This window comes from Nipponia nippon, unplaced genomic scaffold (genome assembly GCF_047370975.1).
Source record: "Nipponia nippon isolate SJK-2023a ecotype South Korea unplaced genomic scaffold, ASM4737097v1 scaffold_5, whole genome shotgun sequence".
NCBI classification, from domain to species: domain Eukaryota; kingdom Metazoa; phylum Chordata; class Aves; order Pelecaniformes; family Threskiornithidae; genus Nipponia; species Nipponia nippon.
In genome coordinates this window covers 51,801,352-51,872,238 of record NW_028262369.1, presented here as the reverse complement: position 1 = coordinate 51,872,238, position 70,887 = coordinate 51,801,352, and the positions used below count along the sequence as shown (strand labels likewise).

The following is a 70,887-nucleotide window of genomic DNA, read 5'->3' as shown; positions in this document are numbered from 1 at the left end:
TATTTCTGCTCTGATATACACGCAGCACATCACCTCTCAGCCTTGTTTTTGCAAAGCCAAACTCAAGTGTGATGGGATCTTCACGCCTCTGAATGTCTCTGTGGGCTCCTTTATACCTGCTCCCATTTGACTTCATTGGTCTTCAGAAAGAGTGGCCAGAGCATCCCCATTATTCCTGATGTGGTCTCACAAAACTAGCTGACAGCAGTGCTAACACTTCCCCCAGCCCACCAGGAACACCTCACTGGGGCTTCCTACAATCCCATTTACTCCAATCTTGGCTGCATCTCATTATCCTGGTGCCTCATACTCTTTAGGGAAAAGAAAGTTATGAAGGTCCTGGGATGGGCTCTCCTGGAAGGAAAACAAAAAAAATTTAAAAATCCTAGAGACTGGGACTGGAGTCCCAGCTCACCCTCACCACAGCTTTGAGACACAGGAGATTTACTCTGTTCTCCAGCTCCGTTGGCCAGGCAAAGAGAGGAAATGCATGCTGGAGAGCTGGGCAAGATAACCAAACCCCTCCCAGAGCAGGACCTTGGAGTGGCCCTGTGAAGAAACCAGACTAAACTTCCCATATCCCCCTGAAATGGATTATCCCTCCAGGGCAGTTCTCATTCCCTCAGCATGGCGACACTCAGGCGCCCTCATCTGTGTGCTGAGAAAGCCCCAGGCATCTGGGACATGAATTTCCCTCAGCTCTTCCCCAGCATGGGCAATACTAAGTTTGTTTAGACAGGGTTGCCTCACCCTAGCTTTACTCCTCTGCAGTCCCACCACAGACAAGCAGGGTGGAGAGCTGGAAAGGTCCTTAATTTCTTGGAAGGGCAGCTTTAGTCCCACCAGCTCAGCCCAGCGCCTGGGAGCTACCTTACATGCAAATAGAGCTGTCCCTTCATGAAAACAGCATCGCTGTGCCTACAGAAGGGATATGGCAACAACTTCTCCCTCCCAGGCAATTGCCCAGATGATCCACAGGCACAAAATACCTGGTGCATCCCAACCAGAGGCACCTCTATTAATCATAGCCCTCCGCAGTTAAAGTTATTTAATTCAGAGGTGAGAGAAGCTGCTCAGCTGTTTATGTCCAAGGGTTAAACTTGCCCCAGCCGCACACTAAACACATTTTTTACAATCTGGCAGTGATCCTTGCCTATTAAGCATCTCTGGCTTCAGAGAAGAGGTATTGATTTATTTCACTTTTATGGCTGGAGGTATTTATTCCTATTTGCTTTCTCACTTCTTCACCCCAGCTGGGGTGGTGGGGGTGAGGAGGATAAAAAAAATTACAATGCTGGTGGAGCCAAGAGGTGATGACTCATGGTTTTCTGATGGAGGACATGAAGGCTGGGACAAGGGAGGTGGGGACCAGCTCCCAGGCTACACCAAGCTTTGTCACAGCTTTTATTTTCATGATGAAAAGAGGCAAATATGTGGCTGGAAGAAAAGGAAATCACATCAAACTTCAGAGAGAAGGTTCCTATCGAAGTTGTGTCCCCATAGGGTGCTTTGTGAGTTAGAGCTTGATTGATTTGTACCAGCTAAGGACCTCAACAAATCTCTCCTGTGGGAAGAATGTCAACGCTTTCCCGTATCTTAAAGCCAATCTGGAAAGGAAGATAAAACCATACTGCCGCAAGAGACGAGCATGGACTAACATCCCTGATTTTAGCCCATTCCCCATACTGCTGCAGACACCCGTTTCCAGGCAAGACTTATGGACAGGGCCCCCACTCCAGCTTTTAACGCTGTATTTCAGTCTCCTCCTGCTATATCTGATTTTTGAAGGTGGCTGGATTTGTTCTGCAGTGCCAATACAGACACAGATTTGCTCTTGCACCCTTCCAGATGTTTCTTTGCACACAGGTGACGTGCCATGAGATGTCTGGGGATGTGATGAAAGCAATAGAAGGGCAATTCAGACCCCTCCAAGGCAGCAGATGCTCTGGCTCATCGCACGACCCCCATCTCATGTGCCCAGCTTGTTCTGCCTCCAAGTTGGGAGTTTGCTTCTCAGAAATGCCAAAAAGTCACTCACTATAAAAAAAACCCAAAGACATCCATTTTCAGCAGCATCTGATGTCAATGCATCAGCCTTAAGCTCTGCCACAGAAACTTCTTGCAACACAGGACCAGACATAAAGCGTCCTGCTCTCCTGTGACTGCCTGGCCTATTTTGGTAGCAGGCGAGTTTGGGGAGGGGATGCCTTCCACTTCCATGTGCATGCAATGCAGATACAGCACAGGCCTGTGGTCTGTAGGCACCATCTTAGGATTTCTGGAAACACAGTTTGTATCTCTGTTTCTGAAATCCCACAGCACAGGGTATGGTGACAAAGTGAGCAAGGGCTTGGTTGAAGTGTTCAATGTTGGGAGAAGAAAGGAAGGTAAGTGCCAGGGGCTGTGGGGAGAAGATCAGGGGTACCTGGGCAAGGAGAGATGGAGGTCTTGCTCCAGCAAAGGGAGTTGGAGGGGGTTGAGGGAGGTGGGAGGTGCATTTTGGGAGCTCTGGGGTGAGAAGAGCTGGGGGCTTGGGACCCTGTATGGAGCAGCAGCAGCCCTGCAGCACAAAGCACCCCAAATCAGGGCCTGTTGTCAGGGACTAGGAAAAAAAAAATCAGTAAGGATTTCTGGGCAAAGTTAGGAGACACTCAAAGACCCCTTCTTTGCACCCCACCTTCAGTGGGGCCACTGAACCTGCAAAACATAGGGTCTCCATTCAGCCCCAACGTCCCAAAGACTGTAAATCCCCCCCAGATGCCTTGTACATGCTCCAACATTTAGCCTAGCCCAGGGAAAGGAGAAATTGAGCTCCCACTCTATCTGCTTGTTTGCTATCCCTCCTGCTTCAAAGAGAAGCCCACATTTCCATTCGTCAAACACAACATGCAAATACAGAAAGAATGAAAGGAAGAAGCGGGCAGGCAGGCAGGCTGGTGGCAGATAGCACGGGAGCCGCCACTGAGCGCAGCCGGTTCACGCTTCATTAGCATCTTCTCTCACCAAGCTGCGAGCACAGCCTTTCAGTCTGGCTACACACAGACAGAGAGGGAGGGAAGGATGCACATTTTCGATTTGGAGCCCATCTCCCCCCCTTCCAAAACCCAGCTAACCCCCACTGAGGCGTCCTTGGCCTCAAAGGTGCACACTTCTGCTCCAGCATCTCCCGCACTAGTTAAATATACCTTCAGGCAAACGTCAAGAGTGAGCCCAGTTTGAAACTTATTGTGTTGTCAAGATGACAAGTGCTCTGCCAGGCTGTTAGTCTCTGCTGCCCTTCCTGTGTCTGTTCCCCCTCCCCTTCTGCTCATTAGAAACTCCCTTGATAAACCAAGGCTAGTTTTTTGGTTTTTTTTTTTCAATCATTTAAATGTTTTCTTAACTTCAAAACATCAACAGCTGCAGGACTGAAAGAAGAATGATGCTTTCCCTCTGATACAGATGGAGATTCGGCCCACTGCAACGCAGCGAGGTGGGTTGGTGGACAGAGCAGAGCCCCGGTGCGTTGTATTCAGATGGCAGTAAGCAGGAGCCCAACCTGCGGACTGGCTGCTGCTGCCTCACCCCAGCCTGGTGATCCTGCTGAGGGAGTCTGGGAGCCAGCCAGCACATCCTGCTGCAGCCTTACCTACCCCAACTTTCTCCATTCTCACCTCCAATATGATTTTCAAAGCCCCCCACTTCTGTCCTCCACATGATGGCCTTCACAGGCAACCCAAGCCCATGTTTACACAAGGCTAGAGCCACAGAGCCTGCTTCTTAGTCCCTGTGCCTCCGTAGCCTCAGATTTCTGCTCCTGGTTGCTGGGTCCTTTAAGCGTATCAGTTTCGGATGGAGTTAGCTGGTTTTGAGAAGCACAAACCAAACCCCCCTTGAAAACAAGCTGGTGCACTGAACCTTCCTCCAGGCCTTTTCTAGTGCATCCTCCTGCCTGGGTTCCTCACGGCAATAAAATAATAACTCTTTTGCCCCATTGGATGTGCTGGAAAGCATCTTGACTAGCAGCCCAAACTCCTGGAAGAGCTTGTTTTAAGTCTTAGCCAAGCCATTGAATGAAAACAGCTTGAGAGGGGAGATGAATTAAGCATTCTCCTCTTTGCCTGCAAACAAAGGCCTGGGGGTGAGGAACAGAGGCCATCTGAAACAGAAGGAACCCACAGGACTGTCAGATATGCCTCTTGCCACAATTTACCCTTCCCATCAAGCCGTACCCCAGAGTTAAAGCTTTCAGTTTTCACTTCTACCCTGGCTTCCTCAGGAAAAGACGTTTATGTAGCCGTGCAACGTGCCTGCCCACCTGTCTCCCCAACACATGCTCCCCAGCAATTCTGGAACCAGCTGATGAAGACAGAGGTATTGCAATGAGGAGGACGAGTGGTCAGAGGAGACATTCTGCTGCTGCTCAAAGTAATCTTTGCTGAGCAGCGTGGTAGAGAGAGATCTCCACTGGCTTCAATGACTGCCACGGTGCCTCCAAGCAGCAGCAAGTCCTGCAGCTGGGGCTGAATGGCCACAGGAGTCTGCCTACCTTGCCTGGGCTCTCCCTGCGTGGTCAATCCATTCTCCAGGGCTGGCTTCCGTTCCTTCCATAAGCGCACACAGCATCTGGCACAACAGGTCCCTAGCCTGAGCAGGGGCTTCTTGGTACCACTGACAAATAAATAATCATGATTAGCTCCTCTAAATGAGCATTCCCATCTTCTAATAAACATCATAAAAAAGGAGAAATGAGACTTAATTCACTTTTATTGTCACAACTGACATGCTGCAAAATCTTAATTGGACTGAAAAGAGTTTCCAGTAAGGAGATGCTGTTTAACTAACTCATTAGCAGCAGCCTGACAGAGACGGATGCTCCAGTTTTAGAAGGAGGTGAAAAGGAAAAACAGATCCCACCCCATCCCCACCTGCCCATGCCCCCAGACACAGCGTGTCCCCCGGATGGCCCCAGGAAGGCACTCAACATTGAAGAGTCTCCTCTTTAATCCAGGCACACAGCAACCAGCGTAGCACACACACATTCAAACATCTGCCCCGTGTTCCCTTCCACCAATCTGCATCAGTCAATAAGGACCCCAAAAAGGGAGCTGTGGGCAGCAAGGCTCAAATTGAAAATACCAAGTCCCTTGCAATTCCCGTTCCTATGTACTACCCACAGGATATTTAAAAGTCCCTGAGCAACAAGGGCTCTTTGCAGGTTGTGCTTCAACCTCTTCTCCAGCACTGTTTCCACACTGGCGTCCTCACAAGGTCTTGGGAAGGAAGGCAAGGAATGTAGCTCCTCACCTTTCTCTCAGAAAGCAGAGGGATGGCTTTGCCTCACGTATAAAAACATAAATCAACTCAGGGACTGAGTCAGATAAAACATTTCCCCCACAAGGCAAACTTTTCAGTAAATTCTGAAATCCAGGAGCTGGAATGGAAAACGCTGTGTAGTTGTCACTGCCACCCCAGCATCAGCAGCACCTGAGCATCTCAGATTCGGACAGACAGACAGCTCTGTGCCCGCTGTTCTACCCAGCAGATCTGGAGCAGCGCCTGGCTGGTTTACTCCAGCTCTCTCTGTCCCAATGCAGATAAATTTAGTTTTCTGCTCTCACTGCCTGGGGAAGAGTAGGGAGGGGGAGCTGACATCTTTCAAATGAGACCTTAAAAATAAGCTGTCTGCATGTCTGGACGTTAAAGAATCCCAGGCAGAGCTTTGTCTGGATAAAAGAGCTCACTCCAGCACCCTAACCAGGTTGTACTCTAACCAGACTGCTACCCACCCAGAAACAGCTGCACTTCAGTAGCATAACAATCCTTGTTTGTAGCACGATTGTCATGACTAGCATTTCTTGCTGTGCCAGGGATGCTCTGGGGGTGCCACCACGCTATGTGCTGCATACACATGCAGCAACAGTCCCTGCTCTTCATTTCTTAAGGTCTTCACAGAGATCTGGATGACAAGGGGCCAGAGCAGAGCCAGGAATAAGTCCAGATCGCCCATCTTCCATAACTGTGACCCGCTCCAGTCACTAGCCCAGCTTCCCTTCCAACAAGACGCTTGCTTTCCCTGGGGCTGAAAGCTGCTCTATAAAGGCAAGTAAGCATTTGATAAAGAAAATAACAGGATGAATAAAACCATGTGTTTGTACAAGAAAGCTTTTGCTCTGATCTTTAGTGCTGCAGTATGTTTTGACCTACTATTGCAAGATTCAGCTACATCTTCCCTCCCTCCAAATGTGACAGAAGGCAAAAAGGAAGCCGCGGCTGATGCCGCAGAGCCCTGTGCTGGGATTCCAGCTGACAAACAGCATCAGCAGAGCTGCCCACACACACACGGATTAAAACCCACACCCTCCACTCTTCTGTCATCTGCAGGAGGAAGTGCATGCATACATACATATATACATACATATGGGCCTGATTCTCCACTCAGACTCTTGATGAAATACCAGCAGCCTCCAACAGGTTCGTACGCGAGGAGAAACACACCCACGAAATATATTTCCTAGTGAGGCTGACATTTACCAGCTACCACAGATCCTACGTTACCAAGAATAAAACTTACAAGCAGAACCATCTCTGCTTGGACAGGGCTGTTTTCTGGCAGCGAGCCGGCAGGGTGGAGGTGGGTGCAGGCTCCAAACAGTCCCAGTAGCGATGGCGTGCAAAAAACGTAGGGACCGCACAGCCGCTCAACACGTATGAGGAGCTGAGGCTGGGTTTGCAAGTGGCATCTGCTCTTGTGTGGCATCCAAGGGGAGGATGAATGACTCTAAGTGACCTTCTTCGTACAGCCTCTCCAGGCTGTCTGGCTACTATACAGCCCTGTTGGCTTATCAGCTCTGTGTTGATACAGAGGGAAGAGGGCTACTTAGCACCACTATCAGAGGCTTGCAGAGCGATAAAGACCCCAAAAAGCCCTAACAAACTGCTGGGATCTCACCCAGGATGGGATTTCAAGTCAGAGGTTTGTTCCACAGAGCTTTAATGCCAGATCTTCTTCAGCATGGGCAAGCCCGGAACCACACACAAAATAAGTGCATTTTGCAATGGACTCCAAACCCTCGCTGGACATGCCTCATCTGATTTACTGTTGCTGCCAAGGAAGGTGGATTTATTCCCAAACTCAGCAGCTGCCAAATCATTGTGATAGTGTTCACATGGGGATTTGCCACAAGCTTTTGTTAAGCCAGGGCAGGACCTGCACACTGAACAGCCCTTCCCTCGAGAGACATCGAGCCCACAGCAAGCAGTGGCCTTGCTCCATCACACCATGGGTTGCTCATAAGGTATCCTACTCCTGCCTAAATCCAGTGGTGATCCTGTTTGGAGCTAGTCACTCACCTTTCACAGATGACACGGTGATAGAAGACAAGGAGCTGACAAGGAAAAGAGGTCAGTGCTCCAAATTGTTTTTAAACTTCAACCTCAGCCCGGCATGCAGGGTGGGTGGCACTGGGTTTATTTTTCAGCAAACAAGTTTCCTTTCTTCCAATCAACTCAGAGGCAATAAGAGGTGGGTTTCAACATGGCATAAATCTGCCAGCGGCATATCAAGGCTTCTGAATAGCAAGGGCACAGACAATTGTCCAGTGGAAAAGAAAAAAAGGTCAGAGCAGTAACTCTTGCAGTATTTGTTCCACAAACAGAGAAGGTTTACACAGCTTTTCTGGGCAATTATTGGGCAGGAAATAAATCTCAACAGAAGCTCATCTTCTTCTCCCGCTTTGCAGCTGAATCTCTTTGCCTCACGCCCCTAGCAATGTCCCCAAAATGCTTTGCAACAAGATGTCAGTTACACAACCCAAGGCTGTGCCCCAAGAGCCAGTGGAGAACTGTATTAAATTTAATAGCATGGCTCCAGGTAATCTACAACCGCTTATAATCAATTGTCCATGCCCGCTGCAGCATGACTATAGCTGTCTTCCCAGGGCTGCAGGTGCAGGACTGGCAGAGAAAGCGTCTGCGTAGGCTGGAGACGAGAGCGAGCTCTCACATGGCCTTGAGTGCATGGAGAGGCTGGGAGGCAGCCAGCTCACCCCTGCTGCCATGCTCCTGTTAAGCCAGGGTTCAAGGTCTCCTGGTGGACTGGAGAGCCCAGGCATGAGCATGCCAACTCCAAAGAGACTATTATCCACGCCATGGGGAAAAACACCAAGGAGGAGCCAGTCTCTCCCCTTTGGCATCAATTCAACGAGGCAAGAAAAGGATCACTGTCTCTGTTTTATGCAGAGGGAAACCATGCATAGGGAGACAGGAAGGATTTCTCCTCTGCTGTGGCAGAGCTGGGAATCAATTGGCATCTCCTGCAGCCCCTGACACCCTGTACCCACTCCACGCTCTGCGGCACCAGTGTCGCTCCACCGCCCGGGACTGGCTCCAGGCTCCTCCGCAGCACTAGCGAATTGGAGCACGAGCAGCCCCGGGTGAGGGGCCAGGGCTGGGAGAGCGAGGCCAGGCAGGCAGAGGAGAGAAGGAAGGGATGGAGAGCAAGAGGAGAGCTTCAGGAGCAGGGCTTGCTACTCCCACCCTCGCCATGGGGGTAAGAAACACTGTCGCATACACCTCAATGCTTCCCTCGGCAGAAGCAGCAGTAGTTAGCTCAAATCACCACCAAAAACTGAAGAGGTGGGGGCCCCGGATCCCAGGTCAGCTGTTATCACCACGCCAGACAAGTGCAAGCAAGATCTGGGTCCAGCCTCTATTTCTGCTCCACAAAACAGATTTAGTTCTCCCAAGATGAGGGTATAGTTGGATTCATAAAACTCCGAGGAGCCAAAACTGGTTGCCTGATCTCTTGCTCAGACCTTTGCTGAACATGGTGCTTGCTTTCCACCCTGCTCAGCTTTTCTGGGGACGTTGGCAAGGGGCTGTATTTTCTTGCCAGCTCCCACGAGAATAGTTAAGAGGGAGGAGTTACAGGACCCCAGTTTACATGTGCTGCATTTCACAGTGCCCAAAGGCAAAAGACATCCCCACCTCTCCAAGTCTTCCTCTCCTCCTCTTGACCGCAAGCGGGTTGAGCCCATGATAAAACATGGTCAGGAGAAACCAAGTGAGCTCGGTCCCCCTGGGAGCTGCAAGGACTTCAGGGAGAGGCCAAAGGCACATGGCAGCTGACTCCTCGGGCAGCCCATCACCCAGACTGCTTTTGGAGGGCCCTGTAGAGGGGTTTGTGGTATGAGCAAGAAAGATTTTGCTTGAACTGACACTGTCTGTGAAGGGACAGCAGCCTTCAGGTAGGCCTGCAAGCCTTCCTCCATCCTCTCTCCCTTGCCAGCGATGGACAAAGAAAGTACCTGTTGCACTGGCATCCAGGAGAGACGATAAACACAGGCACAGCCTCTGAGGTGTGGTCTCCATTCAGCATCATGGCAGAAGCCCTGGGAAAGGCAGAGGGTATTTAGTCCAGCATCCCCATCACTCAGGCACCGAGCAGAGCTAGGTACAGGGAGAAGGTAGCAAGTGACGGCTCTAAGCATGCAGGAGCAATTACAGTCCCCTCTCCAGCAACATTTTCCTTCCCTAACCTCCCAGCTCTTCTCCAGCCAAACAGCAAGGCCCTATTTCCCCACCTGTGCTCTCCACACACAATGACTGCATCAGAGGGAGCAGAGTCCTCTGTCTGCATCCTGAGGCACAAAGCACGCATGGGAAACGAGGTGAGCATCATTAACACCAAGCCCATCACCTGCAAAAACCCCGGTACCTCCCCGACCAATGGGCAGTTGTCTGAGCAATCAAGCCTGAGCCAATTTCATCACATGGAGGGAAGGACAGCCAGAAAACTACTACTGTCCAGCCTGCTAAAACTGCTGGTCCCCTGAGGTCACAAAATCCAAGCCACTTTCACTGAGGAAGCGATAAGAGGCAGCGGGGTGCTAAGCTGTCCACTTCAGCCCAGAGTAAATCTCAGAGCTCCCTCAAAGCTCGGCACGAAAGGGAACAGCACAGCTTGCCTGAAAAGCAGTTGCTGGCCTCCTGAACAGAAATATTGCCATCTAGAGGCCCCTTGCCTTGTTTGTGGACACACTTGGGAAAATGGGAGGAATTTCCACCCTCCCCAGGCACCTGTGCAGAAGAGAGCTGTTAGCAGGGATAGGGAACCTGAGGTTTAGGAGTACAGCATGGGCCAGACTCTAAGAGATTTCAGCAACGTTGGATAGGTAGTTTAGGGGGTGTTGTGACACTCAGGTCTTCCTTTTCTCCTTGGGAGAAGCTAGCCAGAGTGTAGGCAACTGTCTCTCCTGCTTCCGTGTGTTTGAAGACTTGCCTTGCCCTCAGCCACCCACTTGGAGAGATGTGAGCTGGGGAATCTTCCCTGTGCCCATGGGAAGGCCATCCTGACGTGATCAGGCTGTCCTGTGGGGAGACACCAGTGGAGCCTTACTGGGGAGTCTGTGAAATGGAGACAGGTGTGAAAGCACCCAGCTCAGCCGTAGATCTCAAGCCTTTTCTGCGCACAAGGAAGTGACAACCACCCAGCAAAGTCCTCTGTAAACGTGGGCTCAGATCCCAGCAGACCCCACTTTGGACCAGGCCCTTGCTCCACAGCAGAGACATTCTCCAGCACATCTGGAGTTTTTTTGGCCCACGCTGCTCTCCAATTTAACAGCCCCTCACACGATGCTTTGTCTCCATCACGCAAGACCAGAGGCACGTCAGGCCAAGCGGTGGCACATCAACCAGCACCTCCTGACCAGGAGAGAGAGGCAGGCTCTCCAGAGAGGAGTATGGTTCAGGCAGCAAACAAGTGTCCCCTGCAGGGTTGCCTGCAGTGCCCTGCACTGGCACGTTAAGTGCTGCAGAGATCACACCTACACCAAAGCCCCTGGGAAACCCAGCCCCAGGAAACCTGAGGGACAGCAGGGGAGGCTGGAAGGGGCTGAGCGAGGTCCACAGGTGCTCATGGAACCTGTGAGAGCAAAGACCATCCAAGTACAGAGAAAACACTCCCTCTTGAGACCTGAGGGGAGCCGAAACAAGCAGGAAGAAGAGGGAGAGCATGGCAGCCTCTCTCCTTTCCAATGACACATCAGCCAGCAGCCAACGCCCAGCGTTGCTCCTACGGCTGAGATGGTGGCCTTAACAGCAGGGGCAAGGTAGACATGAAGCTGCATGTCAGCAAGGCAAGGAAAGCAGGGGCCTGGGTAGACCACAGAGGAGAGGATACGCCAGGGAATTCAGCTGAGGTCCAAGGTAACATCCTCATTTCGGGTAAACTGAGGCTAGCCCATTGAAATCAGCAGTTGTAGACTAGCTTGCACCAGCAAAGGACAGGGGCTGGAGCATGTAGCCTCCAAGCTGAAGAAACCTCTCAGCCCTACAGAGCAGCCAGCAAGCAAGATGCAGATCTCTGCAGGCTGGCACTTTGGCTTCTGGTCTCACTCTCCAAAATACCTGGCAATAGCAAGGGCTGTGCCACAACACAGTCATTGTCGTGCCCTAGACACCCTTAACTCTGCTTCATGGTGAGTCCATACCCCACTGCGATCCACCACCACAGCGGTGGGACACATCCTGGTGCTACCTCCACCTTTTCAAGCTCACCTGGGAGTGCCCTTCTCACACCCCATCTGCAACTTCAAGCACGTCCTCAAATCCAGACCAGCGCTTAGTCGGGAAGCTTTTGTCAGCAAAGATTAATTTCTGCGGTTTGCAGCTTTCTACCTGAGCTACCTCAGAGCTTGAGCTGTCTGGGGAGGAAGAGAAAAGATAATAAAATCCCCTGAATGTGTTGATCAGAAAGAAAGTCTGGTTGGGTGTCCCACAGTCCTCTCACATTTTTGAACTGGTGAATCACTGGAACTACTAAAGAGTAGGGAAAAAAAAAATGCCTACCCTGAGCCCCAGAAATCTCATCTGGGAAGACGAGAGACTAGAAAAACACATTTGAACAGAGGGTTTGAAAAGAAACCACTCTTCGGTCTTAATTAGGGCTGGTCCAGGCCAGGCAGCCATTAAGGTGCTTGCACAGGGAGCCGCGGTTAGTACCCACTAATGGATGAGTAAGAAGACACCCCAGGATTAAAGCTACCGGCGCCTCTGAGGATCGACGGAGGGGAAGCTTCCTGGCAGCTTTTTCTTCGTCTCCTCCGTGGTCAGCAGGTTGATGATGGATGTCTGAGTCCCAACCCTCCTCTCCCGCAGCACATCATTTGATTTGCCACAGACATGGGGCTGGAGGTCCCCGGCAGCGCTCTGCGCACCAAGAGAGGTCACCGTCTCTTTGAATAACATCCTCTTGGAGTGCCAAGAAGTGACATCAAGCTTTGCCCCCTGCCACCCCCTTGGCATCACAAGGACGCTAGTCAGAGTAGGGGTTACAGGAGGCGCATTCCCTGCTGTCTCCGGCTGCCTATGCATGATTTATACCTGCTGCGTCAGACGGATATTTACATACGTTGGTGTGATCGCACATGCTGCCCCCCAGCAGTGGCGGCACAGCTTATGGAGCCAGGTGGGGAGACTGGTCTGCCCTGTGCCAGCCCAAGCCCTCCTCCATCCTGCCTCCACCACAGAGGAGAGCTAATCCCCCTGATCCTGCCAGTGACATTAGGCTTGCCCAGGGTAGATATTAACCATCTCCTGGAATGCTGTCCTGGGATGCTGCTCTGCAATGGACCATGTCAGGTGGCCCAAATTGTTCAAAAGATTCGCTGCTGAGATCCTGAGCCAACGTGGGAGCCAGCAACCCGCTGGCGCAAGAGGCACAGCTGGGATGCAGATCACATGGAAGGCACTTGCCTCCAGACATCCCTTCCCCAAACCTCCCTCCCTGCTCCAGCACAGGCTTGCAAGCCTGCCTTCTGCTCTCTGACCCTGCTTTGATGGGCACAGCTGGTCCACAGATCAGACAAACAAGAGACAGCACGTGGCTCATGGAGCCAGGGAGGAACAGCCAAAACACACAGGAGGCAGACATGGCCACAGGGAGAGGGCAGAGGGAGTCAGCACTGCGAAACGGGGAGACTCTGCACAGCAAGGACCCCCCGCCGTCCCAGGTCATGGTTGGGAAACTCCCCTTCTCGCAGCATTTACAGTTTCGAGTTACTAAATGGTCTTACTTTAAAACAGCCCTGAACATCTCATAACAGGACAGGGTCTAGAGCCATGTTTTCTCCTTCTCCCCAGTCCAAACCCCACCTTCATCCAAACCCAACCTCACCCACCCAGACATGAACGCACGTGAGCAGCCACCTACAAACATCATCGACTGCTCTGGAGCGAGTTAATATTTATGGTGGCATCTCTGCTGCCCTCTGTAGCTAGCAGGAGCCAGGGATGATGGGGGGTTGAGGGCATCGCTGCAAGGCACTCGGTTTGAAATTACAAACATTGTCCCACCACTGGGTCACTCACCACAAGATCTTCCATCATCGTGGCCAGCTGGGACCCTGGGTAATTTTCAGCTGCAAAGTCAGCATTCAGACAGGGCTGGTGCTGCTCTCCCAGCCACAAACTGTATATTTAAAAACCAAAGCGCAGACAGGGAAGTGCCGGGGGGGTGGCAAGGGGGGGATGTTCATTTGTCCTTGGCAGAACAGCACCACCGCACCAGCAAACACTCGGCTTTGAGGACAGAGGAAAGCACTGGCAGCTACAAATTACTAATCAATGTCGGGTAACAACAACAGCAGCTAATAATGAAGGGCTGATCAGCTTACTACGGCAGTAATTATTCCTGACACCAGCCCTCAGAAGGAGCATCCAGGCTTAGCACGCTGTCTACCATGATGATAACCCAAGATAACTAGAGAAATTTTGTGCTGGAGAAAAGGAGGGGGGAGAGAAAAAACCCTCAGCAATTAGCAAGACTTGTGGTGCTAATTACACTGTGAATGGTGTGCAGGCTTTGTCAGAGCTAACCTGAGCCTTCCCCATGATGCCAGGGAGGGATGCGAAGTGCCAGCACACCTTTCACAAAGCGGCTGTGACAAACGGTTTTGGCACCTGGTTATTTTTGAGAACACCACAACTCACTGCTGCTGACACTGAACTCAGCAGCACCAGCCTTGGCACCAGCCTGTTACCATCACAATTACCTGGGGAAAAGCCTTTCACCTGTGTAGAAATGATTGGGCTTCTCTTCACATCACCAGGTGGTACCGAGCCCACCTAATCTGGGTACAGGACCAATTCAGGATGCGAGCCTTTTGGTACGAGACACAGCCGGCGCTAGACTAGAAATCTTAATTTACGAATGTGTCTGAGGTGTGTATGTTCAAAACACCCTGCTTTCACCCACGGTCACTCAGGATCCTGCAGCGATGATGCTCTGCAGCGCCGCAGCAGCCCGGACACAAAGATCCCCATCACTTCCAGCACAACTACCAGTCCTCCTGCTGAAGAAGTTTCCGTCAGCATCCGTTCACCAGCAGAATTATTGCACCCGGCAGGGTCAGCAGCGTGAACGTGCGAACACGCGCGTGCTTCCCCCATTCACTTCTTACTGCTAGAACAGGTGAGAAAAAAATATAACAGCCCCAAAAGCTCACGATCGCACATGCCTCCTCACCCACTTCTCTCCAAAGCAGGCGTAATTAAGCGCACTGTTTTCTTGCACCCTTCATTCAGGAGGCTGCCAAACTGCTCTCTCAGCAACAGTATTTTAAAGATGGGAGCTTCGCAGGAAGGCAGCTGGTTCAGGGCGTGGGTCACTGCGGTAGCCAGTGCACGGCATCGTAAGTTCTGCGAGTCCAGGGACAAATTAAGAGGTTGCAGCATTTCTCCGCGCAGATCAGTGCAGTTGCAGCAGGAGCAGGAGCACTCCGTAGCCAGTTCAGACCCCATCCTCCCAGGCTCTTCCCTCTCCTCCAAGGCAAGCAGGCTTTGGCACCTTACAGGGAACAGGGCCTTTACCTCGGCCATGGGGTCTTTGCAGAGAGCCCTGCAACCCACCAGGAATACGAACCAGACATTTCACCAGCCTGGCAAGATCCAGCAATTCGAAAGACATCAGAAGTGCCCGTGGGCTCTGTGTTCACGGCCCACAAAACTTCCCAAATGCAAGTCCTACCCCTCTCCCTCCCTGCAAGGGCGCTCTGTGCCAGCCCGGCCCCTCCCAGCCCGCTTGCAATGCTGTGATACAGCCCACAATCCTATTACAGGGCAGTGTCAGGGGGACGTGGCTACTAGCCCTTGCACAAACAAAATCCTATTACAACGGAGATCCTGATTCCAGCCTTTATTTACAGAAATTATTATTACAAGGGACCCTGAGGGAAATCACAGTTCTGGGCTTTATACACTGAATTCATCATTGCTAGGGAAGAAGCCTTGTAACGCTTTGAGACTCACTGAGATGCAAACTACCTCCGAGTTTTATGTCATGGAGTAGAGAAGGGAAAAAAAAAAACAACCACAGACTAAGCCGTTGCAGGAGGAGAGAAAGGGAACGGCACACGTATTTCTTTTGTCCAGCCCAAGGCAATTTCCATCTGCAAGGTGCACTAAATCCTTTGTACCACTCGATTAAATTACGGCTGACCTAAGCACAGATCGTTGTTCTGCCAAAAAAAAGAGTAGTCCAGCCTCAGCATCCTCCACAGAGCAAATGGCCAAGGCCCTGTACAGGCAAGTGGGCAGCCCGAGGAGGGCTAGGAAGGGAAGGAGGAGGGAGATGCTGCAGGGCTGAAGCAGTTCAGAGCTGCTACCGTGTGCGATATCACAACCAGTGCCAGCACCGACACTGAATGCTGGGCCGGAGCATCTGCTTTTGGGTGAGAGAATACAGATGAGGAAAGGGAGCGAAGTCCCGCTGCATCCTTCTGAGATGCCACAATTGGACGTGCAGGGAAAGTCAAGGCATCGAGTGCCCTGGGGCACCTACCGCCTGCAACTCATGCATAGCCCAGCAACACTCGAGCACCAACACGGTCCAGTGGTCAGAGTGTTCCCCTGTCGCATACCTTGACTGGTTGATACAAGCAAAGAAGGAAGGATTTTGACATCCGATAGGGAACAGACAGGAGGTCTTCTTGGGGCAGATCAACCTGTCAGATGCACGTTGTTCAGGCATACTGCAAGTGAGGAGAAGGACAACGAGGAGGCATTTGACTTTATGTGAATCTACAGAGTGGCCCCTAAAATTTGTCAGTGCAAAGCAAGTGAGGTATTAGAGGAGAAGGGGAGATGGTCTGTACAGTGAGGTCCCACAACACTGCAGCACAGGTACCATAGCACCATCAGGGTTATAAATCAGAAAGCTGGCACCAGACCAACGGTATGGACTGCACCAGGCACCAGCAGAGTGACGTACACCTGCTACAGAGAGACCTTCTCCAGCAGCAAGATCTCCCTCACCCTGCAGATGCTTGGAATAAACAACCTATCATCACTTTGCTGGTACAGAGCCAGAAATTTTGACCTTAATGCCAGTTACGCAGTGCAAGGGTGCTCTGATAGTGCCTGACCTGCTCGCATTTTCAACCAGATGTTTCTTCAACCATTCCCATCCACCTGTGCCTAGAGATTAGGCATTCCACTTGAAAGTATCTCCCCATGGTGAAGGGCCCAGGGGCGTGTCCAGCATGTCACAACAATGTCAGAGAAAGGCAAATCCTGGCAGATAACAGGAAGGTCCCACCAGCTGACACCAACAGGTCACCATAACAGCTCTCCAGGAGAGAACTAGGAGAAATAGTGCTGCTCAGGGACAGCCCAGCTATGACTGGCATGTCACAGAGGGGACATCAGCACAGGCTGCAGTCTCAGGTGCTGAACCAGACTTCCAGAAATTGAGGCTGGAACCAAACTGTTCTTCCTTTGTGTCCTCAGTCAACTCTTATCTCCCACTGCTGTCTCCACCAGCAAGGGAGGTCATGGTCTTCCTCACCTCTACAGACTGCAGGCAATGCAGCAGCCCTGACAATGCAGGGTAACACGGGTGCTGGTCCCTGCAAAGCTGTTCGCCAGCATTTCACGATGCAGCTGACGATGCAGCTGCTTTTCTAAGTGTTAAGAACATGTTTCACTCCAGCTTTTCATCTCAAGCAACACACAGCGCCAAGGGCGGCTTGCCAAAAGCAAAAATCACATGCAGGACGAAAAGCATCACCTCTGGGAAATCCGCATCCAAGGAAGGCTGGAAACCTGCCCCCCAAAACTGACAGAAGCACAAGGTTATTTGAATCCCTCTCCTGCTGAGACAGTCTCTTTCAATTTGTTCAGTGGATGCATTTCACGCCTCACCTGCAGAGTGACTGTTTCCTGAAGAAGGAGGAACCATGGAGAAGTTTGAGCAGAGCACAAAGCCAAGCCTGGATAGTGCCTCTTGGTTTTTACTGCCTCTCCCCCACTGAGGCGTGTTAGGAGCGAGATTTCAGAGAGAGCGGCAATATTGTTAGTGCCTGAGCCACGAGACAGCCAACCCTAAGCTGGAAGGAACAATACAGCCCTCTTCATGAACCCATCCTGCTTATTCTCTTTTCACAGCACAATTGGAGGCTAAACTCACACTCCAATAACAGTGCTGTGGATGAGTCATCTTCGCTGCTGTCAGCTGGAATGATAAGGACAAAATTGCATCGCTTATCAGCAATGAGCCAGCAGGGACGTGGCTGTAGGACCTGTGAGAGAGGCTGAGGGTTGCATTAGGAAACTGAGCCCAAAACAAGGATGTTGTCAAAAGCCCCAACCTTTTGCCCAGTTCCTACGTGAGCTCAGCATTGCTTCAAAGCCTAAAACCAAGTAAACATCTGCTTGCAAGGACAACAACTGCCTCTTGCACCTGCCTACAGAGGAGAAAACTTTTGGGGGGCTCAATGACAATTTTAGCACCAAATTGTGGCAAGTTCTTAATGTTTTCAAGCTGGGAGTCCTGCAGGGTCAGAGGTGGACTCACAGATCATAACGGCTCTGACTAATCACACCCAGCTCTTGGCTGGCTGCCTGGTTAAAGATCTGGATTACTCCAGTGGGAAGCTGACCCTGATTTGAAGTCAAGCCCACATTTTAGAGCTTCACATTGCAGCTGCGAGGCTCTACCTTACATACCTTTTTTTTGACACAGCTGTTTCCTCTCCCTCTTTTGGCGAGCCACCAAGAAGCAGGACCATTGGCAGGGTCTCATGATTGACAGCTCTAAGAAAGCAACTTTCAGCCACATAACCAGTCTGACACATTCAATAGCTGAGCAACTAAAACCACTGGTTTGCAGCAGAACATCAGTCTTTCAGGGTGGTCTCCCTAAGCCAGCCCACATTGGTATTTATTAATACTAATACCTAATAATATTAATACCTTTTGACTCACACGCTTTTCCCTCAAGATGCAAGAATAGGAAGCCCATTGCAGAGAAAGAGCCACCCAATATGCTGGAGAAGACATTTCAAGAGCACCTCCCCAGCTCCAAAAGCAGGCCTTGATGTAGCCTTTGGCCTGCAAGACAGGTGCCCGTGTTCCTGTGGCGTGTTTAACCCTGAAAAATCATGACTCACCAGCATTTTCCTCCTGTAATTTGAAATGTAACAAGCTGTGTAACGCCAGCTCGGGGATTCACGTTGGAGCAGGTATGCGAGAGATCACCTCTTACCCAAAGATATATAATTTTGGCTGGCAGCTATAAAGGACATCGGAGTCTTGCTCTCCATGGGAGATTCAGCCAGAGATCACCGCCGCGGGATCAGCTATCTGACCAGAATATAAAGGCAGCCGTTGGCATTGAGACCGGTGCTTCAGGGACTGAGAGCTGAATGAGGCAGTTGCCTTCCCAAATGGCCAAGTAAAGCAGATAAAGGAGCTGTAGGTTTATTTGATGATTTAATCAATAAGATAATTATATTAATTCAATAGTTTGATACAAAGCCACTTCCTTTCTGTTTGATTTAACTGCATTTCAGAATTTTCATGGCTTAGTTGATCAAATACATAAAATAGCAAAGTTGTGCTAATTAATTAATCAGATGTATTTTCCTTAACTATGAATTGCAAGAGGCCCGGAGGCAGAGAGCGCAATCACCCAGTGACCGTGTAATGACGGCCCATAGATTTGCATCTACAGCCCTCATGCAACCCACTAACGGTGCCAGAACTCATCTAAAAGGCAGGACAACTGTACCACGAGAGTATCTGGCAGAGAACAGAGACACTGGTGCATCCACATCCTTTCAGTGTGTGCATCCACACTTAATACAGAAAGGTCCAAATGGAGAAAATGGAATTACTCCAAATGGAGTAAAGAAGGACTAGTATCATGTATATAGTCATTTTCCATTTATGGGGAGGAAGAGTGAAGTGTCTTCTTTCAGGAGGGTGGAACAGTCTAGGGGTGCATGTTTTAGCCTTGTTTCCTAAGGAAACATCACCTAGAGAAGCCAGTCAGCACCACTGCCACCCCTGCCCAAAGGCACAGTAACACGATGAGACCCATCCCTAGTACAAACACCCCAGACAGCCACTGTAAGAGGCTGAAAAGCCACAGCAGGAACCTCTACCTTGTCAGACTGCAGGGAATCCCTCTCCAAGGCAGGGAGCAGGTCTCAGCCACTCTCCTTCTTGCAAAGGTACTCCTCATGTGGCTAGGCAGTCCCGTTTAAGAAAGCAGACTGGACAAGAGCATCCTCCCAAGCTGGGGAGACTGGTGCTGTTTGCACAGACCCTTGGGTTTTTTGCTTTTCCCAGGAAGGACAAAAACCACAACCCCACCACCCCCCCGCCTGCAACTATAGCCATACTGTAATGCCCAGCATTACCACAACCTGCTTTCAAGGCTAATTCTCTTTTTCCCTCCCTCCTTTCTCCACTTGAAAATCATCCAACCCCTGACACTGCCAGAAGAGATGCAGTAAAGGCGATCGCAGGTCAGCCTCCTTCAAACAATTCCAGGGTCTTCTTGCCAGGTTCCTCTCTGGGTAATACCATCCCTCCAGCAAGAAAGAAAAGCCTCTAAATTAAAAAGACCTGGACAGCAACCCACCAGCTCCCACTCCTGCCCTGATCAATGAAGCTTGCTAATTAAAAGCAGTTGACCTGAGCAAAGTATGGCTTGGAGGAGATTAGCCCAAGGGAGACAAGATTTAAGAATTAAATTACTTGACTGGTCTGTTTCATTTTATTTTACAACCCTGATTTTTCCTCCTCCCACACGCAGGTAAATGGTGGTTTTGAGGACTCAGTCCCAATTCATAAGAGCAAAGGAGCAGAGAACGTGGTCCTGCTGTTTAACTCACTGTCAAACACCACCATCTGAGTGCTTGGGGCTGTTGGAGCAGCTGCTCAGTCTGATCGGCAGGTGACAACTGAAAAACGGCTGGGTGGCACCTAATTTCTCCAGTTTGATTAACTAGTCCTTTGCACCCTGCCACATCAACAGGACTGTGAACAAACACACCAGCAATGCCTCAGGCACTTAATCTGACTCCACAGCCAGGGTCTTACTGATATATTTATCTCTGCCTGTAACCCGTGGGAGATTTATGCCTAGCAACCAAAGGGAGATGACCACCACCCAAAAGCAATACTGCTCAGGTCAGGTCCCCATCATCTGGCCTGATCAGCGACTCACTGGTTTGAGTATCAGACTGCACAAGGCTGTGAAGCAGACAAGAGGGTCCTACGGCAAGCTGGCATATAGCAAACACGCCGGGTCTCGTGTCTAGGGCCTTGCAGAATGCACTGGATAGCAAGGAAGCAGAGGACTGGGCTCTTTGGAGAGCTCTTACATCTACTTTTCAGAGTTGCTTTGCCCTGCTCACATCAGTGGGAACGCAGGAGTTCAGCGCCTCTAGAAACCCTGTTAATAGGAGGCAAAGGAGAGGAATGTAACGCTTCCTCACTTCAGGAGAATTGGCTGGAAACATGGGTTTTTTTCCCCATACAACCAGAAATTCCAGTGCAAACATGAAATATGTTCTCCTTCAAACACCAATATTCAAGGGCCTTCACCACAAAATAACTTTAAGGGGATTTGCCCACAGCATATGCATTTGCACAGAGAGAAAGAATAATCTTGGGAGAAAAGAGCAGCTTCCTAACAAAACACTTGGGATTTTGTGTATGTTCCACATACAATCTTGGCATTCATTTTCTTTTAGAAATCATTGTCTTGGAGTTGAGGGGGATAAGACCAAAAACAGGAGCCATGGCAATCCAATTTGTAGAACTTATTAATCCACTGCCCTTTTTTCTCCTGTATTCCGTTTCTTTCCTCATGCAAGACCCTTCCTTGCTCGGATGCGGCAGACCCAGCCTGGCTAGTTAGGGAGCTCTCGCGCTCCCAGGCCACGTGCTGTCTCCCTCTGCAGTGGTATACGTACTGCAAGCTGCTTTCGCTGGGCGCTGCTCCCTCCTGTCCCAGGCAGCTGAAGGAGGCAGCAGGTTGTGTAGGCAGCCAGCGGAGGGGAGCCCCAGGTGGTTTACACACCATATCTCCCAGACTAGCATCCTTCCTTCAGGGCTGGTACTCCTTCTCTGGTCACCATGCCTTGTTCTTACTTGTCATGGAGAACAGCTCATGCAGAAAGCCACGCATCTGCGAGAAGAGTTTTGCTCACACACAAGGAAAGAGAGCGGCTCTCTACGATCCCAGTCCCAGACAAAACACACGCCTGGAAAAGTGCTGCTGCAGGCCTGGCCATTCCTTGCACCAGCCCCTCAGCAGGATACCAGGTCTCTTCTGTGCCCACACTTCAGTGGCTGCTCCGGTGGTTTAGAGAGTGGGCCCTCCACCGTGATTCAAAGGCCTTCTATGTCCAGCAAGACCTGCAGTGAGAATTAAATGGTGCAGCAGCCCCATGGCACAGTCGGCTGCCAGCCCGGGGAGCACAGCCAGCCACAGGCACGTATGCCCAACCCCTCATTGTATTTGTGGTCACCAGGCACAGGCCCTTGCCAAGAGCAGGCAAACAGTGCTGCTTTGGTCCTCGGCCTGCTGCCGCAGCAAACCTGCTCTCATCCAGCTTTCACCCGCTTGGGGGGCTCCAGCCGAGAGCCAGCAGGGTGACCAGCTTCCTTTTCTGCCTGTGAAGAGATTGCTTCTGGATAAACTGCTATGGGGATCCCTGGTGACAAAGCAAACAGTGGTGATGCACCTGGTCCTGTTCTCGCCCACTTCAGCTCTGGCATGGCTGCAGGGCCCAAAAGGTCCCCCCATACTCCTGGTTGTTGATACCAGACCTTCAGAACCATCTCAGCTTTCACTCCCCCATGATTATGCTCTCTTCTTTTCACTTTCATGCAGCCTGCAGCAACTTGCTTACCATTTTCCAACCAGCACAGCTTGGACACGCCTGATACTAGACTGACCATCAGAGCAAGGCACTTTCTATTTCAGCTGCAATTCCCAAACTAAAATAATACTCTATTGCTTCCTCCAGTCCCCTTAAAAAAACTGATTGTAGGGTGAGGAAGAAGTGACTGCATAGCATCCAGCAAGAGGAGCTGGTCATGAATTAGGATGCCAAGGCACTACCACCAGAAACAAACAATGCCTCCTTGCAAATGCCAGCCAAAGGAAAAATAATTCAGCACCTGAAATCTAAGCATAGCCAAGCTGCACCTCAGCAAGGCAGTAATCCGTATTCCTCTTCACCGAGGAAAGCGGCGCATAAGCATGTAGCAATAGACACGGAGTCAAACACACTCTGCAAAACCAGAGAACAGTCTCAGCGGTGCCCTAGACAGCCATACAGTTTGTAGGGCTCACCAAGCCTACAGGGATGTTGTGGCTTATGCATTGTTTAAGCTGCATAAAGAAAGATGCCTGAGATGTTATAATATACTGCTACTCAGCCCTAATTCCCCAGCCGCTGTCCCTGAAGTAACCCCATCGTTTTTATTACCAGGAGGGAGCCAATTGCAAACCCAACCACATTTCCTTCTTCAGGGAAGGAATTTCATCAGAGATGCAGCAAAACATCCTCATCTGACTTGTGATGCAAGAGGTTTCTTTAAAGAAAGTTCCTCTCTCCAGTGACACCTCCCTCCTGCCCAAAGGCAAGAGAAGTACAGGAAGGCGTGAAGAGAAGCAATGCTGCATAGTTCATCAGAGAAGGGTGCTGAGATACAGTCCCTTCTAGCTACCTGGCTGAAATTCAAATGCTGGATTAGTGTCTCTGGCACACTGTTAATAGGAGGCAAAGGAGAGAAACGTAATGCTTCCTTCCAGCCTTTCACATTGATGAACCTCTCCCAGGTAGCAGACAGTCTGGTCCATCAAAGGGAGACTAGAATCAGAAATGAGACTCATTTGTCATATAAAATTTCCAGGTATGAGGAACCAAGCTGAATTTGTATCAGGTAGAGATGCTGTAATAACACAGCAGCAGCTGGGAACTCCAGTCAGGTGAAGGTTAGGGCTGCTTGGCATCCGTTACAGTCATGGGCCTCTCAGAAAACCAAAAAGAGCAAAGGACAAACACTTCCCCTTGGCAAACTCGCTCCTGTCCAGCTGGGTACAATGGGCTTTGAAGGCTGGAAACTCAGCAGGGCTGGCTGCAGTGAAACAGGGAGGAAAATGGAGATATGGAAGAAGAAAAAAGTTAATCTTCAAAAACAAAGCATTTTCGTCCAGCTTCTCTTTGGTCACCAAGATAGCTCCAGCTGTGACTTGTGTTCTGGGACTGAAAGGAAAACGCTAGCTGGAGCTCTTAGGAATTGGAGTCACTTACACGTCGTCTTTGCACTGAGTTACAGCTCACATAAAAATGAGGGTGGCAAGCCCTGAAGGTGTCCTTTAGCCACATAAAGGGAAAAGTGCTGCAAAAGACAGGCCTTGATAAAACATGATCCAAATGGGGACACATTCAGCATCCCTTGGGGTATGTGACAGCTGTGCAGACAATCATCCCGACAGCTCCGGGCAGGGTTTGGGCACTGGCTTCTGCCCAGATCCATTCAGTGGGTAAGAACACGAGCAAGCAAAGGGACTGGTGTTACACTCGGATTTGGATATGTCCTATTTCTCCTACCAAATCTCTGCAAAAGCAGTGGTTTTCCACCTCGCCCCCTTGGACACCTACAAAGATCAGCAGCTGGAAGCCCCTTACCACTGCCAATCCCAGCACCCAAGGACCTGCCATCTGCATTGCAGCCTGCCTTTTGTACTGATTTGTTAAGTTTTTGCCCTGATTGCACGCCTTGGGCAGGCAACAGTTGCTTTGTGCAGGACTTGCGGGAGGGAAGTTTTACAGCTTGGCTGCTGCCAACACACAGATGTTACAGGCTGGGTCACCGCAAGGTGCTAAAGGCCTTCAGAAATGTTGCAAAGCATTAATTATGTTCCCGCAGCTGTTCTTTAACCCTCACACACATCTCCTCTCTTCCAGGGGCTGCCAGAATGACAACTGTGAATGGGAAATCAAAGCAGGAGGCTTTGAAAGGAAGCAAAGCAGAGACTTTAAAGGTTAAAAGAAACAGTACTCTGCAAACACAGGGTTTTTTTAAAGCTGCTTGTCCCTGCCATTTGCTTGAACGCCTCCTCTTCTCCTGCTTGGTGCAGCACTGAACTCTAACAGCACCCAAAGAGAGATGGAAGAGGTCACCTAAATCCTGACATATCATGGAGCACATCTCAGCCGGGAGGCTGATCCATGGGCTTGGAAATGCTTTGTCTCGCAAGACTGGAGGGAATGATTTGTGGGGTGGGGTTAACGAACCCTCCTGTCTGTGCAGATCCAGACATGAGATCTGAAAGGGGTTTCCCTCATCAGAAACGCCCCATTATGCCCCAGTTGGAGCAGAGCTGTACTGCGCTGGAGAGCAAACCTGTCAGACACACCACTGACCAAACTGCTCTGCTGAACCCAAGCTCAGAGCTTCTCCCATCCCTGCTCTGGAGGCTGGGGAACGTCAAGCATCAAGACAGCATTCGAGCAGGCTTAACTGGAACAGCACTGGGAGATGTAGGGACCCAACAGTCTCCTGAACTGACCACATGTGCTTCACCCCCCTGACAACCACCATGTGCCTGGGCTGGCAACACACCTCCCAGGGTCCCTGCAGAAGCAATCTCAAGATGACCTACGCACACTTCTCTGGGCAATGGGAGCACTGGAAATCCGTAGCTACTGCCGAGAAAGCAGGTCTGTCCCTATGGCACGGTGCCATTCAGAGCTGCCACTGTGGCAAAGCAGAATTGCTTTGTTAAGGAGGTCTGCATCCAGATTTCTGAGCCCTGCTGAACATCTGGACTAAGAAGTGCGGACACAGCACCAGGGCAGCCATTCCAGTGCTAAAGCTGCAGCCTACCTGGGGAGGCATCTCCACGCCCCGCGAGCCAGGGCTTCCCGTGGGGAAAGCCTGCCCATCACTAATCTACAGACCAGCTGGAAACTGAAGCCCCAGCTCGAACACAGGCATCCACTAACATATCTGTACGGGCTCGGCTGCAGCTGTGACACAGGACCATGAGTGGTCTGATAAAACCCACCAGGCTCCTGAACGGCTTCTCCCTCCCCCATTCCCCATGCTTTAAGCTGCAGTCAAACAGAGCACAACTCCTTTTAAGACTCACAGATGTTGTGTTTCTGAATCATCTGGCCGGGTGGCTTGCGCTGGCGAGAGGAAACAAGATTGTCTCTGGAATCCTTTGTGCGGTGGCTCTCCACGCACAATAAGCTCCTTCACACTTACGGGCTAAATAACTTTTTATGCTAGAAATGAAGCGGGGAGGGCAGGAGGAAAAAAAAAATAGAGGCACAACAACAGCAAACAAACAAGCAGAGTCTGAGGTGATGGAAAAGCAGGCAGAAAAAGCTATGCTGTTGTGCCTGGACACACATCCCACACAACAGCATCTTCCAGCACCTTCCACATTTAAAAAGGCAGAAAACAATAAAGAGGACAAGATTTGCCTGACATCTCCTGGACATGTCTTCGGCTGGGGATCATTAGGATGCAGCATGCTGGCCAAGACTTGAACTTCTGCATAATGGCCCCAGACAGCTACCGATACTCCCAGCTGCTGCTGGCACAAATGTTAGCTCCATTACAGTCTTAGGAGCTATGATAACTAAAAAAAAACCCAACACACAGACCTTGAAAGGGGATCCACAATAGCGTTAAGCGCTTTTGAGTCCCAGGGCCACCTGTAACACCAGACTGAGCTCCCCTAACAGCCAGAGGTGATGGAGCTTCCTCCAGGCAATTCAGGACCCTCATCCCAGGTGCCCATAGACGATGCGAGTCATCCCACACCAAAGCAGCAGGTGACACCTCTCCTCCCCTCCAGGGTCACCCCACGGGGCACCATGGGGAAGCCTGGCCCTGGGCACACAGTCATTTCAAGCGGGAATCAGCGACCAGCACAGTCACCCTAACTCAAGCTCCTCAGTCCTTATGCACTGGGCTTGGGCTTGCCTTCCTTGGGCAACTGTCCAAGGGGAGCTGGGTGGGTGGGCTGACACCATATTCCCTCCAGGACAGACCAACAACCAAACAAAATCAGGTTAAAGGCTTTGCAGGAGCAGTGTTTGTGTTAGACATCTCTGGAAATCCTCATTATGCTTAAATATCAAGCAAGGAGACAATGTTTTCATCTACTTAATAGAGCTCTTCAAACCACGCAACCACGTGGTCTAGGCTGGCTATTTTAAAACAATGTTCAGCTGAGACTTTTGTTTCCAACAGAATAATTTAACACCCCGCTCTCGCAGAGTACTTTCACCCCCAGATATCAGAACAGTTCAGAAAGGCTATGCTGATTTTACAAACCGGGGGGGCGGAAAGCAGCAACATAACTGACATCACCTGTGATCCCAGGAGCAGAAACTCCTACCTGCCCAAAACTGTCCCCAACAGGGACAGGCAGACAGGCAGCTTCTCCAGCAGCCTCTCCCGAACAGCAGCTTTCCTCTGATCTTTCTGCTTCTTTTTCCAGCATTTTTTTTTAATCTTTTTTTTTTCACTCCCTGACTCCCAAGTTCAAGTTACTTAAATTTCACAGAGCGGCTGACATCTTCTGATGAAGATGATCCCATCAGTGTTATTCTCTGGCTGCCAGCTCATGGGAAACAGGCGAGGCATGAGGGCGGTTGCTGTTTTTAACCGGAGGCCACATCTGACTTGAGCGTTAGGGGAGTTAATGAGCACTGTGCAGTGGGAGGGAGGGCTGGGAGAAAGCAAACAGGGAAAGCTTTTATATTTTATATTTCATTATTTTTATAAGAAAAATAAGCCAGGGACCTTAAGGGGGGCATAAAGGGGATTTTTTTTTTTTTTTTTAAAACAGCAGAATTACAGGGTGGCAGCCAAAAGAGCCTGCTGGGACATCCTGTGCCCAGGGTGTATAGAAGGGAGGTTCCTGGGTCTCCATGCAGAACATTACAGGTCACCTTGCTCTTCTAGGTCTCAAGAAGGTCTGGAAGGGAGACATCCCTCACGGACTATATTAGTGGGTCCTGTTGGGGATGCAGCTGCAATCACAGTCAGACAGGGAAAGCTTTGATGGTCTGCAGTAAGGGCCAGACATGATTGTGACGTTCTCCCCAGCTGCTTAAGGTCCACCTCACAATCTAGAAATCGAGAGCTGCAACAATTTGCAGGGTATGAAGAGCAGACCACATCGGCCATTCCCGCTGAAATGAATCCCAAGATATTCATGTACACACACACACTCTACAGCCCTAGAGAATAACCCTCTGTGGTTCACCCATTCACCCAACCCTGTCCCAGACATGGGGTGGGTCTGCATGATGGACCCTCTCTTGGGAGTAATAGTCTCCAGTCTCCCCCAAGGAGTCCAGGCACCCTGGGCGCTCCCTCACCAGCTCTGACGGGGGCTCAGGCCACTTGGCAGGTGGAAGCCGAACCGAGTCGTCTCTAGAAAAGATGGACGGAGTCAGCAAACCTGACGTTATTCCCCTTAAAGCAGCAAGGAAAAGGTTAAAAGAGAAGATTTATGAGCATATATCTCTGCCAGAACCACCAGGTGATCATGTGTACACATTTCTCAACACTAAGACCTAATTTTCCACCATTTCCCTTGATTTGCTGTTCCTTTTCTCCCATTTCCTTGATTTAGGGCCCAATTACTTCTTGTCCTCTTGCCAGTGAAACAAAATATTTCATAAGCACTCCTGCTGCCTCTCCCCACTCACTCCCTCCTTGGATGCCGGTTTCAATGCCTGACTCATGCCTCATGTTCTGCAAAATTTAGAGTATTTTAGTGAACACCTAACGATGATTTTACCATTTTTCACAGTGATGCAAATGGGATTTGGCATCAATGAGCTCGCTGTTGGAATTTAAGTGAGTCTGTGGCCCCTGCAGCTCTGGCATGTCTTTGCAAAGCTGTCCCTGGGGATTGTCACCTGGGCAGGATTGCCTTCTGACGAGACTGTGTCCTTCACTAGGGATAAGGCACATGCCCTGCGCTGGTGGTGACACCCTGTGCTGGGTTAGGGAGAAGGGCAGACGAATCAACTCCATAGCTCATCTAGTTCCTGACCAATACAGATATATAAGCAATGCCCTGCAAGAGTTGTGTCGGCAAGAACAGGACTGTGCTAACACAAGGCAACTCCCTGGCTGGACCACATAACCCCCTCGATGTAGCTGCATGCCCATGGAAGAGCTGGGGACTACCATCCCTACACAAGTATGTCTAGGGTCTGGTCCTTCTCCTTAATGATACAGGCAACAAATTCTGCCCTCATTAAAAGGAAATGTAAAGAGTAAGGAAAAAAATAAAAAGGGGGGGAGAATGCCTGTCTCTGGTGGGTCCCCAGTCTAAACTTCTAAGCATAATCAAATCTTTCAAGTGGTTCATCACAGCTGGACCCCTGGGACCCACCCCAAAACCACAGCAAAGGACAGACTGACTTCTGTCAGCACGCTGAACACTAGCCCTTGGGAACAGTCCCAGGCAAACACTCTCCTCTCCCTGTGGAGCAATGGGTTTATAATAGCGTTCCATCCTTCTTCCTCCCCCCTGCCCAATCACAGTGTATAGCATTTCTATAGCATCCTCCTACTAGTTCCCATAATCACATCCAAACCTGTCACAATACAACACAACCACAAAAAAGACAGTTAGAAGTGCTATTTCAATATTGCCAACCTTTTTCAGGGAGATGTATCCATAAAGTGAGGTGAGAAAGATTAGGGGACTGATAGCACAGATCAAATCAGAGGTTCCCTAGGTTGCGAGCAGGGAGAAAAAGCTAAAGTTTGCTTCGAATAAAATGGAGCAAGGACTCAAAATTGGGTCTCCTGTATTCTGAACTCCAGTCTCAGACACCAGTGACTTCTATCTTCCATGACCATCAGCTGTTTACCTCTACCTGCACAACACAATTCCTTTAGCCTTCCTTCCCCCCGCCCCCCCCCCCCCCCAAAAAAAAAAAGAGAAAACAACCCACTGGATATGAAGCCTTTACATCCAAATGCCACCTGGAAAATTTCAAACCCTTGAAAGCTGCAACAAAATGGGGCTGTACTCACCAGCCAGCCTTAACATGGGTTGCTCTCCAGAAGAGGAGAACAGCCACTTGTGTCAGCAAGCTCCTGCTCCCGTATCACCTCGCTTGTCGTAACGGTATTTCATAATACCACCTCTCTGGTTTACAGCATGGCTGTACATGGATTATAAATAGAGGTCAGTTTAGCCAGCTAAGGCAGGTGAACACCACAGCTTCTCCTAAAGCCAGTGTCTCTTCAATGCACGCATATCCAGTGACGGGCTTCTCCAGTGATTCTAGTCCTTCCGGTGGCTGGCAGTAACAAAGAGGAAAGATCCTGGGCATCTGGAGAAGAGGATCAGGAGGAGAGGATAGGGAGAGGTATTCTCTCCTAGTTATTTTGAGCTATACCCATTCTCTGCACCCAAGCAGACAATTGCCACAGCACATAGAGAAGTGTCCAAACCTGACTCCATGCCCAGCCATCACTGATGGGGTCATTCAGGCAAGAGAGCTGGACGATGCAGAGCCTTGTCAGAAACCAGGCCCTGAAGCATCACGATGGGAAGCCCTAGGAAGGTTAAAGCAACATTCACACACCCCAAAGCAGGCAGCGGGATCTGGTCTTCGCACCCACCACCACAGCTGTTGGCAGCTTGTTCACACATTTCACAGATACTGGAGGACAAGTTGAGTCATGCGGTGCTGTTTAGCCACACGAGACTTCTTGCTGCTCTGTTATGGGACTGGGCAACTTCACTCCAAAAAGCTTTGCAAAATAATTGACCATCAAATGCCACCGGAGTGAGACTACTTTGGTCTTTGGCAACACAAGAAAGGACTGAGGTTTGTCAGGGAGGCTCTTTATCCGAACTTAAGAAGCAGAAAACTATCCTTAGCTAGAAACAGAAAATAAGACGGGAAAAACAAATGAGGAGGAAACCTGAGAAAGGCTCTGCAGACTGACTCGTGTAAAGGCATCTCCTCTTCACCGCAGGGGCTACATAAGGCAAGACCCCTCTATTTTGCCCTGGGAAAGGCTTCTGAGACCTTATCTGTCACACTCTGTGGGGCATCAAACCTGCTGTGGGCTCCCTGAAGATCAGCCCAGCTGAGGGCCTCTAATATCTACCTGCAGCTTGGGGAGGTTTGGGGATTGGTACCCCCCAGAGGATGCTAACCAGGCTAACTTCATTCCTCTTCATAACTTGGTATGATCAGCTCTGCTAACTGTGTTGGCCTGGGGTTTGCTAGATTAATGTCACTTTTAATTTATCACGTGGCTGTGGCTGGCTGGAAGCATCACTTCCAGGTGAAGGTGACTCACCCTAAGCATGCTGTTTTCCATAGGCCAGCTAAGTCCTGTCCAGTAGACCAGCTTCCCTTCAAGCTACCTGTCAACCTAGCACAGGCTGGACAGTCCCCTAAAGCTTACATACCACAGTTCATATTCCTGGCAAGTACAATCACAGGGCTTAACTCCCCTGAAAAGCATTGGAAATAATAAAAGCTGGCCATTAGGGCAGTTTTGTATTGGATAGAGATATTCTATATTGTAAAGCGTGTTTGGAAGGACCATTACGCTCCCTCCCTTGTTCTTCCTCAGAGGAAAGAAGATAAATGTCTAGCCGGTTGTTCATAGCCCAGGGCAAGGGAAATACAACATCCTCCGTAACAGCTAGCAGAAGTACCAGAGAGCAGAGACACACAGGGACTCCGCTCAGAGACAGCGCAGCTGGCTTGCCCAGTGCTGTACCAGCGCCAATACACTGTCATCAAACCCAAACCACCTCCAGCAAGCCCACTCCAGGGCCTTTGTACCACTCTCGCAGCAGCCCAGATGCTGCGATGTTAGGGAAAGAGGTGCTCATTAGACAGTCTGACCCTGACCCAAACAGCAGTGCTTGGGACTGCTCTCAAGATAACAAGACTACAGCATGCAAGCAGCACGGTGCCTCTGTGTGGTTATTCTGCTGCTGAAAGAAACCTCTCCCAATTGATTTGACCATTACACAAGCACAGGGAGGAACTGTGTTTGGCCCCTGGAGAGCTCACTAAGCCAGTATTTCTGTAGGAAACGGGTGCCTGTGCACCAGAATCTAAATATAGGAAAAAAAAAAAAATTGACCTCTACTCCATCCGAACAAGAGAAAAGCCTTCAGAGGGTAAACCAAGACAGGAGTGTTTGCTCAGATTTATGGGGAGGCTGCATAACAACTTGGAGAGGTCTGAACTGAATCCATCCCTTGAGTGGAAGTGGAAGTACATAACTCTGAAGTCCAGCTATAGCTTCCTTTGCTGCCTGGCAAAATCCCAAAGGAAGAGAGGAGGAAAGGGCCCTTAATGACCTTCATCGGTGACTTAGATGACACGACACAGCACACTCTCAGCAAGTTTGCAGATGATACCAAACAGGGAGGAAGGGGTGATAGACCAGATGGTTGCCACGAAGATGATTAAGGGCCTGGAGCATCCAACGTACAAGAAGAGGCTGAGAGGGCTGGGACTGTTTAGTCCGGAGAAGACAAGGCTCAGGGGGACCTTATACATGTGCACAAATACCTCACAGGAGGGAGTAAAGACAACAGAGCCAGGTTCTTCTCAGTGGCAACAGGCATAAATTGAAATACAAGACATTCCATTTAAACACAAGACCTTTTTTTACTGTAAGGGCAATCTAACACCTTAAACAGGCTGCCCACAGAGGCATCCATCCTTGGAGGTATTCAAACACTGACTGGATGTGGTCCTGAGCAGCCTGCTTCAGCTGACCCTGCTTTGAGCTTTGAGCAGGTGTGTTGGACTAGATGATCTCCAGAGGTCATTCCAACCTCAGCTATTTTGTGATTCTGCTGGATGCAGGATTCATGGTACCCTATTTTGATGCTGGGAACAGGAGGAATGTGGTTAGGGCCACAGCAGATCTTCTATCCCTTGTCCCACCTTGTCTTATTTCTAACAAAGGTTTGGATTCAAAGAGCTCCAGCACTTTCCCCAAAAGGAGCTGTTAAACATTTACAGGCTTCAGCCTTGGAAGAGATGTCCACCAGAGATCAGTTTTTCCACTCATCCATGGGATGGATCAGATCAAAAGAGCAGGGGCAACACAAACCCTAAGACATGCAGGTCCTCAAATGCTAAAACATTTTCCAGCCCTTTCTTTGCTAGATTAGGGCAAAAAAAGACAGCACAGAAGAAAGATGAAACTTGGTTTACTGGGCCCTCCTAATCGAGCTCTAGTGCCTAAGCTCAAAGATTAGTTGATTAAAATCCAATTTCAAAGCTTATTAACTTTTGAATGAGAAATGCTGCTATGGTGAGCTTATTCCAGCAGACTATTTCTGGCTTGGCAGAAGTGGCTGGTGGGGTGTCTTGGTTTCATCTGGGATAGAGTTAATTTTCTTCCTAGTAGCTGGTATAGTGCTGTGTTTTGGATTTAGGATGAGAATAATGTTGACAACACACTGATGTTTTAGTTGTTGCTGAGCTGCGCTTACACTACATCAAGGACTTTTCAGCTTCTCATACTGCCCTGCCAGCGAGGAGGCTGGGGGTGCCCAAGAAGCGGGGAGGGGACACAGCCGGGACAGCTGACCCAAACCGGCCAAAGGCATATTCCATACCACATGGCGTCATGCTGAACAAAAACTGGGGGGAGTTGGCAGCGGGGGGGGCATGACTGCTGCTCAGGAACTGGCTGGGCATCGGTCAGCGGGTGGTGAGCAACTGCATTGTGCATCACTTGTTTCATATATTCTTTTATCATTATTATTACGTTCCCTTCCTTTTCCGTCCTATTAAATTGTCTTTATCTCAACCCATGAGTTTTACCTCGTTTCCGATTCTCTCCCCCATCCCACCAGGGGGGAGTGAGCGAACGGCTTTGTGGTGTTTAGCTGCCTACCGGGTTAAACCATGACACAGGGAAAAACAGCTCTTTGCTTACCAGCACCCAGCTTAGACCCAGATGAGGCAGGAGAATTTCACCTCCCCAGACCATTATAAACAAAGATTAAATGAACAAAGGGACTTCCCTTAAGCCAGCTATTAAAACTGGCTGGGCATTTCCCCTTCATGCCACCACAGCTCATTTGAAAGCCATGCAGAGCCACTGTGTTGCATTTCTAAGCTACCCAACATTTGCTTCCTTGCAAGATATTCTGGTCAGGCTGGCAACTGCCAGCTCTGTCATGAACCCTCTGGGTGTCTTCAGCCCACGTCCTCCTTGCCCAAGCGCAGGAAAGAACAGGGCTAACTCAGAAAAACAGAGGCCTCTGTCCTTACAGCAGCTGTGCCACCACAAGCAGCTCTGTTCCACTGCACAAGGGGCAAGATATCCTGGCCCTGCTGGCTGAGATCTATTTGCCACAGGGTTTTATCCTGAGGGACATAAATCTCACTCCTAACCTGAGATCCCTCCAGGCCCCTAAGTATGCTTTAAACCATGCAAGATACAGGGTGGAGCTGTGTCCTGGAGCTTCAGGGCTGAACATGTTCCTTATGCTAAGGACAAATGGGGGGGTTAAGCACTGCCCTTTGGGGAGCCAGTTCATCCCATCCTCTCCTGTTTGAGCTATACCTCACAGTACTGCTTGCAGAGAGTTTCCCAGCTTCTCCTCTCTTTCCCAGGCACAGCAACCATAAAGACGAGAACTGCAACACACAATTCCATAGCAAACTTTTTCAGATGCCAAGGGCCCATTTTTCTCTCAGGTACACGTTTTTTTAGAACATCTCTCATCCAGGGAGACTGTATTTAAGGCCGTCTGTGCCCAAACAATGGGCTTCACCTCTTCTGTTGAAGGACTGAGTTTATCAGCCAAGTGCAGCAGTTGTCTAGGTCAGCTATTGACAGGGACTCATACATGTGCGGCAAAGGTGGCAACTGTGAAGCACCAAGGTCTGGGTCTTGTCCTGCTCAAAGTGAAACACATGACATATCCTCAGAAAGCATGAGAACAAGCAAAGGTTAACACCAAAGCAGGGGGAAAAAAGGCAATTCATGCTATTGCACATTAAAGAGAGAAGGCAGTAGGTAGTCTGGGTGACCAAGTTTGCTTTAAAGAGCAGCTGGTGACAGCAATATGACAAACACCTTGTCTCTCTGGGAAGCATCTTGGTAGCTTCTTTCCTCTCTCTTGCTCTGCTCCAGCTACACACATGGGCATGAAGCAGGCAGAAGCCATTCTAACTTCTGGACGATGAACACTTGTGGGCTCTGCCACCAGCTGGTGGTCTGGAGTAACCTCCCTGCACATTTGTGTGAGCCCTTCAGAAGGATTGCTGCTCTAGCAGACCAGGCCCAGGCTTTCGGAAGAGGGAAATAAGTTCTTCTCATGCATCCCTTTGCAATGACCAACCAGGAACCCAAGGGCTGGTTCCCACTATGCACAGTGCCTCTGGGGAAGGGGGCCGTCTGGACAGCACAAGCCAAAGGCCTTCCCCATCCCTGCCAAACCGGACAGAGCATGTGATGATGGAGAGAGAAAAGGGTACAGCAGCATACCTCACCTACATATGGGCACCCAGCAGCTCACAGCTGGGATCCAGTCTGAGACTGAGCCTATCGAACACTCTGAATATACAGAAGAATATTGGTACGAAAATGTAATAGCATAATACCTCCCCCCTGGTGGTGAGGCAGCTATTGCATTGGGGAAAGAGCATGTATTTCTCCCTCTAAGAGAGGCTCTGCAGAGGTTGGGACGGAAAGGTAGGAAGATTTTTCTATGAACAAGAGGTTTTCACTTACACAAACTACCTCTGGCTCTCCTATTATGCAGCCTATGCCACCACACTAGCCGAAAGGGGTAAGGGTCCCCACGCAGCCGGGGACGGGGCCAGAAAGTCAGCACGGGTTTTGCAAGTGCCACCTTTGAGCTCCAGCCACACGCTCCCCAGACCAGTAACCCTGCTCTCTCTTGCAAGCTACGCCGTGTTGCAGACTCCAGCAGCAAGCTACAACCAAGCTGTGAAACAACACTCAGAAGTGAAGACAACACCAGATCACCCAGGCAAACTCTGAAGAGAGGTGACAGTAACAAGGAGGGCTATGTTTAGCCTCACATCTGTGCTGTTTGGAGACTCTCTTCGGGGGGGGGGGAACATCTTAAGAGTAAATCTTTTACTTGGAAAACATCCAGCCTGGGAATAAAAGAAACAGTGTAAGAGAATAGGTAATTCAATGGAGAGAGGTTGTTGAACAGAACAGGTCAGGGGATGCAGAGAGCACAGGTGCAGGACCACCAGCACAGGGAGGATTTGGGTAAAGCAGACATCTTTGGGGCAGACAGGCATGCTCCTGCTCCCCCTGCCTGGCTCACTCACCAGGATCATCTTGCAGGGGAAGGAAAGAAGCCCTGTGCCACCTCCCCTTCTCCTACAGCAGAGGGAACTAGCCCCATTCTTCCCTGAGCTCTTCCATCCCAAAGCCTGGCAGAAAGCCAGATGCCAGGCAGGAACCAGGAGCTACTGATGAAGGTAGCCCAGTGTGGAGGGCATGCAAAGTCACTGAATCTGGGTCTCAGTCTGGAACTAGCCGCTGCATACAGTAGCCTAACATCACAGAGCCCTCCTACACCTCCTCCAAAAAGCACCAGTACTGCTTTCTCTAGCCTCATTCAGCCCAACCACACCAGGTCCCACCACACCTGGTCCTGGACCACATCCTACTGCAACAGCAAGGACCAGCAGAGGTATAGAAAGGCATGCAATATTTGCTCACGACCAGCTCAAACACACATAGAATCATATAGAATTGTTTATGTTGGAAAAGACCTTTAAGATCATCAAGTTCAACTGTTAACCTAACGCTGCCATGTTCACCACTGAACCACGTCCCTAAGCACCACATTTGCATCTCTTTTAAATACCTCTAGGGATGGGGACTCAACCACCTCCCTGGGCAGCCTGTTCCAATGCCTGACTACCCTTTCAGTGAAGAAATTTTTCCTAATACCCAACCTAAACCTGCCCTGGTGCAACTTGAGGCCATTTCCTCTTGTCCTATCACTTGTTACTTGGAAGAAGAGACCAACCCCTGCCTCGCTACAACCTTCTTTCACGTAGTTGTAGAGAGCAAGCACATTTCCCACCTGGTCCTCCAGCGTCCCAGCAGCTGCCAGGAGCCAGCACACCATGGTAGCAATAGGTTCCCTCGCTGCCCAGTGCACTCCAGCTCCAAGAAAGCAACACCATGCCCAGTTTGATCAGTTAAAACTTCACACAAACCACCGCCTGGCCCACATAACCCAACTCCAGACAAGCTCGCTAGGGGCATTTCCCCATTACTGCTTCAGCAGCGGGTGACAAATCTGAGTCTCGCTGCATTACAGGAGGCTGCAAATCTGATTTCCTCCCCTAAAAACTAGGCATGTTTCCATCTGCCTTGACCCCGCCCTGCACCCTGCCTAAGGATGGAGCAACCAGCAGTTCAAATCCCACTAAGCATTAATCCACGTTCAAATCGGAAACCCAAATCTCTAATTTGCTTCATCCTGAAGTCACTTAAATGTAAGCAACACTGCCAGTCCTAATTCTGTATTTATTTTTATCGTTGCAGGTATTATAATTGTTGTACTAACAGTGCTTTAGTTGCGATTATAAATGTACAAACTCACATGCCTATATATGTGCAGGCACGCATCCGCACACACTCACTCTTCTACCTCTTGAGAAATGGGTCCGTTCCGCTTTCTTCTGCTACTGATAAAATATTGATTAGGGAATGTGAAAATTTGAAATGATTTAGGAGTCCCTGGATGGGAAACGTAATGTACTGTGCCGGTCGCATTATGAGCCATCCATCACCTGTCAGCAAGCAGCAAGAAAGTGACAGAATCAATACAAACGTGTCTGAAGATGGGTTTAACTCATTTCCCTTCCCCCTCGGGCAATGGCTGGAGCATCCCAGCTGGAGGAGAAGGCAGGCTTGGTAACTAACACCAGGCCAACCACAATCTACCCAAAGTGCAAAGGGGTTAACTCCCTCCTCTGCAGTCCACCCACACCAGGGCCAAGAGCCAAGGTGAGCAACCCTGTCCACGCTCCCCGGGGAGCGCAGCCAGGCCAGCCAGCCAGGAATTGCTAATCCAGACCCCGAGGGCTGCGTTCAGCTGCCCCCGTGTCAGCATGCAGAGCTGTCTGAGATGGTCTGGGGTACCCGAGATGTCCATGTGGGTCACAGTACCTGCATGGCTCCTACTGAGGCTGCTTCTACCAACTTGGGCAGGTTCTTATTTGTCCCTAAAGCCTCCCACGACTGGTAAACATTTTCCACTCCTGCCTCTCCCAGCACACTTTATCCCATGGCACACTCCCAGAGACTCACATAACATTATTCTGCTTTCAGAGGGACCGGGCCGGACAGCAGCACAGTATGAATCCCTGCCTTGCTTCCCTACCCGTTGCTGCCATGTACATCCTCAGCATCGACTTCCCTTCTGCATAACCCACCTTCAGTCAGCACAGCCTGATCCAGCTCCTCATTACACCACACAGCTCGTTCCCTAACTATTTGTTGTTCTTGCTAGGTCCAAGAGTCTTTTAAAACAGGAAAAAAAAGAAGAGAGGGGCTGACTCCATCCATAGGCTGACATATTGTCCTCCAGTACTTTGCAGATGGATTCAATTGGCCTGTGATCTTATTTTGCAGATTCCCTTAGAGCACTAATTCACCCTGCAAGGCATTTCAAATGAGACTGGACAGAGCACCAGAGAAATGCCCCCGGGAGCAGGCAGGGTGACCAGGCAGGCTATTGCTCATGTGTTATTAGAGTTAATTATTCCGAGGGTACACCACAAGAGGTGATGGCAGCACAAGGGCAGCTCAAACAAGGCCAGCAGAGCAGCCTGGGCCCAGAGAGGCTGCTCCCAAAAGCTGCTCCTCAACTCAAGCCTGCCTGCTGTGGGCCACCTATGGGAGCAGCATTAATACACGGCTCTTCTCTGCCCTGACAGGCGGCTGGCAGACAGCCCCTCTCGCCGCCTCTCGAGGCTTCAGAGGGGCAGCACTGGCCAACAGATATGGGAGCAAGCACTCATCTTCTGGGCAGCTCTTTTCTCCTCTGTTCTTTCTGCAATGGTGAAGCTTCAGCCTTCAGGCAGAGTTAAGCCACCACCTTGGCTTTAGGAGGTTCAGCCCTTCTACAGGCAGCAGAAGCAACCAGAAGGGTGCCACAGCCCAGCTCTGCCATGCCGGCTGATGATATGGCTGTAGGTAAAGCTTCTCGGACAAAACTTTCTCATTTATTTTGCTTTTAAATCCACTATTTAATAGACTGCAAAACCCTTAATGTGGGAGTCTCAACTACTATGTCTGTGCAATTCACTCCGGATACGTCCCTTCTACCTTACCATCCCTAATAGACTCTATAAATGGTTTCCAAATCCAGCAGAAGTGGTCTATTTGCTGCCTAGTATACCATGTAATCTTTTGCAGAGGTGGTATTGATCTTATTAAACCTGCAGCCATTGAGTCCTCAGATGTGCCTCAGCATTTGCTTTCCTACAGCAAAGCACAGCACCTCTTCTAGCCCCACAGCAACACGCAGGTGACAGCACCAGCCTACACTGACCCGGAGACAAGACGATCACTGCATTTCTGAGAACAATTTAATAGTCAGTAGAGCCATGGCTGTAGGGTACTTAGTCAGAAGCAATACCCCATCTCAAAAAGAAATGTCTGAGTCATTTTAACTGTAAGGGACAGAAATTAGGGACTAATTCAACCCATAACAGGTACTGAATGCTGAGCCCAGAAGCAGCTCTGCTCATGGCTAATGGATTTTGCACAGTGAGATTGGCTCAGGGCTCTCGGCTCACCGCTCCAAGATGCTCACGAGACTCATTCGCAGCAGCCTTGCCAAATTTTCCTCACCCATCCACAAAAGGAGAAACTCGTGATTATTGGCACAGTCCTTTCCAAACAACTAACCCATCCCACAGCATACAAGCTGGTGCTGGGCGAGAGAGGCAAGACGCACAGTGCTAAGGCTGCAAGAGGCAAGGGAAGAGGCGTCAAGCCACAAAGCACAAAGTTGGAGCTCTCTAAAAAAAGAAAAAAATATATACATATGCACACCTATATGTACAGATACATGAAGAAGCTCACCTTTCTGGAGGGAAAGCAGCACCACAGTGTGCTGGGAAAGTAGAGGTGTAGAGCACAGTCTAACCAGATGCTTATCTATCTGACTGACGATCAGCGCTAGGTTATGTTCCCAGGCTGCCCTGGCAGCGGCATCCAAGGAGAGGACAGATGGCAGCTCCACAGAGCAGTGTTAGGACCATGACTAGTGTCTTTCTTCTAGACGAGGCTCTCGTGCCGCCAGCTTACAGCAGTCACTGAAGGAGGTGGTGATGAGTGGCTGCCGTCTGGCCCAGAGGCACTGGGGTGCCAAGCGGAGGGGAGACAGAGAAACAGCTTCCCCCCCTTCGACATTCTTGCTGGCCCAGTTGTGTCAGCCCTGCTTGTCAGCCCATCTGTCACGGTGCTGGTACCTGCCGGGGCCTCAGGACGTCAAGGTGGCTGCACATGTTGGACTGTTTATCTTCTCAGGTTGTTGGGACAAGGGGTCTGACAGCCCTATTAGTCATCCCACAAAGCAGAGCCCAAACACATCCTCAGAGAGGGGGACAGGGAATAACCCCAAGGAACAGGGGAACACCACAAGCCACGTGGCTCCCAGCTCCCCAGGCCTCAGGGAAAGGCAAAGCAGCAGCACAGCCTGAGCACTGAAATCCTCGCAAGAAGTATGTGAGGAAGAGCCCTGGAAGTTGAAGCTTTTGCTCATCATCTGCCATCTTTCCTTAGCCAAGAGTAAGTTACCACTGTTAATGGGCAGGGATCATCCCCACTTTTTGGGCTGACCTTTCAAGCCCTGTCCTGGGACGTGCCCAGGCTGGGAGGTGGGACAGCAACATTTTAAAACTACACACTGCAGCCCCAGAGCTCTTCCAGGAGCACAGGCCCAATGCTCATTTGTGCTAGGACCAAGACAACGCTGTGCCGTTGCTGGACTGGTATCGTGGAGATCTAGACTATTCCTGCACCACCCCCAACTGATCATACAGTCTTCAAGGCAGCAGATCATTGCTCTGGGAACGAGCCACCCACACACAAACTGCTGTCTTTGAAGAAGATGAAATACTGCTCCAACAGCCCAAAGAAAGAAGTCATCCATACCTAGATGATGCCCACATGTCCTGGAAGCAGCAGTTCAGGACCTGCATCTCTCTACCCCAGAAGAACCAGGATATATACAACAGCTCACCAAGGCACTGAAAGAACCAGGCACAGCAGCTGGGTGACTAAGAAAAAGAGTGTCCTACAAGTCCTCAGGACACATCAGTGGGAAGTGTTGCTTCAGTAAGATAGCAAAAGAAGTGCCCTGCTCCCAAACCGAGAGCTCTTCTAACCGGTACCAGTGTTTCCAAGTGACACACACACACACCTCCAGGCCAGGCATCAAGGCAGCTCCTGACTCCCCATGTCTGTGCTGGCTTTTGGGTAGGGATCTCCACATGAGTGATTATGAGCCAGCTACTCACCGTCACCCAAGGCTGTCCACCTGCCCTGCCAACACCTCCAGGAGAGCAGGAACCCAGCCAGCACTAGGTCCAGAATCCACCCCAGCAGCTCAGGACACAGCCAGGAGCCAGAGACCGAGCAAAGGCTTAGTAAAATGGAGCGTGTTGTAGGTGGGGAGGAGGGGAGAAAGCTCTTTAAGCAAGTCATTTCAATTGCCTTGAGAAAACAGGCTGTTAAAATGATGGAAATAAATGGGTTGTTTGAGCAGCCTCAGAAATGCTTTCAGAGAAAGCTTCCAGGTAGGAACGTTGATTGCAAATACTTATTAACTGCTCCTTCATTATCAAAGAGATGTCATACATATGTTTACATATTTTGATACATTTTTCTTAATCCTACTTACTGTTTAATTCCCTAAACCTGCCCAGAAGAACTGTCACCAAGCAACTCCCTAAACACAGCCTCAACTTCTGCACAGGCAGGCGTGGGCATCGGAGAAGTCACTCAGGCATCTGCCTGTACCGAGGAACATGCGTTGCCAGTGTTAGACCCGAAACGGCTCTTTTGAGCACAGCCTCCCAAAAAGGAGAGTCTTCCTTCAGATGGTGCATGGTAGGGTCATTTACCCGTGTCCATCCACTCATGACAGCCATCAGCCAAGAGGCCACAGGTTCCTCTAATTCAGCCTCCTGTCTCCAACAGCAACCAAGCTTGATGCTAATGGAAAGAGCTGAACAGAAGGTGGAACATGGAGGTGTTTTCCCAGGACATTTCTCCAGCTCCTAGCAGCCCTGCACTTATGAACTCCAAAGCTGTAAATTGCTCCAGGGCTGTGTTTAGGCCCATCGTCCAGAGTTATCTGCCATGAAATTGCCAAATTCTTTTTTAAAGGTTCATGATATTTTTGGCCTCCACAACATCCCAGGATAAGTTTCCAGGGTTGAATTACTTCACCCCCACACATAGCATGAAATGCTGTCTGGTTTAATGCTGTCTGCAGCCTGCTATTTTTGGTGGGGAGCCCCGGCTTCTTGCCCTGCAGGAAACAACAAACAATCGCCTCCTAATCACTTTCTTGGGTAATTTTATAGATGTCTCTCAAGTCCTCCTCCCTCGCGTCTTTTCCAAGCTGGTGAGCTTGGCTATCCTCAGATGGAAGCTGCAACAGCATCGAGTTACATAAAGCACAACTCCCTGCTCCAGTCAACATCTTCTCCAGCAGCAACATCAGCGTGAGCGATTCACTGTGCTGGGACAAGAGGGCTCTGGGGCTCCTCACTGGAGCTGTTCTTCCAGTGGAGAACCTGAAGGTCTGTTTATTTTAAGCAGGGCTTGAGAGATGCACACGCAGAGAATGGGTGAGGAGGATCCCTGCCCCTACACGACCGCACAGCCTGTCACAGTCCACTGCTTCAACAAGAGACAAGATTTTCCCCTGAGGAGGCCCGTGCCAGAGGGATGCAGAGATTGTCACCTCCTGGCCACTCAGGCAGGGGTTTCTATCCAAAGCAGAAGCATCATGCTGATGGCCAGATCCCTGCAGGCTTCCACAGCCTCCATCACCCCACTGGAAGCAAAGGGCCCCGCCAGCCCTCCTTCCAGCAATCCTGCCCAGAGACTGCAATGTTCCAGCTAGAAGCTGCCCTCCGAGTACACGAGAAGCACAACAATGTCAGTATGGTCTGCAAACTCCACCTGCCACAGAGATTACAGTCAGCCCACAAAACACATTTCGTTTTCAAAAGGAGCAAAGTACTGCTGAAAACCCTGGTACGCCACTGAGTCATGGATTCTTCATCATTAGCACCTCACCTTAAGACTGCACACAGCACGGCTGGTGTTTGCAAGAGAAAATGTGAAATATCCTCTCTCCACATACGGCCATTACAAAACTCTTCATCAGAAGGGTAAACCCAGCAGGGCCCAAAGCAGATAGGCTCACAGGTACAAATTGGCAGGCACGGCGTATCTGATGGCCTTCATTCCCTGGCAAATATCTCCTATCAGCTCAAACACTGGGGAAGAAAAGAAAAAGGCAGTTGCAGCTTTCTATACAGCGAGGACATTGCCTTGGTATTGCAATTTTCATACCATTAGAGTGAAGGCACTGGGTCACAGCAACCAGATGTGTTTTGGCATCCAAGTGTGAGATCCACAGAGCTCTAGGCCCCCAGCATCTCTGTAGAGTCCCAAAACTGAACCAAACTCTTTGGCACAAAAGCCAGTCCCTAAGTCACCTGTGGGCAAAACCCAAATTCGCCTCCCAGCCACGCACCCTCCGTAGACACCTCCATCAGATGGGCCAACACGTTACTCCCAGAACACCATGCTCTGTTTAGTTCAATCCTAACCCAGCGCCTGCCAAGCCCACTGAGAAGTATAGCAAAGCATCTCTTTTACCAGCATCCAAGTAGAGCCCACACACCCAAAGCTTTGGGCCTGTCTGTATAGCCCATGCAGTATTTCCACCGCAGAGAGAAAACAGTGGCAGGACTTTCCACGCGCACAGACCTTATCCCTCCCTCACTGCAACTGCGTGGTCCCGGGGGCCTTAATTAACTGGCATGCCTTCTTGCAGGGAGCTGCTCTATGGGAACATTTATATGTTCAACTCCTTTAGACAAGTTCAGAGGCAGGCGGTTAATCCTCTCCCAGGTCTCAATGTCATATCAATTTCCTCTTCGAAGCTGAGCTCTCTCCATCAGAGTTTTTAAACTAATGAGATGCACCGAGGCCTTCAACTCTGGGAATATCAAATGCAGTGGGATTCAATTTCACTTGATTTTCATGTGGTTTTCCCTTCGTAATTAACACCAGACAGTATGCAACTTCTCTTCATCCTACCACTAGATACAATCTCCGCTCAAGACAAACATGTCAAGAAAGGTGACGCTTTTACCCTATACTGCCAAAGGCTTCTAACAACTTTTTTTGCTTTTTTCCCCCTCCATGAATATAATCCACATCCTCGAGGTAATATTCAGAACTTTAAATCTCCAAGAGCAGTGGCATAGGTCCCTCAGGGCTTGCAGGTAGAGCAGCCCCTCCTGCTTCTTACTCACGTGGATTATACTCCAGAAACACTGGTGGGCACAGGCTCAGAGAGGATTTTGTAGGTCAGTCTTTCCTGCCATAGTTAGGGGGCTAAGGATCTCCAATGCTTCTGAGTAAAGATGAGGAGGTATGAAACCATCCTGCACCATTCCTAAAGGCAGCTCCTTAGTCTTCCTACCACCACAAATGTTCTTTTTCCTCTTACTTCTGCCACAGCCCTCCCAGGTCATGCTAACCAGGTCACAGAACTGATTGCCAGCTCCCCAGGCACATAATGCTCCTGCACCAGCCAGGCTCTTCCACAAGTTTTTGGGGAGCAGGAGGGAAGGACCAGCCTTCTGATCTGCTCATACCTCACGTACTGTAAAAGGAAGCCAGTTTGAATGAGGTTGCTGGACACTGTGATAACAGTTAACACACAGCCATCGGCTCCCACCTTTGCACTTCATCCTTGGGTGTTAAATGAAAGAGGCGAGCAACTTCACAGAATGCAGGCAGACTTTCTACGCTGCTAAGACATTGCAGCCCGCAACGGCCATAGCTTGGAGACAACACAGACAACACCCACCATTTTTTTAAACTTAAATGAGCTCAGCTGTTCCACACCTGGTAGGATCTGCAGGAAAGGTAATGCTCCTTTTGATCAGAGGAGTTGGAACAGTCCTTCTGTGTAGCAAGAGGATGCACAGCAATACAGCAGGTTGCAAAAACCCGGTCAGCAATGAGGCAATTTCTGCAGGGACTGGTATACAACGGGAAGATGTCCATTACTATAACCAGACACTGCCAAAATCCTAAGGCCCTGATCCAGCAGAAATCCCTGCAGAAAGGCCCCTGCGATCTCTATGGCCAGGTTGGAGGGGAAGAAGAAATTGCTCTAAGAGAAAGCAGGGTGAGTCAGGTCTGCTTTACTCCAGGAATGAAGCAGATTCTTCTCCACAGATAAGAAAATAAGAGTCACCAACCATCTACCCCACACAGCTTGACTCTGGGCTCTCATTTCAGGAGACACATAAGGGTTCAGAGCAAGAGACCTGGACCTGGGGTTCTCTCTCCAAGACAATCTTTTGGGGAGCAATTTTGCTGCCATTCAAGCACAGGTACTAAACATGCCCTGTAAAAAGGCACAGTGCGCTGCCTGTGTAATACATTCCAGATTAGTATGTAAAAAGCCTCATTTTTCCAAAGACAACTGTTTTATTTACAAGACCTCAGTTGTTACCCTGACTTTTCCACAGAGTAGCAGAAGCTGGAAGGGACTTGCCTGGATTAACGCAGCAAAAGCCTGCTTCCCGCAGACTCAAAATTGTGCTCTTCCCTCGCATATATATATAACAGCAGTCATCCCACTCCTTATGGTGACTCCCAGCTGGTACCAGCAGCCAAATGGGGCCATTTTAATAGCTGTTGTGTTGCAACCACCCTCACCCCAATCCCAGCTCGGGGCCTCAGAGGACACTAGGTTCCATTAACCATACCGTTTGCCACCTGAAGTTGCAACCAAACTCTCCCGTACCGGCAGCATCCAAAGTGTCCCCATGAGTCCCTTCTCTGCTAATGCTCACGCTGCTGAGCAAGAGCCTGCTTTAGAAAATGCCAAGCCAGTCTCACGCTGCTGTGCCAGGAGCCTGCAAGTTCAAAGTCCTGAGCAGCACCTCAGAGCAGAGTTCACAAACACTTTATTATCGCTCCATCACGGAGCTCCCCGCACTGCCCGGCAGCTCCAAATGAGCCCTCCGCGGCCGTGACAGTTAGCGCCACAGGACCACCGAGGTTTCATTAATATTCATGTTCCATTGACACTCGAGCAAGCAATGAAAGCTTGCTTTCTACAGCAGATCATTAAGCGGAGGGAAATGAGTGACCTGTTAAGACCAGCTGTGTCACAGATGTCACCAGGAGCTGAAGGGACAGAGACAGGGTCATCACCCAGCACTTCTTCTAATAAATAACAGTTCTAAATGAGCGTGGCCTTGCCGCACCCGGCAGGACCCACATGAGACTGAAAGCATCTGGGAAGCAGATGCCCGAACTGCAAGCTGAGCAAGGCAGTGCCTCCTCTCGGCCACCCTGCCCAGGAGAGGCTGGGCAGCGGGATGCTGCTGTGTGGCGGGGAAGCGAGGAAGCAACGTCTCACCAGCAGATCAGGTGTGTAACTCTGAAATAAATCACGGTGTTTTGGGCACAGTTAGCCCAGCTCAGTGGGAACACTCACCTCCCTCTACAAGCTGGTAGCATTTAGGAGCATCCCAGGGCTTCCTCAAAGCATCCCAGCTCAGGGTATTTAGCAGAGAGGTCCCCCAGGCAGCCGTTACAATGCTCAAGGTAGCAGAGACTTGATCTCAGATTACAGACCCTAATTGCTGCTATCACTCAGAGTAACAATTAGCATCAGGTTAATGCATTCCCAGTGCTCTCAGGAGAGCATGGGGAAGGAAAAGGGAGTCTTAGTCCCAGTTTACCTCAAGTTCACCGGGAGGCCACAAGAAAGCAACTCACGGGCAAACTTCCCAGGCACCCAGTTTCCCCAGGATATTCACCTCCTCTGAAACACCCAAAGCTGCACAGAAAAAACAAGTTCCTCCAGCCCTCCTAGTCCAAGCAGACAGCTGCCCTACCTCTACATTTCCACGGAAAGAAGCTAACGGAAGATCACATCTCACCCAGACCAAGCCACCCTCCCTGCTGTGAGAAGCCACCAACATCGCCCACAGCCTCTCCTTTTTTTAGCTCCTTTATCGAAGCCTGACACCCAACTCGTGCATCAAGTGCGCACCGGACACGGCAGATTCAGTCTCTTAACTCTTTCATGGCTCTTGATCTCTATATCCCCATGGTACTGAGACTATAAACAGTGCAACAGGCCACATACAAGCATGGAAACCCCTGTACCCCCAACATGCATGGCTGTGCACTGAGCTGCCTCTCCTAAGGGGATTTGCAGCACGCTCTACTTCAGAAAAACTTTGCTACCTGACTCCTTACAACTTCAGGGGGATCAAGAGTGGAGTCAGAAACTAAAATTCTGAAGTCACCCTAAAACCACAAGGTTTATTTCTGAAAGTATTTGCCAGACCTGCAAGCTTATACAAGAATTTGCCTGTGTTTACCATTTTCCTCCAAAAAAGAGATTGCCCAATAACCAGGACAGACCGTGTTCGATCTCAGAAAAGCAGGGCATTTAAGGCCCAAGGTGAGAGCTTTGCGTGCTGCTCATGCCATTTAAATCAACTCAAAAGACTAGAGAACAGCAAATAGCCCTTACAAGACCAGGGTAGCAACATATCGACCCCACAAAGAGCTGCCGCACAAGCACTGCTGCCCAAAGCATCCTGCAGCTGGGACAGAGGGACAGAACGGTGCACGGACACAGGGCCTACAGCACACAGAGCTGTGAGGACACCTAGGAGGGCTGCAGCCCCAGTGCAGCCTGGGGGTCCCCCTCCCCACACTGAGAGAGACAGAAGTATGCCAAGATTAGGAGCTCCAGCCCCAGGATATCTGCTAGAATTGCGTGCTGCAATCAGCCAGACTCACCCCAGCACAGCATCTCGGGCTCAGCCAGTTGCTTCCACCTGCAAAGCTCTGCAAGCCAAACCCGGAGGCATCCAGCCCTGGAAGGAGGGAGAGGCCGGTGAGCAGCGCTCAGGGCGATTCTGCCCAGCCAGTAAAGCAAAACAACCCGAACGCTAAGGAGGCTCGCATTTCTGGGCGTGTTTTAAAATAAGCCACCTGCATTCCCCTGCACAGCCAACCCCACACTGACTATAAGTCCCCCCCGCCACTACTCTCACCCATCACCTTGTGCTTATGGGACAGCGGTGGTGAGGGATAAGGGCTCCCCAGGTGCTCCTCTGCAGGGCTGCATGGCCCCAGGCTCCCCTGGCAGCCCTGAGCTCAGCCCAGGCTGCCCTCGCCAAGGGCTGCAGGCTCACCCACCGCCTCCGCCCTCGCTGCACCTCCCCAGGCCTGCTCAGAGCACATGGGGCGGAGCGTCACGTCACGAGTGGACCCCAGCCACACAGCCTGCAGGTCTTGGCTCCACAGCCCATCATGAGTGGGCCCCAGCCCCACAGCCTGTCACGAGTCAGCCCCAACCCCACAGCCTGTACATTTTGGCCCCACAGCCCATCATGAGTGAGTCCCAGCCCCACAAGCGGGCCTTGGCCCCACAGCCCATCACGAGTGGGCCCCAGCCCCACAGCCTGCAACAGGCAGGTTTCGGCCCAACGGCCTGTCACGAGTGGGCCCCAGCCCCACAGCCTGCAGGTCTCGGCTCCACAGCCCATCACGAGTGGGCTCCAGCCCCACAGCCTGTCACAGGCAGGTTTTGGCCCCACAGTGTGTCACAAACAGGTCTTGACCCCACAGCCCGTGACGAGTGGGCCCGGGTCCCGCAGCCCAGTCGGTGCGGGGCGGCAGGCGGCCCTCAGGCGCCGAGCCGCGCTTTCCCTTCCACAGCGGGCGGGCACCACCCCGACGGGGCGGTTCCAAATTAGCATGCAGCGCAGTGCACCCTGGGTAGCGCCGGCCGCTCGCCCTGACCTAGAAGTCGAGAGAGAAGCGAGTATTTATATAGAGGCGGGGGCCGTTGGGGGTGCGTCCGGGGGAAGCTCACCGCCGAGGCCACGCACGGGGTGCGCGTCACCCAGGCCCCGCCTCGGGGAAGGTCTGAGGGAAGGGCCGGCTCCGCGGCTCCAGCAGAGCCCCGCCCGCGACGGGGCGGGTGAGCCACCAGCAAGGGGGGGCGCCGCGAACGCCAGGGCCGGCCCGGGCAGGAGAAGCCGTAGCCGGTTGGCGATGGGGACGGTTTAACGGCCCCCCCAACGTTCGACCCCGGCGGATGCTCGTGGCCCCGCGGTGCTTTGAGACAGACTCACGGCCGGCGATGGTTGAGTCCAATGGGTGAGGTGGGGCAGTGCCCTACAACCCAATTCAGACTACTCTCCCCCGGACACCCTTTTTACACCCCCCCCCCCCCAAATATTTACAACCTTAAACCCCCCAACACCCACAAAACCTGTGGGAGAGTCGTCCGGGGCCACGGGCCCAACCTCTGCCACCCCCTTCAAAATAATCACATAACACCATTTTGCTTAAAAAAACATAAAGGGTCACCGCTGTTGATTTCTGCTGCCCCCTCCCCACCCCTCTTGGCTCACAGAGGGTTGGGGTAGCGGCGCTGGGAAAGCAGCCTGGGTTGGTTGGGTCGAGAGGCGGCAGCGGTGGCGAGCTGGGAAGCAGACAGAGAGAGGTGGTGTAAGGGAGGGTTGTACCCCAAAAATGCGGACTCGCTGTCCCTCAGGATGCAGCCACAAGCATCCCCCCGCCATTTTCCTCCTCCATCACAGCCCCCCATTGCTGTCCTCCCCCAATTTATTTTCTTACGAACGTCAAACTCTTACACCCAAGGCTGCTATCCCCTATATCCCCCTGCCCATAGCAGGTTGCAGGCAACCTGGCATCACTCCAAAAGCCAGGAGCCAACCCCCAGCCCTATCCAGCAACACCCCAGGAGGATGCTCTCACCTGAGAGACCTGGAGAGGGTTGAAGAGGGGGACCGTCCCCACCAGTGGGGGAGATTTGTGGGAGCTGGTCTGGAAGGAGTGAAGGGAAAGAAACTTAACAGCCACCCTCCAATTTCAGACACCCCACCCCACCCCCCCGGTCACAGACAAACACACCTCCCTCCTCTCCTCACCTGCTCTCCTGTTGACTCCCCACCATCTGCATCCCAGGAGCCTTTCATCTCAATGGACACTGGACTAACAGGAAAGGTATTTTCACCTTGCATTCCTCCTGAGGCATGCAACCAAAAAAAACCCCCCCAAAAAACCCCCTTAAAATTAAGAGCAGCAGCTTCAAAAAAGCTGACAGGGAGAGGGGTGAGGGGAAATAGCATTTACCAGCATTTCCGGAGGGAGGCTGAGCCCAAGGGCTTGTCCCAGCTGCGAGAGGAGCCTCGAGTGGGGATGGCGACGTTCGTTCCTGAAACCACATCCACCCGTTCAGAGCAGAAGCTCCTTGCACGGTGAGAAGACCTCCGCACCAGATACCACACCACACTTTCGGGGTACCGCTGGAGAGGTACCCCAAGAGCTACAGGCACCCAAGCTAAGGGGGAGCTACAGGGTCAGGGCAAGCAACCTCTGTCACAAAGCTAAATCGCCCGGAGAGCTCAAAATGAGGCTGGAGGCTGGACATCAAGCCTGTGTACAGTGTAAGGGGCCTCCAGGGTCTGTGGGTCCCCCTCTGTTCCTCATCTCCTGCTCGTTTTGGAAGGTTATCCCAAAATTTCCTGCTCCAGGACTGTAGGTCATTCTCAACCAGGAGGAAACTTCCAGGGAAGGATCTCGCTCCAACATCTGCCTCCAAGCCCACCGTCGGCCTGCGGTCAGGGATGTGACGCCCTGAGGACTCGGCCAGGACTGGGATAACCACACATGGCTGCTTCTCCCCCTCTGCTGTGCTTCCAATTAAAGAAGTTTTCCTTCCCTTCAGCTCCCAAAATCTGCCTGAGAAGTGCCGCTCACAGCTGCCGCTTTCCGCTCTGGCAGAGGGCAAGCGATGCCTGCAGAGTTTGCCAAGTGCTCAGAGGACCTCCTGGATCAAAGAAGCTTTATAAATTTACAATTATTATTAATCAAGGATTCACTTCCAGGCTAAAAGTGCTCCCAGTCCTGGTCTGTCCCCACACACAGAGGCTATGGCCACGAAGAGCTGTGCATGGCCCAGCCACCTGCATGAGGACAGAGGGAGAAATAGTGGGTGAAGGGGGAGATGTGTCACCTGTCCCCATGGCTGTAACCCTGGCTGTCACCCGGGGACAGGACAGCCTTTCGCCCCCTACCTGCGGTCCCAGCGTGGGGGAGCCTGGGGCAGTCTCAGATGCGGCTTTGGGAGATGTTTCCTTGGTGGGCTTCGACCGAAACCAGCCAAACCACCTGAATCCGGAGCTCTGGGAAATAGACATTGTCACAGTCAAGGGAAATGGGCGGGAAGGGGAGGATGCCATGGCCACCCAGATGTCCCCCGCACTGGCCAGGAGCAGGCACCGTTCTGCCCAGGTCAGGACAGGCACGGCGGGCACTGGGGCCGGGCAAGCTCAGAGCACAAGGCTTCAGATCAGCTCTGGCATGCTCACCTTATCCTCACCCGGCTTCACCGCCTCTGCTGGTGCCGGCTCTTTGGCAGCATCTTCGTCTGTGCTCTCCGAGGAAGGCTGGCTGTCATCTTCCAAAGAGACGGTGGAGCACTCCGAGATGGTCCGAGCCCTTGCCTTTAACTCCTCCTGGCATTGGAGATTGGAACTGCTACTTGGTGTTCCCAGAGGAGCCACCCCAAGCATGATCAGAGCGTCCCTGGGACTCCTCCGTGCCAGCCTTAATGGAGAGTGTCCCCTGGGACCCCCACATCCCTTACAGAGCAGGTGGGGAGGGAGAGCACCGACAGCGGGGTGCAGTGGGCAGCCCATGGTCCCAGAGGTAGGAGGCTGGAGATGGCTACCCTAGCCTGTCAGGTCCCTGAGGGGACAGGTGGCACCATAATGGGAGGTTTCCGTGCAAGTTAAGTGCTTGGAAGGATGCGCCAGCGAGTCCCAAGTCCCCCCAGGGCCCCCAATGGGATAGTCTCCTCTGACTCACCTGCTCTGCTGGGAGGGATGGCTGCACCCCTCCAGGGGACAGCGAGGTGCCCTGGGGCTCCCCAGCTTCTCCTGTGGAGCAGAGGGAAGGACACAGTCAGGGTCTGGGCCGAGAAGCTCCTGCCATGTCTATCAATCAGAGGTATTTTCAGTGCTTCCATCATCCCACCCCAAAGCAAGGCCACGTGGCCAAGACGTCCCCCCAAGAGATGCAAAAGACCATTCTGGACCCTGTCCCTGTCGTCGCCAGCACTAGGGAGGGAGACAGCCACAAGGCTGCACCGGTGCATCTCAAAAACCTGCCTTGCGCTGCTGGATGTGAAGCTGGTTTTCCCATCTGGCAGGGAAGCGGCAGCACTGCCACCAACCCGTGGCTGCCCTCCCTTGCTGCTTTGGGCAAGGCTGGCCAAAAATGAAGACCTGCCCACCCAGAGCAGCCAGCGCTGGTGGACACAGTTTGCATGCACGGCACCGGGGCAAGCGTGGGTCCACGTCTGGGCAAGGTTGAAGGGAAACCAGGCACTGGGTGAAGGCAGCGCTGGCAGGGAGTAACGTTTGAAGTGACACGCATTCCATAGGGGATCACAGTTCCCCGAGGGACACCCCATCCCACTGCTGCTAACTGGGGTCAGGCGTTTTTGCAGAGAAACAAGGCTGGAGCACCTACCTGCTGGTGGCACCACCTGCAGAGGGGACTCAGCAAAATCCCCTCCTGGAGGGGCGGCCATCCCTTGGCCAAGCGTGGTGGGCTGCAGCTCTTGCTGAATACCAAGCAGTGGTGATGCTGCGACCTGAGCAGGTGCCGAGGGCTGGAGAGACACGTCCTCATGGGAGCTGGGTCCCTGGGGTGGCATGGGCTGGTACCACTGATCATACTGGTAGCCTTCACTCTGTGGAAGCTCGTGGCCAGGCTCTCCATCTGGAAAAAAAAAAAAAACAAAACCCAACCCACACCTCAGGAGTTTACTCCAGTGTTTATAATTTCATTGGGTTGTTGCACAGAATTCTCCCCTTTTCCATTATACATCAGCGGGAGCCAGGGGGCTGAGGAGGGACCCCGGGAAGCACGCACAGGCGAGGGAGGAGGTAGGGCATGGCACAGCAGCGGGGACCTTTCAGAGGCTTCAAGGAAGGTGGGCTGTGAAAGACAGGGGGGAAACTTCCCGGGAACATGCCTGAGGTTGCAAACGACCTTGGAAGGAGAATGCTATGGTAGCAAAGACACCAAGCACGAGCAGCATGCGCCCAGCAGTTCAAAGGAGCCGGGGCCTCCAGCAGGCTTTTCTTTCACTCCTGCTGTACACCCCGAGCAGGAAAGAAGATTCGCCGCAAGCCTTCATTCCTGCTCCACAGGAGTGCCCACGGATGAGTTTCTTGCTTTAGGCAGATTTATGCAGGGTTGTTTTTTTTTTTTCGTTTGGAAAGCAGGTTGAACAAGTGGGGTTTGTTTTATTTAATACACAGACATACATTGCTCTGTCTGATGTTAGACACAGTGCCGGCAGCACGCTGCTGTTGGTCCAAGGTGCATGTCCGGCTTGTTCCAGCTCTGCAGCCTCCAGCCAGAAACGTGCTGGGCACTGGGAAGTTTCTCTCCCATCACCATGAGACACAGCTGGGCAGGACCCAGACCCCGTGGGTCTGAGCCTGGGGACAGACTGTGGCACCTCTTGGATGCGGTGCTACAAAACCCTTTGCTTTGCCTGCCAGCATCGCCTCCAGCCTGCTCAGGGTTGGCTTCACACCCACAAGCTGCTCCCACACAGCCTGGAGATGCTTGAGACCCACAGGGAGGAGGACGGATGCTCAACTCCACGCAGCCCGGCAAGCTCAGCTGGAAAAAGTCAGGGAGGACAGCCCGGGCTGTAAGGATGGAGAGGGAGGTTGCTGTGACCACATGGATCCCAGCTTGGCACCTTGATTTGGGCTTTGTCTTTCCAACGTGGATGAATTCAGCAGCAAGCCAGCTTTCTCTCCATGCAGGTCCCTCAGATGGTGACTCTGGATGGCTTTCTCAATGAACAAAAGGCCAAGTATTGGGAAGGCAAGCTGCAGAGACCACATGAAGCAGACCTGGCCACTCAGAGAAGCCATCCCATCACACCTGTGAATTTTTTCCAGGGAAGGATGATCATAGCCTCAGCCCTGATAGCAGCAGAAGGCAATCAGGATTGATGATCCTTTTTACTGCCTGGGAGAGCTCTTTGAAAAGGAATTTGGCAGCAGCAGGGAAAGCTGATAGGAAGAAACGACTTGGAGGAATGTGTCATATTTTATCCCGTCCGCACCAGCCTTTATTCTCCACCCATCGGTGCTGGCGTTCCCAGCAGAAAGCTAGGTCTGAGCAGCAGCGGGCTGTGCCGGGTGTCCTGCTGGTGGAGGTGGCTGTGAAGCAATGCCGTTGGGTCACCAGCCCCGACTTCTCTGCGATGGGACATGCCGCTGGACACACTGCCCAGCTAGGAACGGAAAGCTCTCCAGCCCTTCCCTTGACAGCCACCCAGGGGAGGCTCGCGTCCCTCATTTTGATGTCTCTTGACCCTCTGGGTGGTCTGTCACTGGAGGGGACTCTTGGGGTCACCGAGAGGCAAAGCAAAGGGATGAAAGAGGCAGCGGGGAAGGGGAAATGCTGGGGCTTCACCAACAGGCATGCTACAGCCTGGCACGCAGAGGGACGAGCTCCTTCCCAAATCTTTTGCTTTGCAAGTGTGAAATCCCCTTAGTTCAGCTACAGTTTGCCTGCTGGGAGGACTGCCTGGGAACGGGGCTGTCTCCCCCGAGGCTCAGCCAGAGGCACATGCTTCGTCCAGCCGCCCACCCCCCGGTGACCCTTCTCCTCCCACAGTGCCCACAGGGACTCCTGCAGCTGTGGTAATTAGGCCCAGTTACTCAGCCTTCATATGGAGGGCACAAGCATCAGCCCTTCTGTTTGCAGCCCATCCCCAGCAGCCCCATGCCAGAGGGATGTATCCAGGCAGGAGCAAAATTTTGAGCTCTGGGGAATGTAAAAGGAGCAAGGAGCAGCTGCTGAGAAATGCTCTGGGGAGCAGGGAGCTGCCTCCCAGCCCGTGGCAGCACAACTCCACCTGCAGACAAGCCCGCCGCGGTGACTGCAACCTGCTGCTTTGTTTTCTTTACCTGCCATCGACGCATTAGCCCAGGAGACCTCTGGCTGAGTGGGTGCCACCTCTGGAGGGAGGTTGTCTTCCACCTGCAAGGACTCAGAAGGAAAACATGATAAAACAGATGGAAAAAGGGATGGCATGGGGCAAAGACTAAGGAAGACATGAAACCAATGTAAAGGAAAGCATGGTGCTCATGGGTCTGGGGCTCACAACCCACCCCAGGCTGCGACCCATACCAGCACAGTCACAGCTTTCCCAGCAAGTGAAGGAGGCTGCAGCACTGCTGCCCTGCTGAGAGCAGGCAGGAGGAGAAACTGGTGACAGAAAAGGGCACAAAACCAAAAGCGGACATGAAATCTGAACAAAGAGCTTTAATCCAAGGACTGGACCACAGTTAAGAGACCCGAGAGCACATGTCTGCAAGGTGATGCCCCACCAGTGTCCTCTGCAATATCCTCACTACAAGAGATCATCATTCGCCCACCAGCCCCTGACTGCCCTCCTTGAGCCAAGACAAGTAGCATTTTGCCCTGTGAGATGCTCTGCAGCCTTCACTGCTCGCACCCTTGGGTGTTGCAACCCCCCTGCTCCTTCTGAAGCTGCAGGTCCGACAGCAGAGACCACATCTCTGAGCTCATAAGCCAAGGGGAAAGGCACCCGGATAACAATGGCCTTCGAACCTCCATACCTGTCCCCTTGGATTCAGGACAGAGGAGGAAGATGCTTCTGCAGACAAACTACAACGCAAACCAGCTGCCCCCCTGCATCCCCACTCCTCCTTACCTCCCACTCCTGGCAGCAGGCTCGGAGCTGTACCAGCCAGTCAGGCTCCAGCGTCTGGTCCTGTTCCGGCATCTCCAGGAGCAGCGGGTCGGAGAGCTTTAGCCGCTCTGCTAGCTGCAGAGCCAGGAGGGCAACAGGGCTCGTCACACATCAGCTCCGCGGGGAAGAAACCAACCCTCGCAGCAATTGCACGTGGCTGGGCACACAAGCCCGGGGAAAAACAGCACCAGAGCTGCAATTCTTCATAATATGGGGGTTAAAGTAACACCAGACTCTTGTGTGAGATTTATTCCCTCTCCTGCATTGCTGCGGAGAGGTGCTGGCCCATCCTGTGCACTGCAGAGAGCCTCCCAGCAGGGCTATCTCAGCCATCTCCACAGAGATGTCAAAGTACCGATGCCAAAGATGCTCTTCACATCAGGAAGGCAGATAACTATTACCATCCTCTTCTCCTCTGAGGTAAACGAGCACCTTTAATCCCACTTGATAGCCAGCCCTGGGCACCAGTGGGTTTTCAGGACACCCCAGCAGGAGCTCTGGGAACAGCCCAGCTCCAAGGGCTGTGCACCAGCGCTGCACCTGCCCCACGGGGGTGGATGGGAGCCAGTAGGGTTTGAGCTAAGGGCTCACCCAGCCGTTTCCTCACCCAGCTTTGCAACAAGCATTACCATCACTAATAACCACACAGAAAAATACAGGGCTGGGAGGGACACTCTGAGGTTACCTGATCCATCTGCCGATGCTCGAGAAAATCCTGTGTGCTCACACCAGCCCATGAAGCCTATGTTTGTCTGATTTGCACTTACAAATCTCCAAAGAGAAGATTTCACAGATTCCCAGGCCTGTCCTGATGCTTAATGTCCTTAGAGCTAAACAGTTTTTTCTTAATATCTAAGTGAAAATCTTCCCTGCTGCAAATTAAGCCTCTCAATTCCTGCTCCTGCAGAAGCTGTGGGGACAGTCAGGCACCATCCCATGAAAAGCAGCCTCCTGCGTGCCGGAGAGCTGTTATCACATCCCCCATACCCCTTCCTCCCCCAGCATGTCTTGCCTGGAAAGAAATAACCCCAAGTCCTTTGGAGGTAATTTTCCCCTCAATCTCTTATCACCCCTGCTCTTCAGTTCTGCACTTGCTCCAATTTGGCCCTGACTCCAAGTACAGCATCCTGAACAGGGCACAGTGCCCCAGTCAAGACCCCCGAGACCCAAGCACGGGGGGATTATCACCTCCTTGTCTCACACATGCCGTTCTTGCTCTCACAGCCCAGAATAACATTATAACATTGGATTTTTTTTTTCCTTTTTTGCAACAGCATACTGCTATGTTGCTGCTTGGTATTTTTTCCATGCTCCACTATCTCCCCCAGGTCCCTCTCTGCAGTATTGCTGCTGTGTGTTTAATTTCTCCTGGAAGAGAGGAGCCCATGCCTCCCTGGTTGCAGCCGTCTCAATGACACAGGGCTCCAGCCGCTGCTAATGGAGCACGAGGCTTTTCTGGGGTGACCCAACCTACTGGCCCAGGGTGCGATGGAGGGCTCCCTGCAGAGCTAAATCAGTTTGGACAAATTGCTTAGACAAGGGTCCAGTTTTAAGACAGGTGGATGAGGGGAGATGACGCTCACCCATAGCACTGCTCTTCATCCGAGCCTTTACTGAATTTTCTCTTCCTGGTATCGACCCACTTCTTGGAAATTTATCAAGCTCCCTCCCAGCTCCTTCATGCTCATTTATCTTCCATGCTTTGCTACAAGGCTGCATCATCAAGGGCCACCAAAAGCCACCCAGAAATGACTTTGCAGCTCAGCCACCCTCCACAGCCACACAGGTCATAGAATCATAGAATGTCCTGAGTTGGAAGGGACCCACAAGGACCATCGAGTCCAACTCCTGTCCCTGCATAGGACAACCCCAAAATTCACACATAGGTCTCCGCCATCCCCACCCACCACCGCACCAGCCCACATCAGCTGTTTCTTCCTATTCCCAAAAGTGTTCAAAATAGTCTAACCCAGCACAAAATACACTTCCCACCTCCAGGAGGTTACAGTGAGACACAACCTACGCAGCCAGAGCCCGGCTCGGGACAGGGGCCAGCCACAACAAGCAGAGTAACCCAGCCAGGAGCTTGCACTACCATCCCATCTCTTTGCAAACACACGTGTTCATCCTAAATCAATTGCAGGAAAGAGGAAATTATAAGCATGATTACTCCTAAACGGGGGGAATGTTTAATCCAAAAGCTAATGTGCACTTTGATCCAATATTAATGAACCAGCACCTGGTTGTATATCGTCCCCAGCTTCAAAAGAGGGGAAGCCTTAATCAAACACTAATGTGTATCATAATTTGTAACACAGTCTAAAACATCAAAGACAAGAGTGTCTATGCATGCACTAGTTTTGCAGATGAAAGTGTTTTCTCCCAGGAGAAGCATTATCCCCAGCAGAACAGTAGATCTGAGAGGCTGTTAGACAGTAAATAGGTTTCAACGATGGGGTGGGGGGGCTGCACCAGCCGAGTTTTGGGCAATTTCTACAGCACCTGCTTCAGACAGGCATCCCTGCTGCCCCTCATCCCACAGCACCGCAGCTTTTGCCCCCTTCCCAACGGAGGAAGGCTTCGAGCAACCTCGGCACTGCCCCGGTGATGCGCGTGGAGTGGGCAGACCCGCTCTCCTGAGAGCCCAACCTGCATGGGGGACCTGGGACACTTTGCTTCTCCCCTCCCTGCCCCAGCACCCTGCTCATGAAGTGGAGGAGCTGGGCTTGGGGCTACAAGCTGGGACACGCTCCTGCTCACTGTCACCTCAAAAGAGCCCCCAGCAGGTAAATGCAACCGTGGGATGATGTGCTGGAGGGGAAATGTCAAACACTCACACTTCAGCTTCTTAAGCCTGTTCCATTTAGAAGTTCAAAAAGCCCCTCCAGAATAGAAAACATGCTTTGCTTCCAAATAACTCTGCTCCTGCTTGGCAGTCAACACAATTCCTTTGTTTTCTACCCTAAATCTGTGAGTATTAGAGACCCTGCGGAGGTGTTGGCTTTGCCATGCTCAGCACATGCCAGGCAGCAAACCCTGAGGGGGCTGCTCAGAGCTGTCAAGCGCCCCCAGCCGTGGGGAAACCCCGAGGATGCTTCCCAACACACTGGGTCCTGAATGGGTACCACCCTGCCAAGGATGCAGAGGGGTACGAGACTCACCTTCATCACTTGCTGGGCTAGGACAGGGTGGCTGGCTGGATCCTGGCCCAGGAGCGCAGTGGCAATCTGCTCGCAGTATTGCAAGGCCTGGACTGGGAGCCCGTAGTCGGCCAGGCGAGAGGCGTAGAGGAGCTTGTACACCTTGGGAGAGGGAAGGAGAGCAGACATAGGTGAGTGAGGAGACTCTCATGCCTGCAAGTCCCCTCTGCCCTGGTGCTAGCACATCATCCCAGCGTGACTCAGAGCACCCTGGGTCATGCATCTTACCACCCAGAGGTCACCTGCAACTTGGGGACACCCCACCCATCCCCATGGGGCAGCCCAGCCACAATCCCCAAACCGTGATACTGTCGTGAGGCCCACCACCATCTTCATTTATCCATCCGATTTGTGCAGCACCCGAGGCAGTGGCAGCCGGGTGTTTATTTGCAATATGAAAAGCCTATCCACTACCCAGGGAGCAGGAGGGGAGCCAGACCTGAGTAAGCACCGATCAAACACACTGTGCCCCAAAACCTGCCCGAAGCCCTGCCTTGGAGGAGCCCCTCAGCCAGGGCAGCCTCCCCATCACTTCCAAAGCCCAGCAAGGGGACAAGCCTTGGAGAGCAGCCTGAATCCTTGGCTTCAGGGGGATGGATGCATGTTTTGGGGCAGGTCTGAGCTGCTGCACCGGATGTGCTTGTGCATCTCTGCTACCTGGAAGGGGAGCAGGAAGGATTTGGGCTGTCGTAGCTGCTGGCAGTACTCGAAGATTTCCATCCGCTGAATGACCTCCGTCCTGGCAAACTGGGCAAACGCCTGACTGCAGAGGAGAAGGGCAGGTTTAGCAAGCAGGAGCAGAGCTCTCTCCCCAGGCAGCCCCACGCACAGATTCACAGCTCCGCCACTGTGCCAGCCTGCAGCTGGAGAGGTCCAGAGCAAAGCTCACATTTAGAGCAGTAAAATCCCACAAATGGAGATTGCTTTTGCAAAAAAGTGAGATCCTGGGGATGGGGAGAAGGTGGGACACGTCACTCTGGCAAGAGCACCGCCTCCTGAGCTCCTCACCGGTGGCTGCTGCCCAGCAGAGCCATGCGGTCTGCCTTCACCCCGAAGTAACCGAAAGGAATATCTGCCATCAGATAGCAGAAATGAGCTGCTTCAACTGCTCCCTTGCCAGCTGCATGGGAGGAAAAAAGACAAACATTTAGTCCTGAGAGAGAGGTCACCGCGTGGTCAACATTGCTTTAGAGGCCCCCAAGCTCACATGAAAACACAAACCAAATCGCCCCACTTTTCTTCCCTGTCCATGCAGACCCTGATCCCCCCCTTCTGTTTTTTGTCTGTTTTCCTCGTTTGCTGTTTTCTGTATCTAGGAGGGGGTTTCTGTTCAGTGGTAGGACCAGGGGAGCCTGAGCAAGGTCCAGCTCCAGCTTCAACTCTGCAGGGTGCCATTGTTGGCATGAAGCCCCCTGGAGTTCCCGCCACCAGGAGCAAGTCTCAGTCCCTGCAGTTACATATGCCCTCCCTGGGTCCAGCTGCTTCAAGTGTCTCCAAAAGAGCAGCTAACGGATGTGCCTGAGCCTGACTCATCTGCCAGCACGAAGGGCAGCGGGATCCATCAATGCCTCATCCCTGCCACCGCAGAGGCACTGCAGCTCCCTGGGTACAAATATGCATACCCCATCTCAGCACCAATGAACATCCATGCCAGCGTGGGCACACACAGTGACACTGCAGGTGTCCACCCACTATTACAAGACAGTGGGAACTAACTATTCACAATGGCCTTGGCTCACCCAAAGTGTCTCCCATGGTGATGATGGCTCGGTGGTTCAGCTCCATGTCTCCAACCTTGTTGGACAACATCACGGCCAGGTGGGGCCTCCAGTCTCCCCACGTGGCATCCCCACAGCACTGGAGGGAGACAAGAGGAGAGCGAAGGTGAGCAGAGATGGTCACCACAAGGTAGGTGTCACAGGCAGGTGACAGCACAGAGCTACACATGCCAAGGCCAGCCTCTTGCTTACGGACCAGCGCTGCCTGAGGAATCCTTCCTGACATGAGCTGGAAGAGGGTCTGCAGGGGGTCATTGGTGGCCAGCGTGCTGGTGAACCTGTGAGGAGACAGCAGAGAGAGGGCTGCCGTGCCAGGACCCCAAACCCTCATTCACCTCCAAGGGCATGTCCCAAATGCCCCAGGAAAGCAGTGTCCTGAGGGCCTTCCCGGAGAAGGCAGAAAGGATTGTCAGCCCACCAGGCTGATGATCTGAATTACCTCCAGAGCAGGCAAGTCTCCAGGACAACGCTGGATAAAACCTCCTTAAAAGGATTCAGGTTGCTCAAAACAGAAAATTTCTGCTTAACTCTCCCTGAAGGGATCAACCCAATCCAGACTAAGTACATTAATTCCACCAGAAAACATTCATACGAGTGGGATAAACAGCTCAGACCAGGCTGGATCAGAGTGAAGATGGCTCAGCTCCCCCTACCCTGATGCTGCCTTTGCTAGGGCAGCAAGAGCAAAGCCAAATCCACCCCGCATCTCCAGGGGATGGTTTTCCTTCTGCTTTCCAGCCCCCACTTGGTTTCTCCTGTCCATCAGGAAGCCCAAAGAACTCATGCCCATCCAGATGGATGCCCCCTCTCCCCCTTGCCCCCTCTGAAAGGGTCCAGCTGAAATCAATCCTCTTTTTTCAGTGCACTGGGGCCGAGGGCACCTGAAGGGATAACAGGCTTGGCAAGGCCAGTCACAGAGCATCGTACCTTGCTTTAACTTCTCCAACTTACCCGCTGAGCACCCAGCTGTAGGTCCGAGGGTCCATCTTGCTGGAGAGGAAGAGGGCATGGCCCCACAGCTGGTTTCTCATGGCCCAGACCAGAGCATCCTGCAGCCAAGGTGGAGAAGAAAAAGGGTTTGCACTAATTCTGTTTCCCTACCCTCCTCCACTGCCAGGGGACGCTCTGCTCACCCAGCTCAGAGAAGAGCCCCAATAACTGCTCTGGCTTTAACTAATATCCTCCAAAAAAGTTTTCAATGTTTGCAGAGGCCCCTTTATCTTTCTACCTTGCACAATGACAAGAACTGGGACCTTCATAGGAATATTTTCTTTCCTGGATTTTCAGGTCCGTGCTGCCTCTTAGCTCTCAATGCCACCACTGTGGGATCCCAGCCTGGGCACCCAAGCTTCTCTGCATCCAGCCCTCCTGTCTCCCTTGGTATCCCTTGAGATCACATAGCTGCAACGAAACCCGCGGTGCTGGTAAAAGTCTCTGCATCTTGTCCTTGTCTTCACTTGGGGCCCCATCCCAATTCCCAGTGGTGGAAAATCATTGCCATAAGCCCTGTTGTACAAACACAACTTGAAGGGTTGATCCCACAACTACAAAGCACCTCTTGACCACTCTTCCCTTTAAAACCTGCCTGAAGAGGCCAAGGGGGCCAAGAAAAAATGTCGGCCCTGTGTCCTGGATCTTGCTCACCACTTACTTTCTTCCTGCCATAGTAGAGGAGCTTGGTGAACTTCTCCACTATCTGTGCCTGCGTCTGCACAACAGGAGGGACCTCCCCTGTGATGAGGTCCAGTGTCCCCGGCTGACACGACATCCACTCATCATCCGTCAGGCCGATCAGGTTTGCCGCAGGGTTTTGCCTCTTGTACTTCTCCCGGCGCCTACAGTCTTGCATCAGCAGCTCAGCTGTGTCTGAGCCCACCATGGACTGCAAAAGGAAAGAGGAGGAGCGAGGCCCATGGAGGCTGCCCCATGAGCAAAGGCTGACAACACTTCCAGTCTGACACCTTTATACTTGTATCCTCATCCTAGCACATCCCCCCAGCAAGACCAGACTTGGCCACCAGCATGCAGTTTTGGAGGGCAAAGGATTCAGCCTAGCTAGCAAGACCTTCAGAGCACTTGCTCTGAAGATCTTATTCTTCTGCTTCCAACAAGCAGCCACAAATTAGATTGGGTGGATTTCATTAGGTTAAGGGAATAACCCCCTTTTAAGCATAAGTGCTGGCTCCTTGACGAAGGTGGCACCAGTCCCTTTCACAGCTGTTACAGCATTGGGTTGTTGGTAGTTCACAAGGGTGAAAAGCAATCATGGAGAAGGGTTTGCTCTAAATATCCAGGCAGTATCAAACTGATTGATAGTACTATGGGAATGGGATGCTTTTAAGGTATACCCCCCCCTGAAAATAGCAACTGGATCAAGAGGCACTTAAGGGGCATATAACTTGTCTCACTTCTAAGATCAAGGGGTCAGCCCCTTCCATGGGACACCTACCCCATTCTGCCGGCAGAGGAGGACCAGGAGTTTCCAGAGAAGAGATGAATCTCTTCCTCTCTGTGTTGAGAGATCACAGCTCGTGGCTATTTTTTGCTGGCAAAATGTCATCACATCCACCTTGTGCAGATCTTCCCTACAGCAGCAAAGAAAGGCATCAAAAGAAACCCAAGGCAAAGCAATCTAGGACATCATTCAGACTCAAAGTGTCCCCAGGTTCACTGATGGGGATACCAAAGATTCAAAGTGAGAGGTGGAGAAGATCCTCAGTGCCAATGATCACATACCACATTGCCCACACCAAACTCAAAAATGCTTAAATTTTATCATGATTACGACTCTGCAGATTTCTGTTTCAGGGATGGAGTGCATTTCAAACCCTCTCTCTGCCCTCCTGATAATATTTTCATCCATCCATCTCCAAAGAACATCAGTTTTGCTTTGCTGTGCTGCTGTTACAGCTGTGGATGTACGAGGCTGCAGGAGCAGGCACACATACAGGCAGTATCTTTATTTAACTGGCATAGCGCAGGGAGAGAGACACGCTTGTGACCACATAAACCCTTTGGGTCTGAAACAGAAGCAGAAACCTTTAAGCTATGTGCAAGCCAGGCAGAACTGCTGTCTTACAATAAAATAATCAGATGGTTTGAAAGAAAGGGTGGCTGAGACACAAGATCAGCCAGGGGAGAAGGACTGGGGATGGAGATGCTGATCCTGACTCAATCACACCAACTTATCATATGGAGATTCCCAACATCCCCTTTGGCACAAGTGGTAACCTCCAGGTCTTCTACCCAGCTTCTGGGTAAGCAGCTCTTTTGCTCAGTAAATGGTTTTCCTCAGTAAGTTGTTTTCCTCCTTCTACATACTCCTTTTCTCTCCCCGCTTTGGTTATGAGTGACCAGAAGACACACTGGTGTAACCAGTATGATACAGAGACAACATGATGCAATACGCCATGATTTATCCCCAGGCTCACGCTGGATGAAGATGCGTACTGCGTCTGACCCTGCTGTGCTCAACAGTCTCAGGGGACAAAAACCTTAGGAAAAGCTAAACCACAGGTTGACCCAGAGCTTCAGACATCCAAAGAAATCTCCCAAAAATCAGTCTTCTGGGACATGAGTACAAAATAAGGTCAGACATACAAACCACACTGAGCCCACACCCTATGAATATTCAAAAAAACCATCTCCCACAATCCATCCAACATACACCGCAGCAAAGGGGCTGGGCTCCCAATCTGAACCTAGACTTGGCCTTTCCAGATATATCAAAACCACGGGGACCTAAAGTCTGCCTTGAGCTCACGTCTCCTCTCAAAGGAGAGGTGGTCCCAGGCCAGCCATGCCAGCACAGCCAGGAGGACACAGCTCCTGGACCTGCTGGTGCAGCATACCTGGCCAGGGGCCCCGGGAAGGCCTGTAGCTCCTCCAGCTCTTTCGTATCACGAAGGATTACCTAAAAAACAAGAGCAAATTCAGTGGCTGGACTCCAGCAATCAGGTCAGCCCCAGCTGGGCTAGCTGAAAGTCAGTACCTTGCCCAAGGGTTCAACAGCACTAGTGAACCCATTCTCTGTGCTGTCTTAAGGTAACCCCAGCGCATAGACCCTAAACCATCACATGGACCTCAATGCTAAGGTCCAGGAAAGAAATGCCTGTTGATATGGCATCTGCCTCCTTTGGGAGCCAAAAATAAGAGACTGAAACGCTGTGGTAGACTCAGGGGATGGATAGGGCGTCTGTATTGGAGCACCTCAGAAAGGTGAGCAGCGTTGTCCTTCAGAGAGGTATGGACCACATCTGCCCCTATCAGAAGGGATCACTGTGAACAGGTCACAAATGACAAGGGTATGGAGCTGAAGGAGCAGGATGCGGGGCCCGAAGGCTGAAAGCAACTCCCAGGCAACAGGTTAGCACAATGCAGACTCAAGAGTCCACATGGGCTGGAGGTAAGATGGCAGAAGGGGACAGGAAGGCTGCTGACGAGGCTGTTGGGGTGATGAACGGTGTTTGCATCCCTTGGGGCAAAAGGAGCCATTCCAGCAAGGGGACCTAGGGTGGTCTGGGCTGCCGGGCTGTGGCATACCTCCAGGCTGTGTAGCTCGACGTGGGCTAGCTGCCCCTCAGCAGGGCGGTAGGGACACACCATCACCAGCTGGCCTCTGGCTCCAAAGCACACCGCCATGTGCGGCAGCGAGAACTTGAGGGGTACCACTGGGGCCAGGGTGGATACCAAGGGCCCCCCTGCAACGACACACAGGCCACCGTGAGTCCCCTCACCCTGACCCCACACCACCTCCACTATGGAGGATGTGACCAGGTCCCAACCTGGCCTCCTAAATTAAGTAATCCTCCACTGACTCCCCCCATGCAAGAACTGTCCCCTAAAGCAGAAGGCATGCATGGCAGCCCCTGCACCTACCAGGGGAGAGCTGCCGGACCATGCACCCACCCCGTGGTCCCCCAGTCATGGCTTGCACCTGCACAGCCTCCTCCAGGGAAGGATCAAGCTGCAAGACAGCAAATCTCTTAACACCAGCCATTTAATTCCTTGATCCGCCCCCTTGTCAGGGGGGCCAGGGTCCCATCACACCTCACCTGCTTGTGCTGGGCTCCAGGTCCCTGAAAACATGGGGTCGTAGTTGTCGGCACTGTCACGGATGTACTGGCTGAGCTCGGCGCTGCTGGAGCTGAGCCCCGACTCGCGGTACTGCAGGAGCAGGCTGGGCTGGCCCGGGGGCTGCAAGGAAGGGAGAAAACACAAACGTGGCTGAGAAACTAGGGACACTGCTGCTTTTCTGTTCCCAGGGCAGTGGGACAGGCTCTACTGCTCCGTGAAAGTGCCCAGCAGGAGAAGCACAGCACAGCCGATTCCCATCTGAGCAGCTCACACTCTTCAGCATCTTAGGTTCATCATGGCACATACCCTGGTCACACCCAATGGCTTCTAAAATAATTTACATCAGCCACTGCTCTAGCCCAACAGCTTTCTTAGCCCTAGCACAGACTCCTCAACACAGCCAGCAGACAGGGCTTGAGAACCCAAAAAAGCATTGCCCAGGAGCAAAACCACCACAGCAGCTTTGATTTGATCTTTTAATTTGCTCTTGGAAAAACACAGGGATCAGGACACAAGTGTGATGGAGCAGGACTTGGCAGAGCTGACAATGACACACAGCTTTCTGCTACCTAGGGATGATGCAGAAGAGCATCCCACCAAGCCTGGATTTCTGTCCTGCTCTTGACCCTGGTGGGAGTGGTGTACAGCCCCATGCCTGGGAGAACGACAGCCCAGCAGATGGAGAGTTCATAAATACTAATAACCCACTATAATAATCCCCAGAGACTGTTAAGCACTGAGTGCAACATGGCAAAGCAGCCCTTTTCTCCTCAGCCTCCTTCCCAGCTGGAGGAGGGTCACATGGATTGCTCCCAAAATCTCTGGGAGATCCCCAAGCCCTTTGTCCTCCAACCCCTGCCCATCTTGAGGTTACCTCTTGGGACTGGCCACTGGCCTCCCCCGATTCACTGCTGAGGGTTTCTCCCCCTGCCCACTCCCTCCTGGCAGCCGAGATGTAGCTCTCCTCGTAGGAGTTGTAGGTCTGTGTCCTGCAGACAGGAGCAAAAGGAGACACCCTGAAGGTCAGAGATTTTGGGACCAGCCACAAACCCACTAATTTTGCAGCAGATGGTTGCACCAGGTGATGCCCAGACTCCCCACCCTTACCTGCCCTGCCCCAGGGGCGTTGTGGCCAGGTTGGGATGGTAACCCCTGTAGTAGTGCTGGTCCCGGTAATTGGTACTCTTGCCATAAGGCTCTCCCTGTCTCAGGTCTAGAGAGAGAATCAAGATTTAGCATTGCCCCTCCGGAGCAACAAGCCATAATGAAGTTGCAGAAGAAAAGCAATGAGTCAGGCAATTTGCCATGCACACCCCATTTGCTTCCAAATTAGCCCGACACATTGGAGGTATGATAAAGCCCTGTACATGTTTGCCAACACAGCACTGATGTCCTTTCCTCTTTGCTCTCTCCCCTTTTCTTCAGCCCAGCAACTCCAGAAACAGCAAAAATGAGGCCCCGGCCACCCTGGTCACACAGCACCATCAGCATCAAGTTCAGCCTGGAACTGGGAATGGCACAGGTTTTAGCCATGGAGATCAAGATCAAACATTCCCTTGGGTGCACCTAGTTCCTGCTCACATTTCCCAAATGCAAACTGAGGGCAGTGCTGCATGGGTAGAACAGCACCGACAGCCCAGGAATGTGGGCAGGAGAAAGTCCTGGGAGAAGAACGTATCCTGGAGAAAGCATCGCCTCTTCTCCTGCAAGCAAGTTGCCTCCACCCCCAGACCCAGAGGATAAGCCTGTACCTCTGCCATCCTGCCAGGCCACCGGCTGCCACTGGTGGCTTTGGTAGGTGTAGTCATCCCCGTAGCTGGCTGCTGGATACTGCCGGTGGGGGTCTTCATATTCTTGCCTGAAACGCAACATGACATACTTAATCTGAGAAAGAAAGGGCATCGCTGCAGGTTCTGGACCACATCTAGGGTTAGACCCATGCCCCGGGTGGGAGCTTTGGAGGCAGAAAGGGTGATGGAAATGAAGCCAGGTCCCCTGCCCAGGTGCCCCGCTCAGCAGCAGCGCCAGAAACTGGGCCAGCATCACACCTGGAAGGAGCAGCAGGAGGTTTGGATACTTTCCCATCCCCATCTACGAGAAAGCTGTGCACTGCAGTTCAGGAGATGCCCAGTTTCAGCTCGATGGTGTGAACTTGTCATGGTGATCAACTTTCACCCACGTTTTAGGATAGGTCCTCCAAAAGCGCTTTCTCTGCCAAGCTCTGGAGCTGCCGTGTCCACTGCATAGCTCAGCAGGTCTCCCCCTGCACCGGAACCCAGCCCCAGCCTAAGCCACCCACTCATTACTCACATACCTTAACCCTTCGCAATTTGGTCAGCCCCATGCAACCACCCCCTTCCCGGTGTGAGCATCGCACAACCTCAGCATAAAACCCTGCGTATCCACACCATAACTCGCAGAGGGCAATAACTCAGGCAAATCAACCCATATTTGCTGGAGTGCTCGAAGCTCTTTCTCAGCACCAAGAGCATCCTCTAGCCCACATTTTATCTTTCCACCCTCCGCTGTTTCAGCAGCTGAGCTTGCAAGCTCCCTTTTGCTCCTATATTAACATTTGTATTTTTATTGTTCACCTTGCACTTGGTAAAAGAGAACTGCATTTAATCAAACCTTCAAGAAAAATGCACCTCAGGACCAAAATGAAGCCTGTAAAATGGCAACCACAGAAGTCACAGCTGTAAGAAGAAATCAGAGCCGCAACTGCTATGCAGCCTTAAAAATAGAAATCGCCGGCTGCTTTGATAGCTGGACATCGCCTAATCACGCACTGCCTCTCTGAGCCTGCAGCTGGTGGCTGCTCACCATTTTGTGCCATGACCAGGACAGCACCCGTGTTGCAATCCCACGAGAGTGGTGAAGTGGTCAAATCCTATTTTAAAAGGATTTACAAGGAGGGGGCTCAGTGTGAGCATTGCAAAGTGAGGCAGCTCTCACCTGGAGTATGGCCTGTTGGGGTAGCTGCTTTCGTAGTACTCAGCCCGGGAAGCCGGTCTGCGGGCGTCCCTCCGGGGGTGGTGGCCCTCATCCCAGAGGAGGCCGGGGAGGTGGCTCCCGTCCCAGGAGCCGGGCCGAGGCGGGGGCCCCGCACGGAGGAGCTGCCGCCTGGGCTGCGGTGGGGGGCCATGGTGTGCCTCTCCCCACGGCCCCCAGGCTGCCTGTTTCTCCTGGGGCTGGGGTGGCCGGGCCGGGCCCCGGGGGTCCATCACAAGCTTGCCAGCGAGAGCCTCTCCGGTTTTGAGGTGGGAGTGGGGGTTAAGTTCCAAACAGCTTTAGTGGTCTGCAAGCAATGAAATAAACCACAGTGCATTTGATCAACAGTTTTCCATCCCCCTCGCAGTCCCCTGTGAAGTCTGTTGCCATCTGCTCTGCTTTTGGGAGCCTGCTGGAAACCCACCATCCTTTCCAAAATGCCCAGAAGCAAGGAAAAGCCTCCCCATTTGCCTAAACTTGGAGCTACCCTTAAAACACCATGATGAAATGGTCCATTTTTGAAAGCAACAGGCATCCAGCTCTTCCTGGAGCAAGAGGTAGCATCCAGGTAGCATCCTCCTGCACTGCCAGCCAGCCTTGCAAAGCACCACTGCTCACAGCCTCCCCAAGCAGGTGACAAATCAGCTTTACCTCTGTGATAAGGCGGTGAAACCTCATTTTATACGTGATAGGGGAAGGAATATTGGCAAAGCTATGAGCAGGACAAGGAGAGTTATTCTCAAAGAAACAAGTAGGAACAGAGGCAGGAAGAAATGGAGCTTTGCTCATGTGAGCTATGAGATGGGGTGGAAACAGGGATTTCCTCCTGCCTGTCAGCTCCAGCAAGAATACAGCAGTTCAAGCGGACACCAGATTTACTTATAACTGTCCCACGCAGAAGAGGAAACCCTAAGGAGAGCCCAGGGCAACACATGGGTGAAGCCCCAGCTGCCAGGGGGGGATGCCACCCTCAAACCCCCCACATCTCCTCTTGCAGCATCGGTACCCAAACCACCCCCACAAAGGCTCACGAACCTCCCTGACATGGGCAGATGGCCAGATGCTGTCTGAACCACTTGTCACCCCTCTCACACTCAGAGTTTAAGGCATTTTGGCATCATTTCGGGGAGGGGTGGGGAGTGACAGATGACACACTCAGGTCTGAACAGAGGCGGCTCAATTTGTGTCCCTTCTAGGTGAAATCAGGGTTAAATCCTTGCCCTAAATAGCCCCCAGGCACAAACATCTGGACACCCATCATTTTGGCCCCACCGAGGGCCCCCCCTAATTTTTGGCCAGGGGTTCCCACCGCCGTCCGCCCCCCGCGGCAGCCGCACACACCTGCTCGGAGGCCGCCGGGGCCCTTCTTCCGCTCCCCGGGCGTTGCTGCCAAAGTCCACTGCCACATGGGCCGCCGGCCGCCGCGGTGGGCAAAGGGCAGCCTCCGCTCCTCCGCCCCGGACCAACCTGCTCGGCTGCTCGCTCTGCTCCCAGGAGGGATTTGCGCTGCTGTTTGCATCCCTGAGGGTCACCTTCCCCACCACTTGGGCCTCCTCTCACCCAAGAGTTGGAGCACGCAGCCCTCCAAGCTCAAAAAAAGCCGCATACCTCTCCTGTGTTTTTTTTTTAAATGCCATAAGTATCCTCCTCTATACATCCTCAGGCTTCCTAATTAATAATAAGTAAAACCTGCTGGTTGAGCTGTTGGTTTAATCTGGACCCAGTCACAGCTCAAGCAAATAACATCCATCCCACTGGCTGCTGACCAGGGCAGAAATCGGGCAGGATGGAGCTGGAGTCCACCCCAGCGTCACCTCATCTAAGTCCTTATAGTGCAGTAACGGCCTCACTCCATACGTGACTGGGGATTCCTGCCTAGACACCCTCTCCCAAACTCCTCCAGGCACCTTAAAAACTGAAAAAGGAGTAAATTAAAGCAAATGGCATCATAGAAAACCTCAGCAAAAGCTAGATATAAGAGCCAGCTTCTTCCACCCAGCAGCCTAGCAACGTGCCATCTTCTCTCCCTTCGCCAGGGAAAGCACGCACGGCTTCCTAACCCCAGAAGCCTCCATTTGCTGAGTGCGAGCAGCCAGATTTCAGCCTGAGGGCAGCACAGAGGACCATAGGATGACCGGCAGAAAAACAGATTTTATTTCCTTCTTTCACACCCTCGCAGCCCTGTCTTTCCCTGAGAAATTTTCTCCAAATTACCTCCACTGTGATACCGCAACAGCGATTGATTTGGAATTTGCAGGCAGGTTCCTATTCATTCCTTCACGGTGGCACTGTCAGGCAAAACCCTATTTTAATGATGTTGGAAGACTACATATATTATAGC

The 70,887-nt window shown here is 51.8% G+C and overlaps 1 protein-coding gene and 1 non-coding gene across 2 annotated transcripts; one reads left to right on the top strand and one right to left on the bottom strand.

Moving 5' to 3' along the window:
• The first annotated feature begins 48,513 nt into the window (after window positions 1–48,513).
• On the top strand, window positions 48,514–48,866 carry LOC148052199 (Nuclear RNase P). Its single transcript, XR_015699359.1, has one exon.
• A 203-nt stretch (window positions 48,867–49,069) lies between these two features.
• SEC16B (SEC16 homolog B, endoplasmic reticulum export factor) lies at window positions 49,070–69,921 on the bottom strand. Its single transcript, XM_087732648.1, has 26 exons — window positions 69,888–69,921; window positions 68,511–68,853; window positions 67,307–67,413; window positions 66,663–66,768; window positions 66,430–66,544; window positions 65,534–65,675; window positions 65,022–65,179; window positions 64,331–64,392; window positions 62,929–63,064; window positions 62,131–62,361; window positions 61,431–61,528; window positions 60,676–60,757; window positions 60,441–60,558; window positions 59,710–59,821; window positions 59,359–59,464; window positions 58,663–58,803; window positions 55,463–55,576; window positions 54,693–54,765; window positions 52,222–52,473; window positions 51,556–51,626; window positions 51,057–51,203; window positions 50,763–50,870; window positions 49,819–49,900; window positions 49,614–49,711; window positions 49,441–49,533; window positions 49,070–49,144 (listed from the first exon to the last, which is right to left on the bottom strand). Exons 2-26 carry the CDS (start codon window positions 68,777–68,779, stop codon window positions 49,070–49,072), a joined length of 3,096 nt encoding a protein of 1,031 aa, XP_087588774.1. The 5' UTR covers window positions 68,780–68,853; window positions 69,888–69,921.
• Between the last annotated feature and the right edge of the window lie 966 nt (window positions 69,922–70,887).

Bases quoted from the DNA above. Each gene is read 5' to 3' on its own strand.
- SEC16B (XM_087732648.1), bottom strand. From the start codon at position 68,779: ATGGACCCCCGGGGCCCGGCCCGGCCACCCCAGCCCCAGGAGAAACAG. The intron at 67,414-68,510 runs GTGAGAGCTGCC...GTTGCGTTTCAG, and splicing joins CCCAACAGGCCATACTCCAG to GCAAGAATATGAAGACCCCC. The intron at 55,577-58,662 runs GTGAGTCTCGTA...CTGGCTCTGCAG, and splicing joins TAGCCCAGCAAGTGATGAAG to CTAGCAGAGCGGCTAAAGCT.